Source organism: Mytilus californianus, unplaced genomic scaffold (assembly GCF_021869535.1).
Source record: "Mytilus californianus isolate M0D057914Y unplaced genomic scaffold, xbMytCali1.0.p SCAF_1, whole genome shotgun sequence".
In the NCBI taxonomy this organism is placed as follows: domain Eukaryota; kingdom Metazoa; phylum Mollusca; class Bivalvia; order Mytilida; family Mytilidae; genus Mytilus; species Mytilus californianus.
Genome location: NW_026262581.1, coordinates 62,779,027 through 62,851,115, shown reverse-complemented (window position 1 = coordinate 62,851,115; position 72,089 = coordinate 62,779,027). Strand labels below are relative to the sequence as shown.

General features: G+C 32.9%; 2 protein-coding genes across 4 annotated transcripts in view; one reads left to right on the top strand and one right to left on the bottom strand.

Annotated features, from left to right (window-relative positions):
• Window positions 1–6,056, top strand: part of LOC127725035 (scavenger receptor cysteine-rich type 1 protein M130-like) — an 8,985-nt gene extending 2,929 nt beyond the window's left edge. The window contains exons 3-8 of the mRNA XM_052231978.1: window positions 1–51; window positions 667–1,005; window positions 1,617–1,628; window positions 2,567–2,875; window positions 3,863–5,137; window positions 5,527–6,056. The exon at window positions 1–51 is cut by the window's left edge and continues 288 nt beyond it. Of these exons, the coding sequence (XP_052087938.1) occupies window positions 1–51; window positions 667–1,005; window positions 1,617–1,628; window positions 2,567–2,875; window positions 3,863–5,137; window positions 5,527–5,621 (2,081 nt within the window). The 3' untranslated portion in view covers window positions 5,622–6,056. The remainder of the gene's footprint in view (window positions 52–666; window positions 1,006–1,616; window positions 1,629–2,566; window positions 2,876–3,862; window positions 5,138–5,526) is intronic.
• A 13,568-nt stretch (window positions 6,057–19,624) lies between these two features.
• Window positions 19,625–49,472, bottom strand: LOC127705595 (extracellular signal-regulated kinase 2-like). 3 transcript variants are annotated; one of them, XM_052209932.1, is made up of 14 exons: window positions 49,354–49,472; window positions 45,997–46,095; window positions 39,208–39,328; window positions 38,133–38,263; window positions 37,302–37,471; window positions 36,473–36,612; window positions 35,816–35,873; window positions 34,544–34,784; window positions 33,601–33,826; window positions 33,162–33,265; window positions 30,551–30,631; window positions 27,757–27,912; window positions 27,130–27,201; window positions 19,625–24,518 (listed from the first exon to the last, which is right to left on the bottom strand). In XM_052209932.1, the coding sequence occupies exons 1-14, from the start codon at window positions 49,417–49,419 to the stop codon at window positions 24,330–24,332; spliced, it is 1,854 nt and encodes a 617-aa protein (XP_052065892.1). In that variant the 5' UTR covers window positions 49,420–49,472; the 3' UTR covers window positions 19,625–24,329. The 3 variants fall into 3 exon arrangements, with proteins under 3 accessions (XP_052065892.1, XP_052065898.1, XP_052065901.1); XM_052209938.1 differs by lacking the exon at window positions 27,130–27,201; XM_052209941.1 differs by lacking the exon at window positions 30,551–30,631.
• Between the last annotated feature and the right edge of the window lie 22,617 nt (window positions 49,473–72,089).

The following is a 72,089-nucleotide window of genomic DNA, read 5'->3' as shown; positions in this document are numbered from 1 at the left end:
ATGCAGCAGTTGATTGCTACACTAGTTCAATGCCGATGACTGGTTTTTTCGGTATGTTTAAAAACACATATATCGCTTCGTCTTAAAAAAAGATTCAAAATTTACCGTTAATATTGTCATTTGATTGACTGATTGATTGGTTGCTTAACGTCCAGTGGCAAGTATTTCATGAAAGTTCAGGACGATGTTGTCTGTAGATGATTGATAATTATTTGATTGTTGTGTGTCTACTTCTTTTATATCAAGGTCCGTCGTTTGATATAATATTAATGGTTCTAAATGTCAAATATTTCGTGAACGTTTAGGGTAGAATACAAAACTAATTTTAGTTTTAATTCCTCCTGGTTTATTCTTGCATTATCTGAGAGGCAATAGAAAACTTTAGGCCTTATAAGAAAAACGTTCGAATATTCACTTTTAAATCATCATTGCTATCGGAAAAGCTTAAACAAAACGTGTCATGTTTGATTTTTATCATATTTATTAGTGTTGATAAGATCGAATTCAAATATCCGATTACATCGATGACCTATCAACGTTTGCCCATATGCACAAATTGTTAATTTAGCTAATTAGGGTTGTTTGGTAAAATTAAATAGATTCACCCATATATGAAAACGACAGTTGATGCATTACTTTGTATACTAACTTTATATTTGATTTCAGATGACAAGAATGGTACACTGGATATCACTTCCGATGGTAGGGTTTTGTACACTGAAAATGGAACTACTGAAACTATCTGTTCATATGAATGGGATGATATCGATGCTGGAGTTTTATGTAGACATCTTGGGCTTGGAATGTCAGGAGGAGCCAAATATCTGCCGCGCGACTGGTCATATAATCGGGCTAATGCCTATGGCGTCTTTTGCATGGGTAACGAAACGGATGCCTTCGATTGTTATGTCAACGAGAACGACACAACAAATGGAATGTGCTATCAGATGGATGATGCAGCAGTTGATTGCTACACTAGTACAATGCCGATGACTAGTTTTTTCAGTATGTTTAAAAATACATATATCGCTTCAACTTAAAAAAAGATTCAAAATTTACCGTTAATATTGTCATTTGATTGACTGATTCAATGGTTGCTTAACGTCCAGTGGCAAGTATTTCATGAAAGTTCAGGACGATATTGTTATTAGATGATTGATAATTATTTGATTGTTGTGTGTCTACTTCTTTTAATGCAAAGTCCGTCGTTTGATATAATATTAAAAGTTTTAAATGTCAAATATTTGGTGTACATTTAGGATACAGTATGCAAATGCTTTTCCTTTAAATGCCCCCTTGTTTATTCTTACATTATCTGAGAGGCAATAGACAATTATCGGTCTTATAAGAAACGCGTTCGAATATTTCCATTAAAAACATCATTGCTATCTGAAAAGCTTAAACAAAACGTGTCAAGTTTGATTTTTATCATCTTAGAATTGCTAAGATTGAATTTAAATATCCGATTACATCGATGACCTATCAACGTTTGCCCATATGCACAGATTTTTAATTTAGCTAATTAGAGTTGTTAGGTAAAATCAAATAGATTCACCCATATATGTAAACAACAGTTGATGCATTACTTTGTATAGTAACTTTATATTTGATTTCAGATGACAAGAATGGTACACTAGATATCGATTCCGATGGTAGGGTTTTGTACACTGAAAATGGAACTACTGAAACTATCTGTTCATATGAATGGGATGATATCGATGCTGGAGTTTTATGTAGACATCTTGGGCTTGGAATGTCAGGAGGAGCCAAATATCTGCCGCGCGACTGGTCATATAATCGGGCTAATGCCTATGGCGTCTTTTGCATGGGTAACGAAACGGATGCCTTCGATTGTTATGTCAACGAGAACGACACAACAAATGGAATGTGCTATCAGATGGATGATGCAGCAGTTGATTGCTACACTAGTTCAAAGCCGATGACTGGTTTTTTCGGTATGTTTAAAAACACATATATCGCTTCATCTTAAAAAAAGATTCAAAATTTACCGTTAATATTGCCATTTGATTGACTGATTCAATGGTTGCTTAACGTCCAGTGGCAAGTATTTGATGAAAGTTCAGGACAATATTGTTATTAGAGGATTGATAATTATTTGATTGTTGTGTGTCTACTTCTTTTAATGCAAAGTCCGTCGTTTGATATAATATTAATGGTTCTAAATGTCAATTTTTTCGTGTACGTTTAGGATAGAATATGCAACTAATTTTACTTTTAATTCCCCCTTGTTTATGCTTACATTATCTGAGAGGCAATAGACAATTATTGGCCTTATAAGAAACACTTGCGAATATTTCCTTTTGAAACATCATTGCTATCTGAAAAGCTTAAACACAACGTGTCAAGTTTGATTTTTATCATCTTAGTGTTGCTAAGATTGAATTTAAATATCCGATTACATCGATGACCTATCAACATTTGCCCATATGCACATATTGTTAATTTAGCTAATTAGGGTTGTTAGGTAAAATCAAATAGATTCACCCATATATGTAAACGACAGTTGATGCATTACTTTGTATACTAACTTTATATTTGATTTCAGATGACAAGAATGGTACACTAGATATCGATTCCGATGGTAGGGTTTTGTACACTGAAAATGGAACTACTGAAACTATCTGTTCATATGAATGGGATGATATTGATGCTGGAGTTTTATGTAGACATCTTGGGCTTGGAATGTCAGGAGGAGCCAAATATCTGCCGCGCGACTGGTCATATAATCGGGCTAATGCCTATGGCGTCTTTTGCATGGGTAACGAAACGGATGCATTCGATTGTTATGTCAACGAGAACGACACAACAAATGGAATGTGCTATCAGATGGATGATGCAGCAGTTGAATGCGACAGTATGTTGTTTTATTTTGAAATGAAATTTCCATAAGAATTAGTCTAATCGTGCCACTTACTCTAGACGTAATTACTTTTGTAGTTAAATGGTTCTGTTGTACATGGTTGTGTATCTCTGTAAAATAGTGTGTGGTTACTCGTTCTTGGATGATGGTTTTCTGGATTTTGAGCAGTGTGTTTCAAAAGTTTAAATGTGTTCATAAGAAGACAAACACATGATAAGTGTCACTTATAGTGTCCGGCTTCGGCTTTACTTTTGTCCTTTTTGGACTATAAGCTATTTTGGCCTCGAGCATTAATGAAGAGACATTTATTGTCAAAATGATCATATGGTGCAGAAAAAGCGTTATTTACCTTTCAACTATAACGGGAGTGATGTCATGTCTTATAGAGAGTAAACATTGTTTGGTTCGGATAAAATAGTCATATAAGGCTGTGATAAAATTCCACTTATAACGGGAGTGATGCCATGTCTTATTAGGGTAAACATAGTTGGTTTTGCATACAATACTCATATAAAGCTGTGATAACATTCCACTTCTAACTGAATGCTGTAATGTCTTATCAAAGGAAAACATAGTTGGTTTTGCAAAGATTACTAATTATATATGTAAGAGAACATACCGTTATGAATAACGTTTATCATAAAAATTTAAATGATATCCCAACTCTTTGAAGTGTTGCTTTATACTAAAATGTGTGGCTATAGTCAACATTCGACAAACACTCATTACACTAGAGCAATTACATTAAATTTGTACATAAATCAACATTTGATATTTGAAAAACATGCCATTATTACTTAAACTGAATATTTCATCTTTATTCCTAAAGGGAAAGGGAATGACCAAATAAGCAAATAACTTATTTATTTTGCTCTTTATTAAATTATGAAGAGTCGAACTATGGAATTCACATGATTAACTTTCCGCCAACCAATTTTTTTTTAGCTTCAATGAACGTAATGACTGTTTGATATTTTGCAGGTCACATGTCATCAACGTCTGTACTAAATACTTTGATGTATTCTCCATCTTCTGTTTACAACATTCAACCAACATCAATGAATTCCAATATGGTACTTCAGTCAACTATGAGTATATTGCAATTGCCATCAAATAACTACGTGGGAATGAATCCCTCACACCTGACATCAAGCAACTATATGCAACAATCTAATATACAGCCTTCGCATAGCACAATTTCAGTTTCCCGTAGCATTCCAATACAAAGTACAAATGGATTACAACAAATAACCACACAATTTATTCAAAGCAACAGTATGCTACCTGCATCAAGCAATTACAATGGGCTGTCAGTAATGCATCCAATCCAGACAACACCAATTACGACAGCAGTTAGCAGCATTAATGGATCTCCTCTGATGCAAAATAGCCAGGTGCATGCTATTACGAGCTCAATAACTCAACAAAGTATGTCTCAGGTTATTCATAATACACAAACCAATCAAGCATTCAGTAGCATTATCGGATCACCTATTATGGGTAATAGCCATGCACCTGCTTTGACAACTTCAGTACCTCAACAAACTATGTCTCATGTTATCCAAAATACACCAACAATACCAGCATTTAGCAGCATTAATGGATCTCCTCTGATGCAAAATAGCCAGGTGCATGCTATTACGAGCTCAATAGCTAAACAAAGTATGTCACAGGTTATTCATTATACACAAACCACACAAGCATTCAGTGGCATTGTTGGATCATTTGTTATGGGTAATAGCCAGGGACCTGCTTTGACAACTTCAATACTTCCTCAAAGTATTTCTCAGCATATTCAAAATACACAGACTATACCAGCATTCAGTAGCATAACTGGAACGCCTATTGTGCATAATAGCCAGACACTTGCTATTACAACATCAATACCTCTCCACATTACGTCTCAAATTATTCAAAATACACCGATTACACCTACATCGAGCAGTGTAAACGGACCTACTGTAATACAAACAACGCAGTCATTAATAGTTAGTGGCTTTGTATCTCTTCAAACCACTTCTCAGTCAATCCAAAATACACCGATTACACCAGCATCAAACAGTATAAATGGAGCTTCATTGGTTCAACCTAAGCTGTCATCTACAGCTTCTAGTTCTACAACAGTAACTTCATCGTCAACTTCAAGTTCTGTATATCCCGTATCTTCTCAACAAACGACCCAAACATCGTCTAGTATGAGTTCAAATTCTTCTACAACGACACAATCAAGTCTTTCAAATAATCTTGGATCAGGCAGTAAGTATATCTTTCCCATTTGTTATATCACACATCTAATGTATTGTACATTATATTCTTTCACGTTTTAAAATTCAATTTCAAAGGTATGAATACACAAATGTAAAGTAACTTTTAAGTTTGTTTTATGCAACACCTTGATAAACATACTAAATCTACAAAGTTTTCACTTTGCATATAAAAATTTTTAAAAAAAATAAAGAAGCAAATTGTGTTTCAATAGAAATATTTTCAGTTCTTACATTGAAGATAAACAAGTCGAAAATAATAAACCAACCAGCCTCACAATCTTATGCCGATAAGAAACCTACAGTCAACCGAAAGATCATATATTACTGTAACTCAATAATCATTATATAAGTTAGCATGAACATTTTATCTTGTTGCAGGTTCATCTGTATGGTCGTTCTTCAGTACGAAGATGTTGATTCTTTCAGTTCTGATGATGATATCAATCAAGAAAATGTTTTGCAGAGATGCTTGAACAGAAAAAAAAGTGCTTTCCGTTATATTTATATTTGTATAAATGACAATTTTATGTGATATTCAGATATTTATATACTATTTACAGATGAAAACAAGAAGTTTGTATTGTGGATATTTTTGTAATAATAGTGGGGTTTCCCGTTTATTTTTGGATTATTATTGGCTATTTCAGGTATTTGAAAAGAAAATGATTACATTCAATTTTTCCATTTTCCCATTATAAATATAGTATGTATCATCTGTTTTACTACACATCTTTATAACTGTTTATTCGCAAATCCCTCTGCGATTAATCATGATGTGCCTAGAATTAGGTTTATTGCTAGAAATTTCGGTAACATACTTATTATATATACTTAGAAATAAGTTCGAATATGTCTTATTTTACAAATAATAAAAATCTGATAATATTCAGATGCATAATTTAAAAACAGACGTGTTATGTTAAATTGTATTTCTGTAACCAAATTATTGTGAACTATGATTTATTAATGCATCGTTGAACATGATACAGGGTTATTTCAACTCACTTACCGGTACAACACCTTCTAAGTCTAGGTAAGTCTAAGAAAGGCTTTAATTTTGAAGACATAAAACACACAATAGTTTATTGTAAACGATTACTTTGTACTCATATATTCTGCATGTGTCAAAGATATGAAACATTGATAATACTAAAGATTCACATTGAACAGTAAACTTAAAATATACTGTTTACTTATTTCATTTCATTTTAATTTACGCATTTCTTGAACCATCACTTACTTATGCTTTTGTTGTTATAATTTGGCGTGCCTTTATTATTTTTTTATCTAGACCCTTTGGTATTGGATTTTATTGAAATGATTGGTACTGAATCTCAGTACTGAGACATATCATCGTGTTGTGTCTAAACTATAATCACAAGGCGAGGCGTTGTTGGTGTTAATTTTCCGTTGACGATTTCATCAACACTAAATGTAAAGTTTTCTAATAAGGTTTCAATTAAAGCACTTATAGTTCACCTTGATATCTTGTATACAGGGGCATTAACATCCGGATGCACCACAAAAACTTTACATGTAGGTAGTAAATGAGTTCTCATCCCCTCAGTTATGTTCACGGGATTTAAATATCTAATTTACCCTCATCAAATACATTTATGAAGAATCTTGTATGAAAGGACATTGGTTAATAATATGCTCTTGTACGTATAGGCATCCATGAATTTCATCTGTATGGAGAATATGGTATGCTGCATCCCAATCCTTCATTAGAGACTCCTAAGATTTCTACATAGATCAAATGATAAAACATTTTTTATAAGATACGTTTCTAATTTCGGACGCACGAAATTTATAAAATGTTATTTTCACTTACTAGTAATGAGTCGATACCACTACTGGTGTGCTGGTAGTCTCCGAGGGTATCATCAGCTCATTAGCTAGTGTTTCAGTACTGACATAAATTATTACATATTTTGTTCTAAAATTCTCCGTTGATGAATTAAGCAATCACTTAGAAACTAAGGTTCCAACTCTCTGGGGCAAAATTGACCTTGGATGAATTTGGCTTTGTAATTGTATATCCCTGTCTGTCAAATGTTTAGGGTTTGAACGTTCGTGTTGAAGGTTAATCTGGAAAAGAGCTTCAGACGCACAAAACAGCCCGTATATTTTAAAAGCTATTGACATTTGGTATGCTGTTGTGTTAGGACAACTGATTTAACTTTCAGGTAAAATATGAAACTCTGTCCCTTAATGATGCTTCAATCACTGGAATTATTCACATATTTTTGTGTGCTTATTAAGTACTTATACTAGCATCTTGATATTAAACTTCGGGTTTTATTGGTAATCCTGTCTTTCAGTTTCAGGTAAAATTCAATTGAGTGTAGCTTTCTTAAACTTTGGGCTTGATCATTCTGATTCATAAAGTGTTATCTTCATTTTAACGTCCAGTGGCAAATATATCATGAATTTTCAGGACGAGAACAAATTAACAATTAATACAAGGAGTTTGTGAGGGGGGAATTGAATTTTACAGGAAAATCAAGGCTACATTATATAAGTGGCGGAAATTACATAAATAAAATACAATAAAATGCGCCGCTGGGCGCAGCTTGATACGACCGCAGAGGTCGAACCCTGAACAGTTGGGGCAGGTATGGACACAACATTCAAGCTTGATACAGCTCTGAATTTGGATTGTGATTAAATATTTGACACAGCATAGGTTTCTGTCACAGAAGGAATGTGGTCTAAGAATTTAAACAAATTTAATTTACCTATTCACACCATATCATTATTATTTGCTTTTATATATAAATCAGAAATAACCAATTTAAAATGGAAAATTTTAAAGAAAAAAAAAGGAAAAAAAGGAAACAAAAAATTCCCCCCCTCAAAAAAATTTTTTGGAACCCCCTTATGATTCATTACCCCCAAACTCAATCCCAGCCTTCGCTTTGTAGTATGGTACCTTACAGTACAATTTCAGATAGATCCATACACTTGAACACAAGTTATTGTCTGGAAACTAAAAAAATGCTTTTTTTTTGCCCCCTTTTGGCCCCAAATTCCTACACTTTTAGGGCAATTACCCCCAAACTCAAACCCAGCTTTCCCATTGTGATATGGAACCTTGTAGTACAATTTCAGAAAGATCCATACACTTACACACAAGTTATTGTCATGAAACTAGAAACATGCTTTTTTTTGCCCCTTTTTTTGTCCCTAATTCCTAAAATTTTGAGGTAATTACCCCCAAAATCAATCCCAGCATTCCCTTTGTGATATGGAACCTTGTGATACAACGTCAGAGAGATCCATACACTAACACACAAGTTATGTCTGAAAGTTACAAAAATGCTTATTTTTGGCCCCTAATTCCTTAACTGTTGGTACCATAACCCCTAAAATCAATCCCAACCTTCCTTTTGTGGTATTGAACCTTATGGTAAAATTTCATAGAGATCCATTCACTTAAACTAAAGTAAGAGTGCGAAAACCAATGTGTCTTCGGACGACGCCGCCGACGCCGCCGCCGCCGCTGCCGACGACAACATCATACCAATATACGACCGCCAAATTTTTATGCGGTCGTATAAAAATAAGTAAGCAATGAACGAGGTTGTTAAATGTGATATATGCTTTTTTGTTAAATATTTGTTTGTTTTTGTTGTGATTAAGATTGTGACACGGTGTTGACTGCTGTACCCCTATTTTGACATTTATACCTTTTGTCTGTTTGTTTTATTCACGCATCGTTGTCAGTATAATGGAATTTGATGCGACTGTCATACAAGGGAGAGGTTTGGCGCTATAAAATCAGGTTCAATCCACAATTTTCTACATAAGAAAATGCCTGTACCAAGTCAGGAATATGACAGTTGTCCATTCGTTTGATGTGTTTGTGCTTTTGATTTTGCCATTTGATTAGGGACTTTCCGTTTTGAATTTTCCTCGGAGTTCAGTATTTTTGTGATTGAACTTTTGTCTTTAAACAGGCCTGGCAGACCTCTCAGATAGTTATTGCAAAAGTTATTAAATGTGCAGAGTCATCAAGTACAATATGAGCCTCAGCTTCTTATGTATCAGTTACTCCGGGACTTGACTCTGTTCAGATGTTAGATTTCAGGATTACTAGTAAATGTGTAATTTTATAATTTATATTTAAAATGCGATCAGCATTCCTGTATTACATTTTTGGCAGAATATTTTGTGCAACTCTTTAACACGCTTAACTAACTTCAGTAGCATGAACTCTTTAGTCATGCTCCATTGAATTTAAATAAACCAAAATGCATTGAAAAGACACATCCTTTAAGGAAAACAGATTGAATTCACCATAAATCTTTACTAGGAGAAAAAAGAAAATGTGTATTTATCAATTTATGGGAAATATCAGGGGCGGATTCAGGATTTTGGAAAGGGGCGGAGTATGTAAAGTTTTTTTTTTTTTTATCTATTTTTGACTAAAAAACATAAAATAAGTGTAAAATGCACTTTTTAAACGGTTCCTGACGTGGGGCATGTATATTTTATAGTTAAAGTGTAAGGGTTGGACATTTTTTATGCCGTATTTTCCGTATTAATTGTGTATTATAAAATGATTGGATGGATCCGAAGTTATGTACTAATATATTTAATGTTGGATTTGTCAGTAAAAAATTCGTAAGGGTTCCGCAGAACCCAGTGTCTCGCCTACTTTTGCTGTTAATCGCAGGCTCAACAAAAATGAGGAAAAAAATAATAAAAATATTCCTCTCTATACTATCTTTTGATTGTAAGTAGCTTCTGTCCAAGTTTGGTAAAAATCCAGGATAATTTATGAATCTAATAAATGTTTTAAAAACTTAAACTGCAGAATGTATGTAATGTTGACTGGAAGAAAAACTAAGTCCATTTATAAGTAAAATACGGAAAAATGGAACAAAATTTTATCAAAATTTCCTTCTAGATACTAGCTTTTGATCATAAACAAGCTTCTGTCCAAGTGTGGTACAAATCCAGGATAATTTAAGAAAGTTGTTAAAATTTTAAAAACTTTAACCACAGAGTGAATGTAAAGGTGCGTTTACATGATAAGATTTTCCGTTCGATTTTCCATCCGACTTGATACCGTCGCACAGGTAAATCGTACAGCGTTCTGTTCACACGATACGATTTTCCATTCGATTTTGAGCAGATTTGAACAAGTGCTTTTATTTTTCTAAACGCAGCAACTTCCGAAATTATCTATACGGCATGTAATCGGCAATTATATTATTAAAATTTAAACAAATATTATTGAATTATTGATTGGTGATTGGTTAATGATTTTTTACCAGAGGCTCCAAGGAGCCTGTAATCGCTCATCTGATTCACAGAAGTCAAGAAAAGAATTTAAAAAAAAATTCAAACTGAAAAAATTTGACAACTGAAAAAAAAAGCTAAATAAAAATTGTCATTTGAAGTCTAATGAATGTTAAAACCCGTTTCCAAGGACTATTCCTCCAAAATATGATTCCATCCAGCCCAGTTTTTTTATAAATGTAGCTTTTTATACTTTTATATGAGATGTTATGTTTCTTTATTTTTATTAAGTTAAGTACATATTGCACTACTATAGTGATCGTACTGGCCGTAATAATGTTTTCTTCGTAAACCTGTAATTTCCGTGAACGGATAAAAGACCCAAGCTTGACAAAATATTTAGCACAATATAGAGTGTGATATGAGTTATAAGTTTACCTTAAATAATTTTGTTTATATCAATGGTCATTTATTCCAAATTATCAGTCTTGAAACAAAGGTGAAAAATGCAAAAAATTGTTCAGCATGTAATCTCAGACTCTGTTTTTTAAACAAACACTAATTTTGAAAATGAATTCTACACCCAACAGATTGATATCGGTGTCAACATTTAATTCTAATACTTCTCTCTTCAGATAGACGTATTATGTTTTATAAAAGACGAAATAGTCGAAATGTAACCTCCGTGCGTGAAATGTAATATCCGTTGAAGTTTTTGGTGAAGAGTGATTTCTTTCACGTACGCACTTCTGTCGAGTATGGCATGCCAAATAAACATATAAATAATTATTACGGATGGCGAATATATAAATTACAGAAAAAATACATACATTGCAATTCAGACGACATAAGGAGGCACCATGTGACACTTTTAATTTTTCACTGAATTGTTTAAGTGTAACAGAGTTGGTTTTTTTTTCATATCTAGAAAAAAACCGAACCGGATATTTTTACATCAATATTAATGCAAGTAGATAAACCCGTTTTCAATATTCAAGATATGAAACTTTTATTAAAATATAGATCTAATAGAGAATTCAATACTATTAAAGAATGGAACTCTCTAAACAGATAACAGTTGCTTCATGCGTCTTGATTTATTACTACATGTACGTCTTTGTTTTATATGCACATGTTTTTGTGTAATTCACGTCTTTTTGATAGAGTTAAGGTGGTACCTAACACTACAGGGAGATAACTCTGTAAAAATCAGCTAAACGTTTTAATTACGTTGTATTGTTAAGGAAATATTAAGCTTCTCAATGATCAAAATTAGTGTTTGTCAAACTGCTATATAACCAAAGAAATTTTTCTGATAAAGTGGTTGGTTCAAATTTTTTGAAATTTTTATATTTTTGTCAAAGGGTCAAAGTAAACATTTTGTCAAAATTTTATGAAAATTAAACGAGCCAAATTAATATTAGTCAAGGTGTTGGGTACCACCTTAAGCCACTATATTCAATTAATATTTTATAGTGCTTTTTTTCGTGTTGAAATGTCATACATATACTACTTTTTAGGTAAGGGCGAGGGTTGGCGCCTGTTAAGGTGTAATACCACCAAATCATAGTACGTCATACGAAAATAGGTCGGAAAAAATATTCCCTTGAATTTGACAGTTGTAGGTAATTGATCCTACATTTCATTGCAGTAAAACATATCTGGGTCATAAGCATATTTCTTGGGTATTTCAAAGCACCATTGTTTTTTTATTTGGGGTTTCTATAGAATATTTTGGAAACTTGAGGTTACATGGTTACTAAAGCTTGTACACAGGTTAAAAAAGGGGGAAAATTTGATTGGTTAACTTCCAGTGATGGTTATTTTCCTATATGCAATGAAATGTTATGTAAATTTTTTTCTACTGTACTGGACAGGATAAAACTTTACTCATGCCAAGTATTTCTATATTTGAAACAAAGATAAATTATGCAGATAATTTTTTTGAAAAGTGCAAATTTAACAAAGACTAATAGGGGAAAATCAATGGTGGTATTACACCTAAAACGTTCAAAACTTGCTATATTTTAGCGCACCGCCGGTAAATTATCACGTTGAAATTGGTTTAACGCCGTCACGTAGTGACCCCCTATGGATCCGTAGGGGGTTAGTAAATTTCATAGGGGGTTCATGACGTCACGTCTACTGTTAATAGTGACGTCATCTATTAATGTTGTTGTGTTTTATTGTTTATTTCTCTACAAAACACAACGGAAAAAAGTCTCGCGGGCGATAAATTCGTTATACGGTTAACTACTGACCCCTACGGAACATAGAGGGTGAATAAAATCCATAGGAGATTCGGCATTCGGCCTCACCCCCTATGGATTTTACTAACCCTCTATGGATCCGTAGGGGGTCAGTAGCGAACCATATAACTTATAATATGCACCTGTCCCAAGTCAGGAGCCTGTTGGTCAGTGAATGTCGTTTGTTTGTGAGTTTCATAGATGTTTCTTGTTTCTCGTTTTGTAAATTATAGATTAGACCGTTAGTTTTACTGTTTGAATTGTTGTACACTGGTAATTTTGGGACCCTTTAAAGTTGCTGTTTTGTGTGAGCTAAAGAAGGCTCCGTGTCGAAGGCCGTACTTTGACCTATAATTGTTAGCTTAAATTCGCTGTGACTTGGATGCGTAGTTGTCTCTTTGGCACTTAAACCACATATTCTTATGTATAATGTTCACAAGTATTTATAATTATTTGTTATTTTTTTTTCAAACTTGTTTTAAATTATATATACATGTGCGAACTAAAGTAGGGTTTAAGTGTGGCATGAATATAGGAAAATAATACCTTTTTATAAAATGACGTTAAAGGTCTTCGAATCCATGATATAGCCCAGCTTGTGCAATACCATAATTAGAAAATTTAGAATAAATAAAGGGATATGAGACTTTCAATCCCTGAAAAAAATTGCCAACTCGGATTCAAGATCGCCACACGTCAAAACATTATCGGACTAGGAATAGCTAGAATGATTTGTTCTCCTTAAAAATGTCAATTCGATTTTTCAGTATTATAATGATCCCTAGCAATACTCTCAGTTCACAAATTCCCGGATCTAATTAAGTTTTACCCCGAAATGAAGAAGGTTACTTTTTTTAAATGACACGACTTTTCCAAGAGCTAAGAAAGTTTGACATAATTTTCTGATTTGGAGAATCGTCAATGGTTTCTGAGATACAAGAGGGGTTGATTCCTGATGAAGCCAGAGGCGAATTTAGGGGGTGGGGCAGGGGGCCCGCTCCCCCTTTTTGTGGGAAAAATTTGGTTGATTATATAGGGAATCACTGAAGCATACATGACTGTCCTCTAAGGCAGTCAATGGCCCCCCTCTTGATCCGCCACTGGAAGTGGTATAGATTTTATTTTTCATCCAATTTAGATGGAATTTTTTCCATTGTGTTATTCATTTTGATCCCTTTTGGAAATGTCAACGGATTTTACATATCTCATACGGTTATAGAGTTAAAAGGGTAAAATACTACTGAAAATTACACTTTGCCACACTTTTCTTATGGTATTTGATATTTTTATTTTCCAACCGAGATTAATGGGATCTTTGGCATAAAGTTCCTCACTTTCATCTCTTTTAAAAAATAGAATTAAATGCCGTATCCAAATCCTTATTGTGTCTACCTTATTACTGTGTCCACACTCTTTGTTTCAACACTTACCCAATTAACCGCGATTTCGCGGAAATCATCTAGTGTATTCTTATATCAAAGAAAATACCTCGGCTAGACGTATTATAAATGTATTCGATAATCGTTATATTAAAACATATATGTGTGCATGTCCATAGGATTTTGATTTTTGTGAAATTTTAATAAATACCAGGTACAGCTTTAACATTCTGTAAGATGTTAATACACATAATTGGGGCATGCCTGTCCGCAAGTTTTTTAGCTCACCGGGGCCCTAAGGGCCCCATGTAAGCTTATGCCATCACTTGGCGTCTGTCGTCGTCGTCGGCGTCGTCTGTCGTCGAAAACTATTTCAAAAATCTTCTCTTCTGAAACTACTGGGCCAAATACCTTAAAACTTTAACTAAATGTTCCTTAGGGTATCTAGTTTATGCATTATATCCGAAGTTTTGATCCATCGACAAACATGGCCGCCAGGCTAAAAATAGAACATAGGGGTCAAATGCAGTTTTTGGCTTATATCTCAAAAACAAAAGCTTTTAGAGCAAATCTGACACGCGGTAAAAATATTCAAAAGGTCAAGATCTATCAGCCCTGAAATTTTCAGACAAACCGAACAACACATTGTTGGATTGCTGCCACTTAATTGGTTATTTTAAGAAAATTTTGCAGTTTTGTGTTATTATCTTGAATATTATTGAAGATAAAGATAAACTGTAAACAGCAAAAATGTTCAGCAAAGTAAGATCTACAAAAAAGTTTTTATATGACCAAAATTGTCAATTGACCCCTCAAGGAGTTATTGCCCTTTAAGGACAATGTTACACCCGTTGTTTATGTTTTTTAACTTTAAAAATCTTCTCAAATGAATCTAGTATAAATTTTGTATTTTATTTCCTTGTGCGTCAAGAAACATAGACACTATGGCTAAAATGGAACATATGGGTAAAATGCATTTATTTGCTTTTGAAGAAAATATGACAGATACAATGAAAATATAAATGGCATTTTTAAGCCACTCATTAATATATATTGAAAAGCAAAAATAATCATTGACGAAAGATTTAAGCAAAAGAATAACAGGTGAGCGATACAGGCCCTTGAGAGCCTCTTGTTTTTTTTAAATATATAGAAAATTATAGATAGTTTGACGAGCTCATTTTTTCATTCAAGCTGCATAAGGTAAGTTAACTGCCTTTTGTTAAAGCTTGGAGGTTACAAAAAAACATTAGATTTTATGGGCGTATAGTACAGCTAATCCTGATTGGTTGATATGTGCGCCCGTTATTTTTTGTTATGAGAACCTTCGTGGATTCTGCATTATACCAAAGGCCAAATAAATTATTTTCCTTAGCCCTAACGGAACTGAGATGTCTTTTAAACGCTAGGATGAGACACGTATTTTTAAGTGCAAAAGTGATAGACATGGGAGATAAGTACAAATTACGCTCAGAAAAGCTACGCGAACCTCTATTTTTTGGACCAAAAAATACTGTCCTAATAACTTTTCTTTAATTCTAGCAAGGTTTCGTTAAAAAAATCAACTTTCTATAGACTGTATCTCGGAAAAGGCTATCATTGTCGCCTATGGGGAAATTAATTGTTTATTTCAATCTGGAAGAACACTATAATGGCATACTTTATAGAATTAATTAACTATGGCAGGGGCACCAAACCCGAGGTGTCTTACGTGTATACACAACCAGTCTAAGGTTTTCTTTTGTATTTAATTTAATTTATGCAGACCTATCTGCATGCATACAGACGGGCCACGTGGTTATATTCAATATGTAGTTTTTATTTATTTTTCTCTACAAGCGGACAATTTTATTTCCAAAAAAGTAGATACAAAAATATTATCTACAAGTGTAGTTCTAATTTTAAAAACTGTGGCGTTTTAATGTTTATATACTATTGTAGCTATGTATATTGTTTTTTTGTGTATTATTTGTAAAAAATAATGATATACATTGTATTAATAAGTTCATTGTGAGCTCTTTTAATGGGAATAATAAAACATCCTCCTTTAAACGTTTTGTCGATTACCACTGTGCCTGAAGTGAAGTAATTATGAATAGATATCAGAACGCGGACGTGATAGAAAGCCTATATAATTTAGTACATTGACTAGACGGAAACCGGGAAGGAAATAAGATGAGTTAAAAGTTAAATACTGCAGTAGCTAGTAAGTTACGCCAGGATTTATGTATTATTTACGATCATCTTAACTTACGACGGATTTGTGAAACGGCTGTAAAACCTACGATTTATTTACGATGGACGTACGATGACACGTAGACTTACGAAGGCTTTGTGTAACGGTGGCAAGGTTTATGTCATGAACAAAAGATGACACTGTTCCCTTTACGAAATAAACACGTTTAGAATGATGTGAAAGTCGGAATATTGTCGATTAGAATTATTTTCTTGATTTTTTCAATCGACTAAAAATCAGTTAGTCGATTAGGCGTTCACACGATCCGATTCCAGTTAAAAAGTCGAATGGAAATAGCGTACGTTTCGATTTCAAAACGACGTTTCGACTTGACATTCGACTTCAGATTTTAGTGTTCACACGGTACGATTTTAGTCGAAAGCAGGTGCATAGGTAAAAATCGAATGAAAATCGAATGGAAAATCGTATCGTGTGAATGCACCTTAATGTTAACTGGCAGAAAAACTAAGTCCATTTATAAGTAAAATACGGAAAAAATGGATTTTTTTTTTTACAAAATTTACTTTTGAATATAATCTTATGATCATAAACAAGCTTCTGTCCAAGTTTGGTAGAAATCCAGGATAGTTTAAGAAAGTTATTAAAACTTCAAAAACTTTACCACAGAGTGAATATTTGTGGACGCCGCCGACGACGACAACAACGACGACGACGACGCCGACGACGGAATGTAGGATCGCTATGTCTCGCTTTTTCAACAAAAGTCGAAGGCTCGACAAAAATGGACATGGAAATTCTCGTTTGTTGTAAGGTTAGTTAGCATAACCTCACAGATTTCTTGTTGAAAACAAGATATACGGCCATTCAATGAAATTTACAATACGACAGACACGAACAAAGACAAACTAGCAATTTTTAACCAAATGTCTGGTTGAAATGTTTCACCCAACAAGGGAAGTGAGGGGTTCCAAATCAACCAAAGACTACGAATGAGTGTGAAATGGCAACGAAGTTGTGAATGACGGTCGACAAATGGAGACATAAAGGCCACACCGAGCAGGCAGGTTAAAGTCGGGCCTTGAAAAAAGTATTCAGCATATCAGTTCGGCGAAACAGACATTCCGGTCAGATATGGGATTTACAACATGCAAACCCCCGGCCCCAAAAAAATTACGCCCGTTTTTCATTCATTATGTTCATTAAATGCTCAATAATTCTGTTGAAAATCTTTTTTTTTCTAATAGCAAAAAAGTGGACAAGTTAACCGGTATTGTTTTCAATCCAGATACGGCAAGAATTTTTGTTTAAGGCAAAAATCAGGGTCAGAATTTTTTCTCTAAAATATCTCAGACTGCCCCCTCAAATCAATTGGTCCGTAACTTAGATTTAAAATCTATCCAGAGCTTACTGACAGGGGATTATTATTCGGCAATGTTATTAATGGGCTGGGGCGTGTGGGGTTAAACATGTTTTTGTAGGTAAATAATATTGCTGTGGAACTTTTTTTTCATGAGAGTGTAATAGAGTATTACTTTCTGTTTGGTGGAATTGTGAAATAGAAGTCAATACGTTCTTGCTCAATCATGGCCTTACTCAATTTGAAGGTGTCATGCTTGTCATCCTCAGCCTAAGCAATGTGGAACTGTAATTTGAATTTCAAAATGACTGAGTGACGTTTTTTCGATGCACTGGTCAACTCCACCGTAGCGAATCACATGACTTTGACATAATCAATAATAGTAAATACGAGAGAAAAATATCTTTACAAGTAATGAATTGTCGCATAAAAATTAAATACACGGGAAATGGCAAAGTTCTCGAAGTCAAGTCTGATTAATCATTTTACAAAAAAAAAAAAAAAAGAAAAAAAGCGCAAGCAAAGGGGGGTGTACGCCCCTTCTGGATCCGCCATTGAATATTTCAAACTTTTAAATTTATATCTCTAGATAGTAGAGCAAATTTTATGCTTTTAGAATATGGGAAGGTGTGCCATTCTGTGTTTTAATCCTTGTTGTAGTCCATATACACACGTTAGCATGCCTTTAGGTGACATTATAAAACAATATTACTGATGGAATAACAGTTCTAGAGCATAATGCATTCTTTCAAATAAATTGTTTTGATGAATTGATCAGATTTATTGAATTTAAGAATTATAATTATTGGTCAAAGTTACCACCAGAACTGCTTTTTTTTTTTACTTCCAGCGAGATTTTGATATCTGCATTATGTCACATCACTAAAGCACGTCAATAAAATGCATCAATATCCAATGTTGCCAAAATTAAAGCAGACATTATCACAATGAAAGACTACTGTTTGGTTAGGGCAGTATCTGCTAGCGAAGTTTTCTGCATCAATAAATCTCAGATCTCTCCCAAGCAGAGAGACTCTTTCTTCACTTGTTAATTGTGTCCTTGTTAATTAGATACAAGAGAAATGTTTTACACCTTATTCCACAAAAAACTGAAACAAAACAATTTTGTGGGAATGAAAATTCGAAAAGTGAGGATGTGCTTAAGGATCATACAAAAATTCACAGTAAGGAGTTCAGCACCACTGGATATTTTTATATTGGTATAAAAACAAGATTGTGTCATAACAACTTTGCACTGTAGGTATTGTAAATTTCATACAGTTTTATAGGATTTCACACTTTCTTTTTTCCAGTTATGTATATATTCAAAAGCCTAAAATATCCTGAAGTATGTGCTTTTAGATTACGAATATTTTGAGATAAGCACAAAGTAGTGCATGAAAAAATTCAGTATGAGCATGGTTCTAGACAAGCTTATTACAGAAGAAGATTTATCTTGTATGTAAAACTGTTGGCTTAAAGCTGTCAAAAGACATGTCATTGGAAATAGCATAAATTTTTAACATTATCCTTCAAGATTTCAAAAGCCTTAAATCTCAAATACTATGTGCTATTGAATAATTTTAGATAAGCAAAGTATATATCTGATTGAAAATAATCAGTATTTATGTTGTGGTTCTTTTTATTTCTTGTATCAAAGATAAATAAACACAAAAATGTCTTTTAAGGAACTAGTGAAACAAAAATTTTACTTCATCTAAATAAAACAAAATGCGTTAACAAAAAATTTCAATGGTGTATATTTATTTTGTAGAACTTTGTCAGGTCAAAATTTTCTCCATCTGGAGTCGGTTTCACAAAAAAACATACAACTAAGATTGATCGTAAGTATACTGAATTGTTCATGACTTACGATCAATCTTAGTCGCAAGTTTTTTTGTGAAACCGACTCCATATGTTTAGAAATTCACATATTTCAGTAAAGCATTGATGTGTATGATCATTTTCAATGTTAACAGTTGTGGTTCGAGTTTTTCACAAGAGGCAAGGCTATAAGCATAGTGAAATACAATAAAGATAAGTATATCATCCACCTTTATTTTATATTTCAGGTTTTAATGGGAATGCTCTTCTTTCAGTTAAAATTAAACTAATGATAAAGACAATCAACAGATAAAATGTTACATTTCAAAGCACAGCAGACAATTGGCATGCATCATATATATTGTTGAACAAATCAAAACAAATTATATATAAGATATCAAAACCCTACAGTTAGATTCTAGCTCATTGATCTCCATGTATTGCAAATTCCACTTTTATATCCTTCCATTTAAAAAAATGTAATGTCATATTTGTGAACACTGGCCTCTTGTCCCTTAGATACTAACAAACTGAAAAAGATATATTCCAAATTAACTGTAATTTAGCAAATTTTAGCATAGAAAAATGACAAATAAATACTTGTCAAATCATAAGAAAACTTGAATGGAAAAAAAGTAAACAACCCCCCTGAAAATACACATAACTAGAATAGGCGTTATTCTAAAATGCTATCAGGTAACCTTAACCTTTGAAAGATTGATAGATCAACAACTATTCAAATCCATGTCAGAACATCCTAGGTAACCAGGGCACATCCTTTATCGTTAACTTATGACCTTGAAATAAAAAAGGATTCAAGCAATCCTACATTGAAAAACAGTTGATAAATCTTAGACTGACATTGTTTATTTAAATTTCCACTTAATTTCAAATGCATTATCATTAATTTTTAAATCTTGTGAAGTCATATTGCAACCTTGTGGTATTGAAATTTCTACATTAAATAAGATATTGGTACATATATAATGTTGATCCTGTCAACACCTCTGTCATCATTTAGCAGTTGCATACAGGTCAAAGTTTACTCATCATTTAAATAAGGAAGGAAAAATACGGAAACTAAACTGAATAAATAGAATTATAACTAGACCTCATTGATTAATCAAAGGAGTAGGTTCAGTAAGACCCCTTTTTGGCCCCAAAATATAGCAGTTTTACTAAATTGTTAAAATGTAAACTTTTAGCTATTCATTGGAAAGAAGAATACTTCTGTTACATACATATGGGCTGTTTTTGATAATACAATGCATATTTATCAGGTACTAGCATCATTAGTTCATGCTAAATTACTGAAATCTTCATAATTTTAGCATTTGAGTTAATTTTTAGACGGTTTCCGTCTTAAATGGACGTGGCCGCATTTGTGTTCATTCTTAATATTTAAATGTAAGTTGTATTTGATGATAATACATAACATATATAAAGGTTGAGGATGAACACGGATGCGGCCACTTTCATTTTTGACAAAAACCATCTGAAAAGTGACATATTATATAATATGAGCGTCTTTAATGACTAAATCAGTTCAAATCTTTCACATAAATTAATTGATTCTACTAAAGTAGACACTTAAGTGTTTAAAAAGTGTCCAAAATCTTTCATCAGATGAACCTGAAATTTGGGGCCAAAATCGGCCCTTACCGGACCTACTCCTTTAATTTATTCTAGCTATACTTTTGTGCTTTTGAACATAAAAATTTTTTGTTGGCACATAGGACATTGATTCCAAAAAAAAAGAGCACTTAATTTGTTCACTTATAAAAATGTAAATAAGGTTGGTCAGTTTAATGTCAACACATATTTATTCGTGACCAACTTTAACAAAAAAAGGTTAGCTTTGCACGTTCCTGTTGATATTTAATAAAACAAATAGAGAACATTGTATCAAGACAAGATGATGCAGCCAATGACCTCTTATACTTTCTATATCTAAAATGCAATTCATCTAAACTACACTATTTACAAATAAATGGATTTTTACATAGAGATAAATGATTCAATGTATAATAAATATGATAACATGAATAAAAATAATTTACAAATAAATAAAAATAATCATAAACTATGTAGAAAAAATACTGGAATGTTAAGTTGGATGGAATGGATACAACACATTAATACTGGACGGATCACAAAATCTGGAGGGATAAGTTTTCAATATCACAACTTTTCATTCATACTCCTGTCATTTAAAATTGACATAACAAACAAAATTTGGTTTTAACATATAAACATCATTTAACAACTACAATCAGTATCCTGATTCACAGCATTGGCAATAAATTAAAACAGAGTTCCTTTCTGTTGTCTTGTTCTATCATTGTTCATCAATAGTTTGGAACTATGTGCCTGAAGACAATTATGTTTGTCTTGAGGTATTCCTATATATCAAAATGCTCAAGGCATCATGTGAAAACACAAAACTGAAACTACAAATGTATATATCTGTTACACTTTATCAATAATAAAATCCCTGTAGAACTTCAAGTACAATGTATAAAAATAATTAAGTAAAAATGGAATGTTACCTGTGAAGTTTTTTCTGAAATCTTTTATTGAACTTCTGATCTTGATACAATTTCTGCATTTACATACTGCCTAATAATACATACATTTATGTACAGTTAAACCTGCCTTTGACAACCTTCAAAGGGAAGCTGTAATGATTTTGAAAAGGCAAGACAATTATTATAATTTAAAGGATATGCAGGTTATACCTCAATGAGACAGCAACCCTAATGACAAAAACAAGACAAATGTCAAAACAATATGTCTAGCTCTAAATTGTCCCAAGTCTAAAAATGTACCAACAAAATTTAACAGAGATTAAAATCTTGATCAACACTTAACCCTTACAGGGAAAAAATCCTATCAAAATATAGCTTACAGCAACAATTGATGAGGTTCCTGACTTGGTTGTATTGTGATCAAAAATTGTATAAAGATGTGGATTTCACATAGATTTTTTTAGAAGTAAGTATCTGGTTATGTGAACATCTCATTGTCAGCAATGTAAGAAGTATCTATTACTGACAATGAGATGTCATTATGTTGATAAAAAAAGCTTACAGTTTTCATCGGAAATCTACATCTGTGTTGAATAACAAATCATCTGTCCCTCCTATCATTTATTTACACTTTGAAAAGACAACAAATTTAATTACTTCATCATGATAACAAAATGAACACTTAAATAATATAAAAATTGATTTAGATTCAAGTTCCATGACAAGATTGACATTACGGATTTCATATTGTTCATTTATTTAATCATTGTACAATATTCAGGAAGCTAAGCTAAAACTGCTAAATGGCATGTGGCTTGTTAAATCAAACCAAAATCAATCAATGTTTTCATGACGTATATTCCCAATCATTTTCCTTAAAGAATTAATTACTTTCTTAATATCTCATTTTTATTATTTTGTCTAGAATAAACTTCATATGCGATATCAATGTGCTTATTTTACATTTTATAAAGTATATATATAGTCACTGAAACTTATATCAGAAACCTCATCACATATAGTCAATAATTACATTAGGATAGTTCAAATAACTGGGAAATTAATTTGTTTATATCTATGTATCAATGTGTACCAGAATTGGACGTCATAAACATTAGTGATGGTTACATTTTATGCACTCAATGATGACTGACTATATAGTACTATCATGGCATAAATGAATTTGAACACAATGTTATACATGAGATAAAATGGACATGAGTATTCAAACGATATTCCAAGAATTTTATCAATAATCATCCAATGCTGAATGCCTTTGTTGATATATTAAGTAAAAGGAAGTTGCTGTATTTTAACTTTTTTAATATATCATCATAAGAAATCAGAAAAGTAAACTGATTCTTCTTTACTTTGTTTATAAGTCTTTACAACTCACGTTAACTATTTACTTACGCCAGCAAATAACTTTTATATTCATGTAATATTACTTTATTGTATTTGGTTTTTCTAAGATTCTTCACAAAATGTTTTAAAAGGTAGTTACTTTGTATGGGTTTATCATATTATTCCAAACCTGTAGTAAAGTTTTAATAAATTAAATTTCATACTTATTTCTTCAACAAATTGCCACAAAGGCCTAACTTACCTGGAGCTCAAATTGCCCAAATTTACTTAACATTCATACTTATGGTGTTCATAAAAAAACATTATTTATTGAATGAAAATGTGACAACTGAATATGCAAATGTGTTCTGGACCTGTATAATGCATGTAAATTTCTTTATAGATTATCATTCACAACCAAGACATTATATATATATATATATATATAACACAGTAATGGAATGTTATTTGAATATAATGTAAACATTAAAATACATCATTAAAATTACAATTAAAAAAAATAAAAGTATGGTTGATTGTTGATGTATAAATGGTATCATCTTAGTTCAGCACAACAGGTAAATTTGTTTACACTTAGAACTACACAGATATCACTCTGGAACTCATATTTTACATAATTTATATTTTTTTTTTTCATATTGTGCACATTCAAACAGTGAAAAATAATTTGAAATCTATAATTTTTCCAGCAAACTAAATGCTATATGTAGATGTTTCCCTAAACAGGAAAAATTTGATAACAACATATGGAGATAACAAAGCTGTTTCCCCAGACTGATATGCAGCAGCTATTCTGAACATCTAGTGTTAACATATTGGCACCTTTTTCATATTTTACATATTTCTGCTTCTTCACTCCATTAAACTGGTAATGCATAAAGATCATCTGTGTCATACATTTCCACAATAAATGTAACTTCTGTCTTAATAGTCAATAGTATATATTTAATTAAAGACAGCCAACATATTGAGTTCAACTCAGAAATTAAGGAGCATGCTCCAAAGTTTTATGAAAGACAATTTTGTGACACTTTAGGCCTTTTTACCCTGCAGAGCAGCCAAGCCTGATGATGTGATTGTACCAATATCTTGGGCATAACTACCGAAGTACTCCTTTGGTGCCCCAGCAGACGGCACATTTGTAGCATTACTGAACTGTTTCCTTCCATAGATGGGCTTTTGTGGCTTATTTTGAGCTGATATTGGTCTTTGACCAGGTACCTGCAAAATGCAAAGACTTATAGTGATCTGAAAAATGGAATGATTGTAAAAATTTGGAAATATACACTTTAATATGAAAGTTTTTAACATTTAACTAAACTTTTGCAAAATACCTTGTCTTTACTTCAAAGTTTTAAACATAGAATAAGTTCTCCATGCATAATTTGACCAATTTCACAGGTTACATAAATAAACTGACTGTCTTATTAAACACAACCTAAACAAATAAAAATATAATAAAAATGGTAAATAAGAAAAATAATATTCCTACTGGAATAAACTAGCATGAAAAACATGGTTAAAGTAAAAAATCTAAACACTGGAAAAAAAAATGCCCAGCAGCAATAGGATAATTCAAGAAACTATATGAATTGCAAATGACTCATGTACCAAAGCAATGAATTAATGATGAAAAGCATTAGAATACAAAGATACGTGCAGTTAAACAGTCTCTGTACTAAAAGCAGTGCTGCTATAAATTGTACATAATACATCAAGTGCCAGCAAATGTAAATCACACATGTGCAGATGACAACTATGTTGTTGATATATTGTTATCAGTTTAGAAATTTACATAGTCTTATAACTGAATGTGTTTCATTTTGACACTCTTCAAATCCATAAAAATAGCACAAGAAGGGTACTCCTGCTTATTATCATTATAAATCAATTAAAACGTTTTTTAATAATGGGACACAATCAACTTCACAACAATTGAAAACACTCTTAATTTGTGCTTTAAAAGTTTATAACAAATATGTACGAACTGCATAAATCAATTGCAAAAGATTCACAATAAATAATGCAAACATCAAATTTTTAATTTACATTATATATTTTTTGGAGGAATCAGCTGGAAAATTAGAAATTGATCAATCAGAATAATGGAAAAGCTTGCTCCGGTTTGATTTCAATTATAATTTGTTTTTTTTAAAATTCATATTCATATAACGTAGGAGTTTAGTAACACAGTTTTCCTAATGTAATACTTGTGCATGTGATTTATAGTATTGAACTAGAATTACCAAAATGAACAGATACATTGTACTTTAATGAGTCTGTATACCAAAAATAGTGTGTATATGTACAAAATGGATACTAAATGGGTGTTTTGAAGCCAATTTAATGCATTGTTACATTTACATGTAGTTGTGATAAGGTTGGGACCGTTTCCATTAAAACAGAACATTTTACAGATATTTTTTTACTTTTATCAATTTTTGAAAAATGATATACCTGTAATCAATCAATTGGGAAATTCTAATGATTGATCATTTTCAATTACACAGGGGGACTCTTCCTATGTAAAGGTATACACAGACCTGCTGCTGGAATGGGTCACTTTTTTAGAGTGTCAAATACATCAATGGGGTGCAATTTCACGGTAATATATCAATGGGTAGAAATTTATATGCCAATGGGTCATACATGTTCATCTTCTGTTAAGTGTCTGTAAACTGTGTTCTTATCTTTTTATTTCATATAAATCATGTATCCCATGTGGTTAACATCTCATTGTAATAAGATGTCATGATAGATTGGAAATATATATAAATGGGTTGGGTTTTTCTTATGAAATATATAAATGGGTTGGGATTTTTTTATGAAATATATGAACGAGTAGGGATTTTAGCATTAATCATTATATGAATGGGGGTGTTTTTCAAACTTCAGCCGGAAGGTCTGTACCAAAATTTGTAAATCACTATTTATTTTGTGTTATTTTGCTGTGCATTTACTGATTTTGAGTCATGGATGGATTCCCCATATCCTTTGTTTTTCTATTATATTTGAAAATCAAGTGTTCCACCATAGCAACAAGAATATACAGGACCAAATATTACTATCCCTTAAATCCTAAACCTTACAGGAAAACTGTGAAGAACATGTGTTTTAAACTAAAAAATATTACTAGAGAATGGAAGCTGCTATACTTTAAATTCATAGACAGTCTGTTTTACCCTGTCTGATTTCATTTTACACATAAAAATCACTTGATAACGTCAGAAATCTATGCAGTGTTTGGATCAGTAAAACATCGTCTGCATGAAAACATCAACATATGGATGATGTCACCTTATGGAAGATTTCATCAGGGTGAGGAAGTCAAACTAAAATTATATGGTCCACTTTTTAGGCGGAAATCTAATCAAATCATAACATTTGCTTAATTTGCCTGCATAAAAATCTAGGCATGTGCATAGAAAAATGTCACATGATACGACTTTTTCAATCTCCACATTGAAACAACAACTTTCCCAGAACTATCCAGTTAACATTTGGAATTCATTAATCAAATTTGTGTAATCTCCATTCAATTTCTAATTCAAAACTGTTTTGTATTCATTTTACACCTCAATTACAAAGACTATTGGCAGTTGATTTCCTGACACAGCAGTATCTGAGAACTAGATTATTTTTTAAGATTGCATCATTTTCAAAATGATGGATTTGAAAATACGGTAATATGTATATCAATTGGTTGAAAAGGGGCTATGACTGTGCATATCATAACTACAGAATGGATGAAGATGGAAAAAAAAAAGGATGTGATTGTGCATTCATATGTGAAACCTGTCAAAGCTAGCACAAAACACACTTGAAAACTTACGTAATAATGTGTGTATGATCGGATGGGAGGTAAAGGTTCCATTGCACATTTTAACAACCGGCCAATTCCTGACTGAGAAAAAGGCATTCTTAACACACTGTTTCATGTTATTTCATGATTTTCACAAAATTTCAAGTTTTTTCAATAGCAATTAACAACAAACTTTACATAACACTATTATTAGAAAATAACAAACATCAGCAGCTGTCAACAAAATTTCTCCAATATTTTTGTCAATATTTGTTGAGTAAACATGAAATATCATACTAATCTACTGTGCTGTGAATAGCTGCCAAGACTTTGGTGCTGTTCTGTGTCAGAAAAGTGATACTGCATTTCTTGTCTGGTGCAAATCTTCACCATTTTCATATATTACCCAAAAGGAAAAAAAAAAAAAAAACTCCCTCCCCCTTTATTTAATCAAGAAATGCAGCAGAAATAAAACAGAGAACAAGAAAAGAAATTGTGTTGACAGGAGAGCAAGTTTTAATACACATCTCTAAGGCATAAACAAAAGTGTGGAAAAGAACAGAGTTATTTGCAATTCATATGATTTTTGAATGTCATTTGAATGTGATGTAATTATCTAGCGGCATATATATTTCTTGTAAACTTATATAAACATACCAGTCTTGAACTAGTAACACTCAATGCACCAGCTTTTTCATCTCTAGTAATTGTTGGTCCTCTATACAGTCCTGACGTTGGTCTACCTGCCCTGCTTTGAGTTGGAGCTGAGGTATGTCTGTTTTTTGACATAGGCGGATAAGGATCTGGCTGAACCTGAAAATTCATATATTTTCTTCATACTGTGAAGCATTTACCATTAGAACAGACTATATAGTCTGACTCATACAGTTTCTTCTAGGGTTTAGCATGCGTTAAAAAAGTATAACAAGAATACCGAACTCCAAAGTAAATGCATGTATGCATACTTAATATATTGTTAAACTTTCTATCAACCAATCAATTATTGTAGATTTAATGTATGGTGTAGGAAATTGTCCCTGTGTAACTTGCAGTGCTACTGATAGTTTCCTCGTTTGAATAGTTTCACATTTTTCATGTGAGGGCCTTCTATAGCTGACTATACAGTATGGGATTTTTCTCATTGTTGAAGTTGTCTCATTGGCAATCATACCACATCACTTCCCAATCTTTATATGCATATATATTAAAGTCCTAAGAAAACAACCAGCAAACTTAATAGACATCAGATCGCCTGGAAATGACAATGCTATCAAAGTAGGAAAAAAACATTACAAATCTAAAATTCTGTGCAACTATAATGATCCAAGATATATTTCATATACTTTTTACTAATTCAGTCCACTACATATCAATGGCATATATTTATTAAATATATATGAATTAAATGATCTAAGGAACCTGTATGACTCACCTGGTACTTTTTTCATAAATCTGATACAATAGACAAATTTTTAAATCTTGTTTATAAATGAGTTATGTCAGTTGACCCAGAGTCAATCAGTGTAAAAGATGTCATTAAACAATCAAATTCTGCTGTGACGCAATAACATAAACATTGTGACATCAGAAATGTATGGGAAAATGCATGAACTTTGAAAGCCATCTCTACAACAATACTATTTGTGTAGAATGAGAATGAATGGGAATGTGTGGGCCAAAATATTGTCATGCTGAATAGTTATGCCTGACTAAGTTTTTATATAGTTTTCAAGATAAAACATGTGAAAGGCAAAAATGATAAAAAAAAATTTAAATAGGTTGAATCTTTTAAGGGCCAAGAACTCCTGTAATGTAAGAAGGTTTTAGGATTTAACAAAAAATGGGGGAAAAAATATCATCGTTTAAGGTGGTACCTAACACTTCAGGGAGATAACTCTGTAAAAATCAGCTAGACGTTTTAATCACATTGTATTGTTAAGGAAATATTAAGCTTCTCAATGATCAAAACTAGTGTCTGTCAAACTGCTATATAACCAGTGAAATTTTTCTGATAAAGTGGTTGGTTCAAATTTTTTGAAATTTATATATTTTTGTCAAAGGGTCAAAGTAAACATTTTGTCAAAATTTTAGGAAAATTAAACGAGCCAAATTAATATTAGTCAAGGTGTTGGGTACCACCTTAAGGGCAACTCTTATTATGTCAACGATAAAGTCAATTGGCTTAGTAGATCTTATTTTGCAGATCATATTTGCTAATTACAGTTTTGCACTGGTTCAATAATTTTTGCCATAAATGGGTTAAAATTGTAATTGTAGGAAAAAAATCTTGTAAGGAGTGAACTGACAATTCCTGCAATATTGTCTTATTTCCAGAATTTTTATTTTATTGATAATTTTTACTGTTTACACTTTGATTTTTTCTACTACAGTTTCCTAAAAAATTGGTATAAATAACATTTATATATGGAGTTTAATTAACAATTTCAGGCATTTTGATCTCATCTTGCTGATCAGTTTTGCTGTTTAAAGTTTCTTTCATGTAATATAGATATGAAGATTATAGCCAAAAACACATATAAAGGGAAAAAGTTGTTATTCAAGGACAATAACTCCTTTAAGAAGTCGATTTACCATTTCGTCCATGTTGAATCTGTTTTTCTGTTTATAGTTAAAAATGCAGAAATTGGTGAAAACCATCAATAGCTCTTATGAGTTGTCTGATAGCTTTAATCAAAAAAGACTGTAGGTGTATTTAGACTATCTGAACATTTTTGCTCCTGCCAGATTCTCTCAATACTTAAAGGATTACAATATTCTACAAATCTCGCATTTTACCCCTTTCCTATACTTTTTGCCAACGTGGCAATGTTGTTGGGCAGATGGGATCATCTGACACAACTTTTAAACAAGACACCCAAAGTATAATTGATGGGAAATAGATAGGTGTGTTTGGTTTGGGTAGGCATCTCTTTCCGACATGAGACAGAAATGTATTATAAAGGTTGGTTTTATACAAGACTATATGCTTTAGAACAGAATGGAGAAACAAACATAAAATTACAACAACCAGTTTCCAGCACATCAAATATTATGAAACAAGGTTAATCAGAGGCTTGTAAACTAGAATCATTAGTTTTCACTACAGAAATCACATACATGTATTCCTCATTTAAATAGAGTGTTTTTATGTCAATTTAAAAAAAAAACTCTTTGGATTTGAAAGCCTACTTGGGTATCTAAAATTATTTATTTCAAACATGCTTATTAAAAAAAATCAATAAGTACATTTTTCAAAAAAATATAAATGAAATAAAATTAAAAAAATAAAATAAAATGTAAAACAGAAACAACTTCCTAGCATAAAATTTAATCTACTAAATGTGCAGTATACAATATTAAAATGGATAAATGAGGAACATGCATGGTTTTAGCCAATGACACACAAGCTATAGATGAGGAAGCTCTATATGGTTACAAGCCTCTGACTCACCTTTATGTTCCTACCATATAGAAACTTATTGGGATGAATACCAAGGTGTTGAGATCTCATAAATATCTCATATAACTGCATCTGAAGTGGTGTGGTATTAAGGTACTATATAAATAATAACGTATCTTAAGACAATCAAGTACATTTTTTCTGTTTGTGTATATCCTAAGAATACATTTTTCTTTCCTCTTTTAGAATTTAAAATGTTTATCATTTGTGTTCATTTGTTTGAATTAATTTTTTCTCTAGTAGTGATGCCAATGTTAAAATCAGAAACATGCATGCAACAATAACACACAGAGCTATAGATGTTAAAATCTGGATTAAACTTATGTCTAACATTTGCCATTTTCAACTTCAATAATTTGGTATGTTAAATCATAGTACATGAAATTGTTCACCACATTTGACATGTTTACAAAAATGGGAAAAAATAATACTTTAGCTGTTAGCTTAAAAGGTGTGAAAGATATCATGACTTTCATTTCTCTAAAGTTTAATGGATTGAAATCAAAAGGCAACTATGGATTGCACATGTTTAAATGAAAATAAAAAATGTTTAAATCCGTTCAATGAAAAAATAAGTCAAGCCTTATTAAGAATTCTAAACAATGTCCTCTTTCATTTGATGGCATTTATTCCACATTGAATTACTCCTTAAACAATATACTGAAAAAAAATTGATGATGTCACAATAAATTTTGTACATGAAAATGTCATACCATTCTTAAGGGTATTGCCCATTCAGGGGTGTGGAAATGCTATGCCCAACTCGTACATTTGAACAACCAGACAAGTAATTATTTTTTATCTAGGTTGCCCATGAACAAGTAAAAAAATACACTGGACAAAATTCAATTCAATCAAACACGTGAAAAACATATATTTAAGTCAAAAAATCAATGTTCATGACAACAACTACTAAACTAGAGGCTCTAAAGAGCCTGTGTCGCTCACCTTGGTCTATGTGCATATTAAACAAAGGACACAGATGGATTCATGACAAAATTGTGTTTTGGTGATGGTGATGTGTTTGTAGATCTTACTTTACTGAACATTCTTGCTCCTTACTACTATCTCTATCTATAATTAACTTGGCCCGGTAATTACAGTGGAAAATACTTATGAAAATTGTAAAAAATTGACTATAAAGGGCAATAACTCCTTAAGGGGTCAATTGACAATTTTGGTCATGTTGCCTTATTTGTAGATCTAACTTTGCTGTACATTATTGCTGTTTACAGTTTATCTCTATCTATAATAATATTCAAGATAATAACCAAAAGCTGCAAAATTTTCTTAAAATTACCAATTCAGGGGCAGCAACCCAACAACGTGTTGCCTGATTGGTCTGAAAATTTCAGGGCAGATAGATCTTGACTTATGAACAATTTTATCCTCATCAGATTTGCTCTAAATGCTTTGGTTTCAGAGATATGAGCCAAAAACTGCATTTTACCCTATGTACTATTTTTTAGCCATGTCGGCCATCTTGGTTCGCGAGCGGGGTCATCGGACACATTTATTAAACTAGATACACTAATGATAATTGTGGACAAGTTTGGTTAAATTTGTCTTAGAAGTTTCAGAGGAGAAGATTTTTGTAAAAAAATTACAAAAATTTACGAAAAATGGTTAAAAATTGACTATAAAGGGCAATAACTCCTTAAGGGGTCAACCGACCATTTTGGTCATGTTGACTTATTTGTAGATCTTACTTTGCTGAACATTATTGCTGTTTACAGTTTATCTCTATCTATAATAATATTCAAGATAATAACCAAAAACGGCAAAATTTCCTTAAAATTACCAATTCAGGGGCAGCAACCCAACAACGGGTTGTCCGATTCATCTGAAAATTTCAGGGCAGATAGATCTTGACCTGATAAACAATTTTACCCCATGTCAGATTTGCTCTAAATGCTTTGGTTTCAGAGATATATGCCAAAATCTACATTTTACCCCTATGTTCTATTTTTAGCCATGGCGGCCATCTTGGTTGGTTGGCCGGGTCACCGGACACATTTTTTAAACTAGATACCCCAATGATGATTGTGGCCAAGTTTGGTCAAATTTGGCCCAGTAGTTTCAGAGGAGAAGATTTTTGTAAAAGTTTACGGACGACGGACGCAAAGTGATGAGAAAAGCTCACTTGACCTTTCAGGTCAGGTGAGCTAAAAACCCAGAAAAAGATAGATAACCAAAATAAGTATGCGAATCCTTGGCTCATAAACATTGTGTTTTCTCCATTGACCTGGGATAGTCAATAAGGTTTATTCCCAATCTAACAGAAATGTTAATTCAATTTTTCATGATTGAGTTTTATTGAGATGGACAGATACCTTATAAAAACACCTTGACAATGATAAGTCGAAGAAAAAAAAAACTGGAAAACATAGGCAGAGTAAAAAGACAGGCAATACAGCAAAGGGAATTCCAGAGATCGTGGCTTACAAATTTTACCAGGCTTTCCAGTGAAGAAACCTCTGAAAATAAATTGAATTGTTGAACATTTGTAGGAAACACCAACAGTAGTTCAAATATTAAGACCACTCGGCCACTTGTATATTTACATCACTCAGTGCAAAATGGAAAGAATTATAGAACTTACAGCTGTGGCACTATTAGAATGCTGAACATTGTTTCCAATACTGGTTTTCTGTCTGCTTTGTAACCGTGATCTTGGTGGTTGTTCATGTGTTGTTCTGCCGAATGCTGTCAAAAAAGTTTGTAATTAAACAAATGTAGGAAATCTAGTCTCTTTCATTCAGTTGTAGTGGATAATGTATATCAGACATGCACATTTTCCCCAAAAGACAAGTTGTGCAATATGCACATGAAAATTTCTTCATCAATATTGTTGTCATAAAAAGGTTTTTTCTCTTATTGTTTTCAAGCCATATAACCATGTTATTTTTAGCAATTTGCTTTTAATACCTTTTTCTCTTTTTATTACTATATAACTAATGTTATTGTTTAAATATTTCACTGAGGAAATGTGTTTGTCATTTTAAATTTGAAAAACCAGAGTACATGCTACTATTACTTACCTGAAAATGATGATTGATGATGAGGAGCTGAATGGGGGTGACCTTCTGATGGATGACTTTTGTAATATATTTTTGGCTCTGCGCCTTTGTCATATTCATTTTCACGATTGTAGGGTTCGCTTGGAGGAGGTTCCTCTGGAGTTCTGGATATATGTCGGGTGGGCTGTGGTGCACTTCTCATTTCATGTCGCTTTCGTCGTCTTTCCTGTTTTTTCTGCATAATCATCTATAAAATTTCAAATAATTTATTTTAATAAACAATACATTATTATTTTTACTTTCTTTAGAAATGTCTGTTAATGCTCTCTTTTAAAATATTTCTTATTTAGTCGCTATTTTAATATATGCATTAATTCTCAGATATTGAGTCATGGAAGCCTATGCATGAAGTGTTTTATAATACTTGTATCTTATAACAAAGTTCAAAAACATAGTCCTAACACCATTTCAATACATGCATTTATTCTGACCTTTTCAAGAACAGATGTTGAGTCATGGAAGCCTATGCAAGAAGTGTTACTTGTATCCTATAACAAAGTACAATAAAATGGTCAGGACACTGTTTTAATTGATGTATCGGATTTCACTTTTACAATGAACTTGACTCTAATTAATTACACATATTTTGACAACCTTTGTGGAAAGCATTACTTCCACCCTTTAATGGCTGGAAATAACTGTTTGAAAAGTGAATAGGTGACCTATTGTAAGGCAGAATTTCTGCCTCACCCAACAAGCCCTTTATATCTAGTCACAGTTCAAAATTCCAAAACCCCATCCAAAGGGATTCAACTTTGTAGCAAAGGGCTTAGGAAAATGCAACCTCACATATTTTATTAATTTGAGTGCCTCATATCCCTCCTCCTCCCTTTTAAATTTTTGAACAGCTCTAAACACTATTTTCATCTTTTCATGATTATCTGAACTACAGTTTAACCTTTACCTCATAGAGTTTACTTCTGTATTCATCAACGGTCAGCTGTGTGTCATCACTTAATGGTGGAACAACATCATAATTTAATCCTATTTCTTCTGATACATTATGAAATCTAGCTACATATGAATGTCGTAATGCTTCGTCAGCAGTAATTCTTTTATCTGGGTTAAAATGTAAAAGTTTTCGAACTAAATCGGCTGCATCTTTAGGTGCATCTGGTATTAAAGACTCCAATGACTTCTTTCCCCTGAAATGGTGAAAAAAGTTAAAAGATCAACAAAGTGTACCTCATGACATTTCTCTTTGTTCAAGGTGTTGGGACATTCAGTTAGCTGAAGTCTTTCAACCTAAATCAATAGAATACTTTGTGCCAACAAGATTGCATACATTGTCATGCTAAGCAGGTACCTCACTCTTTATTCAAAGCATCAGTATTCGAAAAGTACTCATACTTAAACTCGCCACTGCCAAGCTGCTGAGCAAATATGAAGTCATTCTGTACAGTACTTTTGAGAAAAGTGTGATAAATATATTTGTTGACGACCAGACAGACATTGAGTGCTAGAGTGAGGTTATAAAATGTATTTTAGATCATGCTATTGTAAAAATATATTATGAAGTATAAATATGGGTAAGATTCTTTCTGAAAATGGCCAGTGCTGCTTACAAATCTTAAGAGAACTTACATTGTAGTATAACATGTAGTATGAAAACAAGAATCATAAGAATTGTGACTTATCTTAACATTTCAGTATAATCAAGAGTTTCACTGTATTTGATAAAAGAGTAGTAATGAAGTAAATCATTATCATTGATTATAGATGTTTTCATATATTAAAGAAAATTTGTGCCAATAGACCATGAAGGGGCAGGGCAAAATAATCTCCATATGCATGGAAGTGAGATGGGGTAATGATTATATAACTGCATATCAAATATTATTGACCTACCATAAGTGGTTCACCTTAAACTTTACATGTAAACTATGCCAAAGTTTCAAAGTCAATAGACCATATTGAGGGGACAGGTTCAAATAAACTCCATGGAATTGAGATGTGCCAACTGCATACCAAATAACATTGACTTTTCATAAGTGGTTCCCTTAAAACTATCCAATCACAAACTATAATAAATTGTTGATTCTGCATTCAGATAAAGGACAACTAAGTCTCTCCTTTGTAACAAACACCCATACCCTCCAAAAAAAAAGGTGAATGGTAGGTGAAAAAAGCATGATGATAACCCTTTAGGTTCCTGTGATGATATTGAAATATTTACCTAGAGGCAGCTTTCTCTAATACTGAGGCACCATATGCAGATTTAATACTATCTATATCTGTGATAAAGAAAATATAAAATCATTCAACTATTTATGAAAATACAGTAAAATATAAGGCAGATCCTGAGCATTCATTTTCTTGTATATCATTATTATCTGTACAATGTAATGTTGTTTATTGGTGTTTAATGACTTTTTTCGTTGACTTTTGCTATATCACAAGAGCCAGTTTTTGTTGGTAGAGGAAGCTTGAGTACCTAGAGTGAGAACAACCAACCTTGCATTGTAATGCATATTTGCATATTACTCAAATGTTAAAACAAATATTGATGAAAGATGCATTTGAGATGATAACCTGAAACATACAATGATGGCTGTACAGCTAATTTTTTCTTATCATAGACTTTCAACAGCCTACCACAAAAACGTGAATGAATGGTTGTTTAGCTTCTGATGCAAATTGCATACATTCAGGATTAGTACATGTTGATAGGATATGAATATAAACCAAGCTTTGTCCTAGATCCACATGCTGAGTAGGATTTTTAATGTGCTAGTTCAGAAGGTATCAGTCCACAGGAAGATCCTACCTGGATACTCCAACCAGTCTGTGCTCTTACTCCTAATTGCTGTGTGTAGTATCAGGATAAACTTACCCTCTCTACAAGGTTCTGCAATATATGTCATTATTTTCTCTATTTGATTTATTGTAGAGGAGCCAGGAAATAATGGCTTTCCCGCCAACATTTCACCAAGTATACATCCTAAACTCCACATATCTACACCTTTGGTATACCTAAAATTTACAAGAACATTCAAAACAAAAATTATAAATAATACAATACAATGTAAGCAAATGGATATCCTTACTCTCAACACTAGATAAATTCATAGGTAATTCCTCCACAATTTATAGAGAAGAATTGAGAGGATTCTGTATGATTTAACAAGATTTCCTTTATTATTGTGAAAGCGATATCTCTTCCAACATCCCTTACACTGTAAAATCAATTACCAAAGTCTGACTGATCTATGCTGACAGTCAGATAATGGATATGTAATAAACTGTTTTTCTGTGTCAACAAAGAATAATGCTATACGGTTTTTTTAAAGAGTTGCTGAACCATGAAAATGAGGTCAAAGAACAAAAAAACAAATGCCAGACAGAAACCTCAGTACATAAGGCATCTGTTTACAAGATATGATGTATCTTCTGAAATACAAATCTTTAAACAAACACTTTACACCGTCGCCAGACTGGTATCCCTATGCCTCGCATTCTGTGATATTTGTCCCAGCCAAGACAAGAAAATCTTACTCGAAGTAAAAAGTTTATTTCATTATTTACTAGTATATAAGGAAAATTAAATATAATGAAATAAATCTAAATTAGGACATTTAAATGTAACACCTCATGTATGTCAAGTTATGTTTCTAGTAGTTCCAGTTGTAATCCCATTCATGAGAAAGTCCTGAAATACTGACCTGTGTGAAGCCAGAAGAATTTCTGGAGCTCTGTACCATCGAGTTGCTACATATTCTGTTAAATTAGGATCACCAGTCTCAGCATCTATACCAATCTGAGACAGTGACCTTGCCAGGCCAAAGTCACATACTTTTACTACACACTCACTATCCAACAAAATGTTTGATGGCTGAAAAACAAGTTTTGATTGTAATTTATTCAATCCATACATAACCTTACCAAACTTTGCCTACTTTGTAATAGAAAATACCTACACATATACACATCAGTTCTTTCTCTAATTCAAAACAGATTTATACCTCCCATCAACTGTTTATTCTTTTAAAACTCAATTATGATGTCTTTTTTCCTGTTTCTTCTGATTTTGCTATTGTGACATGCATAATGATGTCACATAAAAAATACATGATCTTTTTCGCATATCATTGAAAAAGAATGTTAAAGTTTGCATACATATTGTCTAAATATCATTTGAGAAACAAATTGTACCACCTTATATATCTTATGCAATACATTTCTGCAAGCTTGACAGTTAAATCTTAACTAATATCATGAATATTTAAAAGCTCAGCAAGCATTATGCTTTGAAATAAACTTGAAAATTTAACTGTGTAGAAAGAAGAAGTGTATCACACTCTAAACAGTGTAAAATATTTGACAAAGAATATAATACACCTGACACAAGTTCTTATTAACAAGAAAATACCTAAAACACATACAGAATACAATGTACATAGTAGCGTTATGGACAGTTATTTTCAATCATTCTCATTCAATGACAAATATATTTTTTTTATTGTATTGAATTTTTCACCATAGAAGGGAAATACCTTATGATCTCTGTGTATTACATTTCCACTGTGTAAATACTTCGTGGCTTTGAGTAACTGGTACATAATATATCTCTTGTGTACATCTTTTAGTATGTTCCCTCTTTTGATAACATTATGTAAATCTGTCTCTGGAAATAAAATCAAACTATGCATTACTTTACTAGATTTTTGATAACTTACGGAAATTCAAACTCAAAACCAAAGCAAAATTGAGATCTTAAGTCCAACCACTGGTCCTCACATTGAGATAAATATTGTTGGTTGTTTCACAAAATTATACTGATCAACTTTTGAAACAAATTTCCTAAAAAATTAGAACTTGATATAATTCCTCTAATAACATGAATAATTATGTAGACTGGACATTTCATAGAAATCCATCTGTGGACAATTCTTTTGCAAAAATCAACATGAAAAATTTAAATAGTCTGGTTGTATTATGATATTTAAAATTTACTCAATTTCCCTACATATCTTTTACAATGATCGCCATCAGTATATGACGTAGCATAAAATGAATAATAAAGAAGTTTCAGCAACCAAAATAATTTTCCTTTCATCAAATTACATTTTTCAAAAATATTGATACAAATTTTTTGAAGGAACATCTAAAACAAGCAAAAAAAAAAACAATAGTCTGTCTGGGTAGCCAATTCTGGTAGGGGCCCAAGCTAAAAAACAATCAAGGGTCACGGAACTCAGACCACTGCTCAATTGAAGCCCTAAAACAGTAGGAGTAATGAAATCAAAATTTTATATCAATTTGAGTGTAGAGGGTGTATGACTCTTACTTAAATGCATCCTTACACAAATGCAAGTTTCAAGTACAAATGTAAGTAAGTAAGTAAATTTTATTGAAATAAAGTCCAAACATTGAACTACAAAAACTGTACAAATGTATCATCATTACAAAGTTTTATGAATGTAGATAAATTACTACATGAAAAATAAACTCATATATAAAACAGATTTTGTAAATGAGGCATAAATAAAGCATACAGCAATCTGAATTCACCTAAATCTAATATTATTATTTCATGTATTAACAAAATAAAAAAAACCCTAAACTTACCCATAAATTCAAACACCAAATAAATATCCTTATCATTTTCTGCTTTTATTACATTATGTAATTTGATTATATTAGCATGGTCTCCAAATTCCTGTAGGAACATAATCTCTCTGAAAGTTCTCTGAAAAACAAGCACACATGTATTTACATAATAGTTATTGAATAAAATGCTCCGCAGGGCGCAGCTTGATACGACCGCAGAGGTCGAAACCCTGAACAGTTGGGGCAAGTATGGACACAACATTCAAGCTTGATACAGCTTTGCATTTGGATTGTGATTAAATATTTGACACAGCATAGGTTTCTACACAGAATGAATGTGGTCTAAGAACTTAAAAATTTTAAATTGGACATTCACCTATTATGGTCCAATATCCAAAATCTAAATACATGGTTAGATTCAGCATATCAAAGAACCCCAAGAATTCAATTTTTGTTGAAATCAAACAAAGTTTAATTTTGGACCCTTTTGACCTCAATGTGGACAAAGTTGATAACGGGGCCCAAAAATCAAAAATCTAAATACATGGTTAGATTCAGCATATCAAAGAACCCCATATATTCAATTTTTGTTGAAATCAAACAAAGTTTAATTTTGGACCCCGATTTGGACCAATTGAAAACTGGGCCCATAATCAAAAATCTAAATACATGTTTAGATTCAGCATATCAAAGAACCCCAAGAATTCAATTTTTGTTAAAATCAAACTAAGTTTAATTTTGGACCCTTTGGACCTTAATGTAGACCAATTTGAAAACGGAACCAAAAATTAAGAATCTAAATACACGGTTTGATTTGGTATATCAAAGAACCCCAATAATTCAATTTTTGATGAAATCAAACAAAGTTTAATTTTGGACCTTTGGACCTCAATGTTGACCAATTTAAAAACGGGGCCCGAAATCCAAAAACTTAATACACGGTATGATTCAGCATATTAAAAACCCCAAGAATTCAAGAATAAAACCCCATTGAAATTGGTCAAGAAATAAGCAATTTATACGAAGTATCTTCTTTAGCACAATACTGTGCAATTCAATATTTCTTGCTATTGCGCAATACTATACAATTGACAATTTCTTGCTATTGCGCAACATTGTGCTATTGGATATTTCTTGCTATTGCGCAATACTGTGCAATTGAAGATTTCTTGCTATTGCGCAATACTGTGCAATTGAAGATTTCTTGCTATTGTGCAATACTGTGCAATTGAAAATTTCTTGCTATTGCACAATACTTATTATATAATAATTTACACATCCTGTTTGGTGTGTATCTCCTACCATATCATTATTATTTGCTTTTAAATATAAATCAGAAATAACCAACTTAAAATGGAAAATTTTAAAAGAAAAAAAAAAGGAAAAAAAGAAAAAAAAGGAAAAAAAAAAAAATCCCCCCCCAAATTTTTTGAACCCCCTTATTATTTATCACCCCCAAACTCAAACCCAGCTTTCCCTTTGTGATATGGAACCTTGTAGTACAATTTCAGAAAGATCCATACACTTACACACAAGTTATTGTCCTGAAACTAGAAAAATGCTTGTTTTTTGCCCCTTTTTGGCCCCTAATTCCTAAAATATTGAGGCAATTACCCCCATCATCAATCCCAGCCTTCCCTTTGTGGTATGGTACCTTGCAGTACAATTTCAGAGAGATCCATACACTTGAACACAAGTTATTGTCTGGAAACTAGAAAAATGCTTATTTTTGGCCCCTTTTTGGCCCCCAATTCCTAAACGTTTTGACAATTACCCCCAAACTCAATTCCAGCTTTCCCTTTGTGATATGGAACCTTGTAGTACAATTTCAGAAAGATCCATACACTTACACACAAGTTATTGTCATGAAACTAGAAAAATGCTTGTTTTTTGCCCCTTTTTTGGCCCCTAATTCCTAAAATTTTAAGGCAATTACCCCCAAAATCAATCCCAGCATTCCCTTTGTGATTTGGAACCTTGTGGTACAATGTCAGAGAGATCCATACACTAACACACAAGTTATGTCTGGAAGTTACAAAAATGCTTATTTTTGGCCCCTAATTCCTTTACTGTTGGTACCAATACCCCCAAAATCAATCCCAACCTTCCTTTTGTGGTATTGAACCTTGTGGTAAAATTTCATAGAGATCCATTCACTTAAACTAAAGTTAGAGTGCGAAAACCAATGTGTCTTCGGACGACGACGACGTCATACCAATATACGACCACAAAAATTTTTTTGCGGTTGTATAAAAACCGGACATTATCGTGATACATGGATTGTCCAAAGGACAGTGGTATTGTCTAAGACAGTGTTTAGTAGTACTGAAGTACATTGAGTAAAAGTGAGAGGAAAATATTTGTTTGACGAAAAAACACAACGAGATTGCAATATCATTTTAGGTAATTATATTGATGTAATCAGGAGTGTATTGAATTTTACAGCAGTCTTGAAAATGAATACACTCTTCGGCACTGTGTTTCTTTACTCATTTTTGCTGCACGTTGTAAAATATTACTTTTCAATTACTTTTTTTTTTATTTTTGCAAAATTTTGGCAAACAATTTTTTTTGTATTAAATTTTAATTTCTTTTGCAATTTTTGCATTTATATTTTAATTTAGCAATTTTTATTTTTTTTTTAATTTTAGCAAAATTTCAAACTCAGGTGTAAATAGTTTGGCTAGAGTGGGGTGTACATGTTATTTACACCCAAGTCACTAACCAATCAGAATGCTATATTCTTGATTCATAAGAAATAAATGTATTTACCCCACTCCTAGAAAGGATGCATAACTAGTATCTATTGAGTATTCAAAACTTTGTATCTATATATATATTTTGTATACAGAGACATCAAGTTTTATCAAAAGTAATTCTGTAGTTTCAGAGGAAATAATATTTGAAAAAGTTTACGGACCACACAGAAAAAGTTTTCTGACCGTACAAAAATCTTACTTGTAGAAAAATAAATGTGGAAAGTGTCCACATGTGGACACAGACGATGCCCCTGCTTGCATATCATATAGTTATAAATGGACATAACTGAAGAACGGTAAAAGTGACGCTACCCAAATTTGAACTTCATCTGAGTTTTTTGGTAATAAGCATTGTGTGAAGTCTCATAACATTTGGTTGAGGCTTACTTAAATAGAGAACAGAAACTAAAAATTCAGCAATTTTTCTATTTGTAAACATGCATAACTCTAGAACGGTTGTGTATAAGTTTTATATTGGTTGAGACAAACTAAAGTTAGAGAACGAAACGAAAATTTCAGCAATTTCTATGTTTATAAAGGACATAACTCAAGAATGGTAAAAGTGTGGCCACCAAATTTCATACTTAATCTGTATTATGTAGTAATAAGCATTGTGTATAAGTTTCATAACATTTGGTTGAGGCAAACTAAAGTTAGAAAATGGAAACAAATAAATGTGGATAGTGTCCACATGACATGTGGACACAGATGATGCCCCCTTGCATATCATATAGTTATAAAGGGACAACATAACTGAAGAACGGTAAAAGTGATGCTACCCAAATTTTAACTTGATCTGAGTTTTGTGGTAATAAGCATTGTGTGTAAGTCTCATAACATTTGGTTGAGGCTGACTAAAGTTAGAAAACGGAAACAAAAAAATTGTACTTGATCTTAGTTTTGTGGTAATGAATATTGTGTATAGGTTTCAAAATGTTTGGTTGGGGCAAACTTAAGTTACAGAATGGAAACTAAAAATTTTGCAATCTTTGGATTTATAAAGGGGCATAACTCAATAATGGATAAAGTGACACTTCCCAAATTCAAATTGATCTGTGTTTTATCTGTGGAAGTCAAAATCAAACATTGCATTGTATAAAGCATTGATTGTAGTTGATCCAACTATAATCGTCGACAAAGAAAGATAACTCCAATTTTAATAAAATGCTCCGCAGGGCGCAGCTTGATACGACCGCAGAGGTCGAACCCTGAACAGTTGGGGGAAGTATGGACACAACATTCAAGCTTGATACAGCTTTGGATTTGGATTGTGATTAAATATTTGACACAGCATAGGTTTCTAACACAGATTGAATGTGGTCTAAGAACTTAAAAATTTTAAATTGGACATTCACCTATTATGGTCCAATATCCAAAATCTAAATACATGGTTAGATTCAGCATATCAAAGAATCCCAAGAATTCAATTTTTGATGAAATCAAACAAAGTTTAATTTTGGACCCTTTTGACCTCAATGTGGACAAAGTTGATAACGGGGCCCAAAAATCAAAAATCTAAATACATGGTTAGATTCAGCATATCAAAGAACCCCATATATTCAATTTTTGTTGAAATCAAACAAAGTTTAATTTTGGACCCCGATTTGGACCAACTTGAAAACTGGGCCCATAATCAAAAATCTAAATACATGTTTAGATTCAGCATATCAAAGAACCCTAAGAATTCAATTTTTGTTAAAATCAAACTAAGTTTAATTTTGGACCCTTTGGACCTTAATGTACTCCAATTTGAAAACGGAACCAAAAATTAAGAATCTAAATACACGGTTAGATTCGGCATATCAAAGAACCCCAATAATTCAATTTTTGATGAAATCAAACAAAGTTTAATTTTGGACCCTTTTGACCTCAATGTGGACAAAGTTGATAACGGGGCCCAAAAATCAAAAATCTAAATACATGGTTAGATTCAGCATATCAAAGAACCCCATATATTCAATTTTTGTTGAAATCAAACAAAGTTTAATTTTGGACCCCGATTTGGACCAACTTGAAAACTGGGCCCATAATCAAAAATCTAAATACATGTTTAGATTCAGCATATCAAAGAACCCTAAGAATTCAATTTTTGTTAAAATCAAACTAAGTTTAATTTTGGACCCTTTGGACCTTAATGTAGACCAATTTGAAAACGGAACCAAAATTTAAGAATCTAAATACACAGTTAGATTCGGCATATCAAAGAACCCCAATAATTCAATTTTTGATGAAATCAAACAAAGTTTAATTTTGGACCCTTTGGACCTCAATGTGGACCAATTTAAAAACGGGGCCCAAAATCCAAAAACTAAGTACACAGTTAGATTCAACATATTAAAGAACCCCATGAAATCAAGAATAAAACCCCATTGAAATTGGTCAAGAAATAAGCAATTTATAGGAAGTATCTTCTTTTGCACAATCCTGTGCTATTAAATATTTCTTGCTATTGCGCAATATTGTACAATTGACAATTTCTTGCTATTGCGCAATATTGTGCTATTGGATATTTCTTGCTATTGCGCAATACTGTGCAATTGAAGATTTCTTGCTATTGCGCAATACTGTGCAATTGAAGATTTCTTGCTATTGTGCAATACTGTGCAATTGAAAATTTCTTGCTATTGCACAATACTTATTATATAATAATTTACACATCCTGTTTGGTGTGTACATGTATAGATCTCCTACCATATCATTATTATTTGATTTTAAATATAAATCAGAAATAACCAACTTAAAATGGAAAATTTTAAAAGAAACAAAAAAGGAAAAAAAGAAAAAAAAGGAAAAAAAAATAAATCCCCCCCCCCAAAATTTTTTGAACCCCCATTATGATTCATCACCCCCAAACTCAATCCCAGCCTTCCCTTTGTGGTATGGTACCTTGCAGTACAATTTCAGAGAGATCCATACACTTGAACACAAGTTATTGTCTGGAAACTAGAAAAAAAAATTTGTTTTTTGGCCCCTTTTTGGCCCCAAATTCCTAAACATTTAGGGCAATTACCCCCAAACTCAATTCAAGCTTTCCCTTTGTGATATGGAACCTTGTAGTACAATTTCAGAAAGATCCATACACTTACACACAAGTTATTGTCATGAAACTAGAAAAATGCTTGTTTTTTGCCCCTTTTTTGGCCCCTAATTCCTAAAATTTGGAGGCAATTACCCCCAAAATCAATCCCAGCATTCCTTTAGTGATATGGAACCTTGTGGTACAATGTCAGAGAGATCCATACACTAACACACAAGTTATGTCTGGAAGTTACAAAAATGCTTATTTTTGGCCCCTAATTCCTTTACTGTTATTACCATAACCCCCAAAATCAATCCCAACCTTCCTTTAATTTTGTGGTATTGAACCTTGTGGTAAAATTTCATAAAGATCCATTCACTTAAACTAAAGTTAGAGTGCGAAAACCAATGTGTCTTCGGACGACGACGACGACGACGCCAACGTCATACCAATATACGACCACAAAAATTTTTTTGCGGTCGTATAAAAATTACATGATATTTAGAAGAAAATAAAAATTTTGCAATTTTTCCATTTATAAAGGGGCATAACTCTAGAACAGTTAAAGTGACGCCACCAAAATTAACTAGATCTGTGTTTTGTGGTAATAAGCATTGTGTATAAGTTGCATAACATTTGGTTGAGGCAAACTTAAGTTAGAGAACGGAAACTAAAAATTTTGCAATTTTTCCATTTATAAAAGGGCATAACTCTAGAACAGTTAAAGTGACGCCACTAAAATTCAAACTTGATCTGTTTTTTGTAGTATTAAGCATTGTGTATAAGTTTCATAACATTTGGTTGAAGCAAACTCAAGTTAGAGAAAGGAAACCAATTTTGGGATGTACGGACGGATGTACGTACGTACGTACAGACAAGGGTAAAACTTAATGCCCCCACCACTACGACGAGGGCAGTAAAATATCTCAAAACTGTTATACCTTTGTGAAACAATACTGGTACAATATTAATTATTTCCTAAAGTCACAAGATTTGCTTCAAAAGACATGATCGAGTATAGCTCCCTACCTGTGCATCTGTCTGATTTCTAAAGGCATCAAAGATCTTTTTGACTGCAACAACCTCACCAGTTCTCCTATCAATTGCTTTCCATACAATCCCATATGCCTTTGAATATAAAAATATATGATTACATACATGTTAAAGATAGACGAATATTTTTTCTTAAAAAAAACAGCTCTGTAAATTTAATGGACATACATGAAAGTCCTCAGTATACTATTTCTGGTCATCAAACTGTTTACAAAAACATGTAATCCATGCAGGTTTCCTTTTTAACCCTTGGAAGTATTTTCAAGTCTTAAATGCTGGTGATGAATCATTGGCTTTTCATTTTTGTTAGGTAATTAATTCAAATGTGTTCTTCATGCCCTGTAGGAGATCATGACCCAAAGCTAGGACTACAAATGTAAGTCTTGGATTTCTTTCAACATCAGTTTTTTTTGATAATTTATTAATTAGAATCATGAATGGCAATGATCAAAACATTAATTATTAACTAAATAATTCTATGGTTATAAATAAAATAAATTAAAGTCAATCCATCAATTAATTAATCTCAAAATGATATTAAAATTAAATATTGTTTTTAATGACAATGCATAGTTATATGGATATTGGATACTTTTTTTGGTACAAGTTTCCTCCATCATGTCTATACAACTTTTTAGTGGTATGAGATGACATGATATGAGATTACAATAGTACAGGACTTGCTTCCAGAGAGGATAAGTGATGACAGCTAGACATGCATCACACTCCATGCCAAATTGTGAATCAAATCAATGAAAATGTCACAATTGGGAACTAACCATATAAACAATGTAGTACAGCATCAGTAAATTTACAAATAAAGAGGACTCTTCTCCCATCTAAAGATCTAAAACATTTTGGCAATTGTTGCTAGTTAATTTGTAAAATGTAAAAATAAGGAGATGTGGTATGATTGCTAGTGAGACAACTATCCACCACAGTTCAAATGAAGTGGATGTAAGCAATAAAAGGCAAACATACGACCTTCAACAATGAGATAAAGTCAAAGTACTGTAAAGTCACTTTGAAAGGCCTGACATGTTAAATATGAAACAATTCAATTGAGAAAACTAACGGCCTAATTTATACATGTGTAACAACAATTTACCAAAAAAAAAACAGACATGAACATAGTCAGTTTTCTCGTATGAATTGTTTTACATTTGTCATTTTGGGGCCTTTTATAGCTGACTATGCGGTATGGGTTTTACTCATTGTTGAAGGCCGTACGGTGACCTATAGTTGTTAATTTCTGTGTCTTTTGGTCTCTTGTGGAGAGTTGTTTCATTGGCAACCATACCACATCTTCTTACTTTTATATAAACGACAACCACTGAACTACTGACTTGGGACAGACACATAAGTTCTTATGTGTCTGGATTAAGCATTTTGAAGGCTCCAACCCTCCCATAACCTTGGACAGAGGTGTAACAGTACAACATATGAACAAACTATAAAAAGCAGTTGAAAAGGGCTCAACTCGTCAGATCGATAAAAGTAGAAATATCTAACAAAAACACAGACAGGACGTGGCAGGGAATTTATACATCCTTCACAACAAAAACCACACAGTACAGATCTGAGAGTACTCTCAGTTACTGACAGCTAGTTCAAAGCCAATAACAACAAATAAGAAAAATCATGTATCTAAGGCAAAAATATCAATCAGTACACATCCAATGGATTTAGTGTAAAGACGTCATTAACAGACAAGAGAAAAACATGACCTTGTGCATCCATACATGTCATACTATTTCAAAAATTCTGGAGCCATAGAGAACCCTTAAAACTTGCCATTTTTCTATCAAAAAAGCTGCAGCACCATACATGTATGTGTTTTGCAGTTTTATTCACACCCAAGATGAAAATTCAAAATTTGCCATTTTTTTCAACAGATTTTTTATACTGAAGACGCAGAACCCTAAAGGGCTACCATTGTCGCCTACATGTATGTAAATAATAACTTCATTTTAAATATAACCTGTTCATGAAGTCAGCATAATACCAACTAGTCAGAAATAACTCTGACGTCCAACGGCTGTTTTGCCAGACAAGCTGTGGCCATGGGACGTCAGAGCTCTCCCATATCAAAAAGTGGATATTTGCCCGTCCAAAATGGATGCGCTGCTTCATTGCTTCTGGAGCCAACTGACGGCATTGGATCCATATAAATCGGGCCTCAATTTGTTCATTTTTTATTTATCTCTTCATAAATGTAAGTTTCATCTACCTGCCACCCTTTATTTTCTCATATTTGGACAGTTTTCACAGTGACTCATCGATTCTAGCATTTAACTTTCACTTTGAAAGATTGTAAGTGACCAACGAGAAAAAGTAAGGTGCAACCCATTAAGGGAGCTGATTTATGCAAATGACCCTGGGTCAATATAAATACATCATCTAACACCTCGTTCATTAACGATGCAAATAAGATGAATGGCAGTGTGTGTACCAATTGTTATCATGGTTGGATACTCAACGCTTAATGCCGAAATTAGCATAAAAATTTGCATACTTCAGTCTCCAGGCCGTGAAGTCTCTCGTTACTTGACGTCCATTAGAAAATAAAAGTTAAAATGCTGGAATCGATGGGTCACTGTGAAAACTGTCCAAATATGAGAAAATAAAGGGTGGCAGGTAGATAAAACTTAAATAATTAGAAGAGATAAATGAAAAATGAACAAATTGAGGTCCAATTTATATGGATCCAATGCCGTCACTATCCATTTTGAAGGTAAATATCCACTTTTTGATATGGGACAAGCTCTGACATCCTATGGCTCCAGCTTGTGTGGCAAAACAGCCCTTGGACGCAGAGTAATCTCGGACTTTATGCAAACATGCAGGAGAGTAACATACAATGTACATGTATCACATGCATATTAACCCTATATAGGGAATCAACATTCCATCAATAATAATAAAATATGGCCAATGGGAAGCTATTTTCTTCCCATTGCCAATATTTTATTATTATTGATAGAACGTCTAGTGTCTGTGACCCTGATTAATTATCATTATCCTATACATTACAAGTGTGTGGACCCAGGTAGAAGAATGCCGGGTTCGGCATCACATTGGTTTTTTCTTTGGCATTTTCAATCTTCATGAATAGATATCATTTTCCAAATTCTTCTAGGACTAGTCATTTTCCGTCATTTGTTTGAAATCCATTTCAGACGGGACCGTAACTCTAATGGGGATCACAGACGTCAAAGTCCCTGAAATCAAGTATCAACACATTCCGGCAACATTCGACTTAAAAATGCATTCAGAATTATGTTAATGTGAGAAACCAACACCGTTTATTTGTTCAGAGTATACAATACTAACCCCTTTACCGAGCCGCTTCTTGATTTCATACTTTTTGGTTATATGGGGCTCTATTTCAGTACTCATATTTTCAGACCATTAGTTTGATTACATCAAATTCCGACATGAATGCAAAATCACTCCAGAATAAAGCCTACGCTAAAATGAAGTGCCGATCTTGAATCAGTTTACAAAAGAAATCACGTTGTGATCGTTTTTAAAAGTGTTTTAAAGAGACTTTGACAGATTTTAAGATACTTCAAAAGACGAAACTATGGCATTCAAAGAAGATTTCTTTCATTACGCGTATTAATATTGAAAGTAATTGGAATTTACACAATTATTTTAACGTCATCAATTTTGCAAAATTATGTGAAGTTGTCATGGAGCTAACAACCTCTAAACAGCTCCATAATTTAGCGATTACATTACTTTATCCGGTTTGGAAAATGGCGGGAAAGAGCAAAAAATAATGACAACAAAAATTGGTCAGTAAGGGTCTTGTTTACACTAGACTGACACACTGGCACACACTCTCTTTCGTATCTACTGTTGAACGAACGTTTATATTGCACGACCAAGGATCCCAGGATGTGTAAACTTACACCATAGACATTCCCCTTTTTCTTTGTTCTTGATATATGAGGGGGGGGGGGGGGGGGGGGGGGCTGATTCCCACTTCCCTTTCCTTCCCCTATTCCCAATGCCCTCCCCAATACTCCCAGACGAAAATCATTAAAAAGTATTTCCCAGAATATACCTAAAATGTTTGGTAAACGGACAGAGAGTCACAAATTTGATAGGACATAAACTGAAAAAGTCACAAATAATTTCTTTTTATTACATATATTCATTTTACAGTTAAGGAAAATCTATCATATCCTAGTGTCAGGGGCGGATCCAGCCATTATAAAAGGGGTTCCTAACCAAGGATAAAAAGGGGGGGGGGGGGGGTTCCAACTATATGTCCCCATTCTGGCATTCAAATCCATTGATCCTTACTGCAATTTTTTACTGTTTCCGATTACTTTGCGATTTTCGTACGTCATAAAATGGCGTCATATGTTTTTCGTATGAAATAAAAATTGGATCAGTACTCGGACAGGAAATGAATATAAAATCCCGAAATGAGTGTTTTCTAAAGTCAAGGTTCTGGTGATTGCTTGAATCATAAAAAAAATTATTTAATACTTTTCAGTACTAAAAATAACTAAATAGCTTTTGGTTGATGTTTCATGTGCTGAAATTGTAACATTTTGATTTTTTTTTTCAGATTGGCACTGGGTTTCTACAAAAGACATTATTTTTTGAATTTAAAATGGAGTTTTCAAAATTTGGTATTAAATGTAAAAAGTTCAGACTGTTTTTATCTTTATGTGTTAAGGTTGTATATAAAGAATTGTCAATAGTATATTGAATAAATTTGATTTTGGACAACCATTTTATATAAGAACCATGTTAATTTTAACTCACTGGTTTTTATATACGACCGCAAAAATTTTTTTGCGTTCGTATAATGCTATGATGTCATCGCCGTCGTCATCAGCATCATTCGAAGACACATTTGGTTTCCAAACAATAACTTTAGTTTAAGTGAATAGACCTCTATGACATTTTACCAGAAGGTTCAATACCACAAAAGAAAGGTTGGGATTGATTTTGGGGGTTATGGTACCAACAGTTTAGGAATTAGGTGCCAAAAAGGGGCCAAAAACAAGCAGTTTTGTAGTTTCGAAACAATAACTTGTGTGTTAGTGTATGGATCTCTCTGAAATTGTACCACCAGGTTCCATATCACAAAGGAAAGGCTGGGATTGAGTTTGGGGGTAATTGCCCCAATCATTCAGGAATTGGGGGCAAAAAAGGGGCCAAAAACAAGCATTAAGTTAAGCTATTTCAGTTGATATTTTATAGTGTGTCTTTCTATGTTGTGATGTTACACTATTGTTTAAGAAAAAGGGTGAAGGTTTGGTACCATTAAAACGTTTAAACCCGCTGCATTTGTTTGCACCTGTCCTAAGTCAGGAATCTGATGTTCAGTAGTTGTCGATTGTTGATGTGGTTCATAAGTGTTTCTCGTTTCTTGTTTCTCGTTTTTTATATAGGTAAGACTGTTGGTTTTCCCGTTTGAATGGTTTTACACTAGTAATTTATGGGGCCCTTTATAGCTTACTGTTCGGTGTGAGCCAAGGCTCCGTGTTGAAGACCGCAGACTACACGAAATTCGTCGGACAAATCCGGAGAAATAATGGATCGGTCTGGTAAAATTTTGTTGAATTCCGGTCTGAATGTCCGGTGTTGTTTTTTTTTCATGGATATTTCTAGCATTCTAGCAAAATTCCCAAACGATCTCAAAATTCATTTCATCTTTATTATTCATGACAGCGATGTTTATTTTGTTCAACTGCTTGCTTTATGCCGAAAATCGCCAACAAGTAATGTGTAAATCCGAGTAAAAACATATCTCACTGACAAAAACAACAATGGCGGCCATCAACCGGAAATGTAGACAATACCGGATCAGATTCCAGGAACGGATAAGGCAAATATTCCGGGTTTGCCGATCAAATACAATAAATAAATAAAAAAAATTCCAAGCAGGTCACAAAATACAGCTATGAAATATAAACACTAGAATTGAAAACCAAAAGATATATGAAAAAGAAAGAAGAAACAGGAAATATTTTATACAGAAACTCTAAATAATTTTAGTTCACAAATAGTTTTCAGGTCAAATCCAATAAAATATGACATCACTTTTCTTTATCACTGAAATGCATTCAAGCAATTGTGCACAACTTTCATCACTTTTACACTTTTCGTTTTTGTATGTTTTTGGAGAGGAGTATCAACAAATAAGTTTTTTGTATTTTGTCGGATAATATACAATTAGATGTAAAAAAAAAATGGTCTGGTAAAATTTCATTCGGTCTGGTAAAGCTAGGTTGTTTACCAGACCGAATGTCCTGTAAAAATAAAGTTCATTCGTGTAGTCTGAGACCGTACTTTGACCTATAATGGTTTACTTTTATAAATTTTGACTTGGATGGAGAGTTGTCTCATTGGCACTCATACTACATCTTCTTATATCATTTTACTAGTTTCCAGACAATAACTTGTGTTTTAGTTTATGGATCTCTTTAAAATTGTACTACAAGGTTCCATACCACATAGGGAAGGCTGGGATTGAGTTTGGGGGTAATTATTCCAAGGGGGGGGGATTTTTTTTCCAATTTTTTTTTGTGGGTTCATATTTTTTTTCTTCAAAATTATTGAAATTTCAAATTTTTTGAAAAGTTTCAAGAAGAAATCTTCAATTGCACAGTATTGCGCAATAGCAAGAAAATTTAATTGTACAGTATTGCACAATAGCGCAGTATTGCGCAATAGCAAGAAACCTTCAATTGCACAGTATTGCGCAATAGCATAGTATTGGGCAATAGCAAGAAATCTTCAATTGCACAGTATTGTGCAATAGCAAGAAATCTTCAATTGCACAGTATTGCGCAATAGCAAGAAATCTTCAATTGAAAATAAATAGAAATCTTTTAACCAATTTCAATGTGATTAATTTAAAGTCTTCAATTTTTGGGGGTTCTAACCTTGTATTACTATTTTGGATATTGGGCCCCATTTTTAAATTGGTCTACATTGAGGTCAAAAGGGTATAAAATTAAACTTTGTTTGATTTCATCAAAAACTGAATTATAGCGGCTGTATGATATGCTGAATCATATTGTGCATTTAGATTTTTTATTTTGGGCCCTGTTTTCAAATTAGTCCATATTAAGGTTTGAAGGGTCCAAAATTAAACTTTGTTTGATTTCAACTAAAATTAAATTTTTGGTGTTTTTGTATATGCTAAATCTAACCATGTAGTAAGATTTTGGATATCAGACCATTCTAGGTAAATTAAAATTTTCAAGATCTTTGACCACATTTATTTTGTGTCAGAAACCTATATTATGTCAAAATTTGATTACAATCCAAATTCAGACAGTATCAAGCTTGAATATTGTGTCCAAACTTGCCCCAACTGTTCAGGGTTCGACCTCTGCAGTCATATCAGGCTGCGCTCAGTGAAGCACTTTATTGATAAGTACGACCAAAAACCACATGACAGGCATGTGACTTGAAGATCTGGTGTCTGACAGGCAGACGACATAGCTGTCCTTCATGTAACCCTTCAGAATTTTTTCCCAACTTTTCTAGTGATGCATATTTTTGACATTAAATAAAAATGGCTGAACAGTTAAGTTTGATTAAATTTGTTCTTGCGTCTTTAAAAGCGACTTTGAATATGTTTGACATTTGTCACGTTGTAGTGTTGTTGTTGTTCCAAATTTAGAAACCAGAAAACACGTCATAATGTACGCCCGCCCAATGGTTCCCAAGGTTTTCTGATATTTACTGGACATTTGGTCCAGTAATTAGAGATTATCGTTGGTTATCTCAACCAGATTGATTTTCTCGCTTGAGCTGGTACGGCAAAAGTGAGAAAAGCAATCGAGCTGAGATGACCAATGATAATCTGTTTATCCCTATTTTACCTATGAAGACGTTGTTAATTTCCTTGACAACGGCACGTGTTCCCTTAGTTTCTTGCGATAATTTTCATATCACTCGACTCCGTTTTCATATCACTCGTCTCTGCTGAGAATGGAAATTATCAGTCAGCAAGATCAAAGGAAAAATTCGTAAAATGGCGATAATGATTAATATATTACTGGACCAAAAAAAATATAAAAAAATAAAACATCTTTGGCTTATGATTTTGTTCCCGGCTAAATTAAAAAATTCTGCTCCAGCTTTCCACCTTACTCAGACTACACATTACACCGTTGTCATATTTTAGCCATTCACCACCCTCTGTCCATTTCACATTAAATTTACGTTCTTTTCTATTTTCTTTAAACTGCTTTTGTTTTTTGTTTTTTCCTCTTCAGTATCTGGTTTTCTTTTTAGACTTTTTCTGGGTATAGCCCCCGCGACAAATTTTAAACCCAACATAGTATACGATATCAGTGATATTGTTGTCTTTTTTCAAAACTACTTGTACCGTTTTTTATTGGGAAAAATGCATATTTTTTATTGAAATTGGGAAATTTGTATATTTTATTCTAAACACATCTTTGATTTTTCGCTGACCTTTGCTGTCTTTTTTGCAATGTTTTTTCATGTATATTTTGGTTGTCAGACATTTTCAACGTGAAAGGTACTTTTCGGAGAGGGGAAAGAAACAGAAGCAATGATGGTACTTAATGCATTGAAAACCACATGTGTTACAAACACCATGATGATTCTGATCAGAAAACCGGATCTTAAAAGTGCTTTCTAATATCAAAATACATGAATACGATATTTACAAACATTACTACCAATGCCATCACTGTTTGGGGAAAATGTAAAACATTTTGGGAGGAATTTTAAGCCATTTTTTTTAGTAATTGGGAATTTTATCTAGGGGGAAAAAGCCGAATTTCGGCTGTAATTTGAGGTAAACAATATCACTGGATATTGTTTACAAAATATTGTATTATCCAGGGTTCACCACAGAATGAAAATTAAAAGTGGGGGGAGAAAGTTCATCGCCCCCTTGACTCATGATTCCTGCTTCCCACTTCTCATTCTAATTGTTAGAGAGTACACACTGCATGCCACACCCTTGAATCTGTAAAATCTGCTAAATATCTAGGTTGTACCATCAGTTCAGACTTGAAATGGAATGAACATATCAGAAACATACATGTATGTAACAAAGTAAACAAGACCATTGGATTTCTGAAACGAAACCTCAACATCAATAACACCACTATAAAGGAAACTGCATACAAATCCCTAGTTAGACCAACCTTGGGAGTATGCATGCACAGTATAGGACCCTTTCCAGCAGAACAACAAACACCAGATGGAAATGGTACAAAGAAGAGCAGCAAGAAACGTCACTAACAGATATCACAACACCTCATCTGTTAGTGACATGCTTACCCAACTTGAATGGAAAACCCTTGAAGATGGGAGAAAAGCAGCAAGACTTGCAATGATGTACAAACTTGCCAATGGGATGGTTAATGTTAATACAGACGACACTCTCACTCTATTAGACAGACTATCCTGTAACTTAAACATCAACAGTTTCCAAGTACCATCATTAGAACAGGAGTGAGAAAAGAATCGTTTAATCAAGAACAATAAGGGACTGGAACACACTTACACTCACCACTACCAGTGCAGGTAGTCTTGAATGTTTCAAGACTCACCTACACGAGACCATCTAGACCACCGTCCAGGATGATTTTAACCTCACTGTATATAGAATGTATAGCACAAATCTTCACATTATTTTTATATAAAATATTTACATCATCCAAAAGTGGCAAAATAATCAGTATATTGATGGTGGCTGCATAAAGGTAGAAGTAGAAGTAGAAATTCCATGTTCACTTACCTCTGTCCACCCCCTCTTGTACGTATGTACATCAATTTTGGGGGGTTTTACTGTCTACACAGAATACAGAATTGGCTTAAGATTTTTTAGATAAAATTTGCTATAAGCATGATAAGGTAACAATATACACTTAGGAAAAAAAAAAATTACTCCATAAATTTTACCATCTCCTTTTCCTTGCTTTCTTACAAATTGAGCTTAATGTTTGGGTCATATATATATATATATATATATGTGCATATGTATGTATCTTCCATAGATTTGATCTTCAGTAGTTAAAATGGTGAAATATAATTTCTTTATGGTGTATCCATGACAACAATCTGCATTTATTTGCTACAAAAAATTGCAAAAACTGAAAAAGGGGACTGTAGCAATGTCACATATTTCCCCCTAACAGGAGCGTAGCTACAATGTAGGCTAGTATTTAAGTGATGTGTACGCAACTGCGTTTTTGTGTACAGGTTCCCAATATGACCTTTTGAAAAACAAGGCAATTACAGTTTATACCCAAATTGAACAGAAGGCAAACGTATGTAGATCACTCTTTTAGTGTATATATATATTAATATTATACCAGTGACCGATAGTAAAGTTCAATAAATGGCGTCAAACTAAATGGCCAAGTTTGATAACTAATCCAAAAGTTATAAGCCAGTTAGAGGTACGGGGTGTAATTAACACATCGCCCGAAACAGATGCATCATACGATTCTCTTTGAAGTGTTCATATGTCTTTCGTCTCATTTTTTAGTAAAACTGCGTCAAAAAAGTTCGTGTGAAAAAAAGTGTGTGTAAACATTACAATAATTTATGGACCTATGACCAGATGGGATATGAAAATACAGACAGTCAAACAGGAAACAGTCCATAAAACATATACAAAAACAAAATAATCTTGATCCTATAAACCTCCTTTGGAGGCTTCATTAGTCATGTTAGTCATCAGTTGTTTAAAAATGAATTTTATGGCACAATAACTTTCATACTTAAGGCAGGTATTACCCTTAAAAGAGAAAACCACATTGAAAAGTGTTGAGGACATCAAAAGACAAGTTTCTAATTTCGATTTTATGAATGAATAAATGTGTTTGACTTGGGGTCATTAGGGGAGAACATGTCATAGGACATTGAAACGTGAAGATAGTATCTGATAGTTGCTTTGTGACATCAAATTTTCCCAGAAAAAGCACCAGTTAGAAGATCATGTATTACATCAAATTTGTAAAATTACAAATTATGATTATGATATTAAAAAATAATCAAATTTACTTTCATTTTTTATCAATCCATAAGATTATAATACCCTACATCATTGGCTTCATGAATGAGGTCTGAACAAGAAATAACTGCAGTTGTGGATTTCAGAAGAGGGAGGGTGCCCCCACTTTTTAATAGGAAAAAATATCATTTTTTGGCACAAGAATGTATAAAAAAAAATTCAAAACACTCCTCTCAGCTGTATATATTTACTTTTTGAGATTTACACACCCCCTTTCAAAACCACTGTTGTGTCTATGCTCTCGACCAATTTTAAAAAAAAAGGGTAACTGAAATACAGAAAGATATACTATGCTGGTCCTGTTGTTTGGGATTTTATTTATGACATATTTTCAATGTAAACAAAGAAACTTTATCTTCAGGAACTTTTTTTTCCATGTTTAAGTATTGTTAAATTAAAAATACATTGTATAACAAGTTATACCTTTAAATAACGATACAAAGCCGCTTATTCTTCATCTTCCAATTCATATCAGATACAAAATCTGCTTGATTGTTCAGGTGAGTTTCCCCATAGAAATCATTTTGTTGAAGCACTATGAAATTGTATGTTGAATATTAAAGCACTAGACTCATTTTGAAATGGTATTGAATTTATTTTCATTGTTCATCTTCCAATTTCCAAATTTTACACAATTTCCAGAAAGAAAGATACCAGAAGAAGAGAAACAGTACTGGTCCTCATAATATTGCAAATTATATTCCCTTACAGTTTTCTAGAAGTCCACATACATTGAAGATCTTTATAAGAGATATAGCCTTATTTAAAAAATGATAAGAAAATATGTTCACCTGTACATGTTGATGATGTAATTAACTCATCTCTCAAACATCAACCATTTACAGATGATGAATTGTTATAAAAAAATAAAACAAAGTAATGAACATTTATTCATATTCATAAAGTACAATCAGTTTTTGTCTTTTCATAAAATGATATTCTAAAATAATAACCTTCATAATTTCAATGGAATGGATGACCATTTCCTCTTTTATGTTTACTTTAAGTTCGTGCTATTAAACTCATGAAGAGGTCAGGTTGTACAACAATTATGATATAATTGAATAAATTAAGTTGTCCTGAGCACTGTCATATTCCCCCCCCCCCCCCATCTAAACCTAAGGGACTCTGATAAAAATGATCTTTTCTATTTACTTCTGTTTAGAATGTGACTGATTTATACTATTTAGCCAGTCATTTGTATGAAAAGTCAATTGTGAAATAAAATCTCAACCCTGCAACATAACTTAAAATTTAAAAGAATATAGAGCTTTTCATGTTTGTGCTGTAGTACATTGAAGCTTAAAATGTATGTCATATTACATGTACTTACTCAGTTTCTGGTTAAATCTCATATTATCTTGAACTGTGAAAATACTTTTGTTCCACAATTTATTAGTTTTGTAACAGACAACCTTAAAAAATTTGACTGTCTTTCTAAGAGTTATTGGACTTGAAGCTCAGTTAAACATTCAACCATTTTGGAAAAAATAACTGGTAGCTGATTTTTCAGTTAGCTTCAATGATTCCTTAATGAACATGTACAAAAATGTAGAATATATAAAATAAAGGAGATGTGAGGTATAAATCAATGAGACAGCAACCAAACAACATAAAAAAAACAAATACATCTAGAGGTAAACACACTGTTTCCAACATCAACATACCAAATACAACATATTTATATACATTTTGTAAGCTACAATAATACAAAGTAACTTTCTGTTTTCAGAAATAAAGAGAGAAGAAAGAACCAATTCAAACCGGACCAAGTTCAGAAAACTTTCAAGAGAGGTTTGTGGAGAAGTATGTGATATTCCAGAAAACAACTATGTTATTTTTGTTTATGAAAAACGACCCTCCAAAGTATCTCTTATAGGTGAAATAAGTTACCAGTTTTGTGACTTGAATATGGATTCACCCGGCAGTAACTTTGACAGCGAATATTATAGTCAGATAACATTCATGTTTATAAAAGAAGACTACCAATTACAAGGAATCGGGAAAAAATTGGTGGAAAACGTATTAAATGACTTCAAGAGTCATGATAAAATTCGACCAATAAGAATTCAAAGTGCAGGTCGTGCTGTAGGTTTCTTCGAAAAATTGGGATTTGTTAAAGTAGGAGATATCATGGAAACAGTATGTGGTATTTCAGTATTTAGATTCATGCAGAACATGGAACTGCCAATAACAGTGCCGACATGATGATATATTCCAATACGAAGTATTTACTTAGATGCACCATGTGCATGGCCTACCGGTAGTTTATTCCATAGCTTAAGCTTAAAGATGGCATTATAAACACACATGAAACAATAAAATTAAATGTACGCATTTAGGATGATATTTGATACCAATTGCTTACAGATTTAAGAAAAAACACTAAAGAAAGAGAAAAAATTGATGTAAATCTTGTACTATGACATATTATGCATGTTAGAAAAGAATAATCGTGAAGAGTATATATTTCTACATGTACAGTATTATGGAAGCAGTTCATGAAATGAAAATGATTTTCTGTCTTGCTGACATTTAAGCCCAAAGATTGGAATTTTCAAGTATAATGACTTTACAGTAGTTGTGGTTGTGCTTTTTAGCTCCCCATGGCCAATGTGAGCTATTGTCATCTCTTTGTTTTCCGTAGACAATTTAGTTTCATCATCTCTGAAACCACCAGTCAAACTTTAACAAAAGTTGTCAAGAATTATATATTGTAGTTCAGAAGAAAAGAATGTCATGAATGTTCTCCAGAGGGAATCTTTGATTGAAATAGGCTTATTAACTTTAAAAAAGATATTCTCCTGAAACTACTAGTCAGATTGTTTTAAAAGAGATTGATTATTGGAAGACCATTTACAAATGATCGTCATTGGGTTGATTGGGAGCAAACATGGTATACTTAGTGGCATATACATATACATTGTACTCATTGAAAACACATGAAATGCTATATTTTCATATTCTTCTTTGATCTACCTTACCAAATTTTAGCCATATTTTGAAGGAACTTTGCTAAGAAGGTCTTCAAATAACCCTCATTTGGTTTTGGTTCTCCGCTCAGATTGTATAAAAACAGAAATAGGTACCCCTGACCCCTTATTTGAATTTATGATGCTCTGTATTTTAGAAAAAATTGAAAGAAATGCTCCTAGTAAGAAGTAAACTTGGCCTTACATCTAAGTTGTCTGCCAGTTGGCTAATTTAAGTGAATCTTCTCTAAAACAAGGAAACGTTTTGAGACCTTTATTAAAGTGCTTGTGGGGATTGGTGGTATGAATACAATTCTAAAATCCATGATTTTGTTTAGTTGATCAGGTGGCAAACATTGCAGCATTGGTGGCATTTACAATGTATAATTTATAAGTTAAATCATTTTCATCATCCTTGAAACTATTTGAAGTTGATAACTAAAACACACAATAAAAATACTGCATATTGCAGTTGCAGGATGACCACTAGCTTTAACAATGAAATATAAAATTGCTCTTAATTTGGAAAGCAGTGTAAAAATGTGCACACTACTATAATTAGCTAGCTAAGGTAGCTATAGCTGTTGATTGGGAACCAATGGGATAACACACAAAAAAAAAATCAGAAACTACACTCCAAGTTTTCATAAGGTCTGATAAATTTAAATGAAAATTAGCAGTATTTGTGAGAGGCTAGTAAGTATTTAATTTGGCAAAAGAAAGAAATATTGTAAGTATTATTATTCCTGTTAGGGAACGAACGTTTAATTTCAAGGGGGGGGTTATGGTTTTTTCCTAAAAAAAATATTCTGATCCCTAATTTGATAAAAAAAAAATATTGTGGTCAAGCAGATGACGAAAAGAGAAAAAAATGAACGTTTGAGAAAAAAAATTTCTGACTCAGACAAAAAACCATAACCCCCCTTGAAGTTAAATGGTTGCTCCCTTATCCTTGATGTTCAAAGATGTAAGAAATTCCTGAGTTTCGATATGTTATTTTATCAATGTTTTAGTTAGAACTACATTTTTTTTTGTATTAACGACACAACAATAAAAAGTCAAAGAGAGACAAATCATAGCAAAAAATGAAACGACAGTCAACTGTCTTAAAACACTACATAACAAACTTAAGGAGAACAGGAGCCCCATCAAATAAACAGGATGATCTTTGGTGCCCTGATCCTGCTCTACATGTGCAACCAAATTCTATGTCAAGTCTCATTCACTGATGTCAAAATAGAGGTAAAGAGGACAAGAGAATGCTAAGACAAAAAGGAACGTGACATATTTATTCCATAATGGTAAACCAACTTGTGATGGCGTCAAAAGTCTTCAATTTCTGTCTCACCTGCAAAGAAAGGACATAGGGATGCTAATAGGCATAAACTATTTGTAAAAGCTTTCTATTTCAGAAGGTAGAATCTAGATGATTCATAAATTTTATACAGAGGCCTTGTGTTATGAAGTTTCCTTCTGTCATATGTACATTGTCCTTGAAATTTTTCCGGTTCAGTGACTACTTAAAAATGCATTTAACATGCATTTCTTACTAATGATGAGTAATAGGATATGTATATTTGGTATATGGGATCCTTGCAAGGTCTACATTTCCGTCAAGCAGGAGTCACCTGAACTCAGGGATCTTTCATGGTTCAGTGACTAAGGTTGTGTTTTCGTCCAGTTTTCATAAACTATAAGCATTAGTTCAATAATTTATATAACCGCAAAAAAATTTTGCGGTCGTATATTGGTATGACGTTGCTGTCGTCGTTGTCCTAAGATACATTGGTTTTCGCACTCTTAACTTAAGTTTAAGTGAATGGATCTCTATGAAATTTTACCATTAGGTTCAATACCACAAAAGGAAGGTTGGGATTGATTTTGGGGGTTATGGTACCAACAGTTAAGGAATTGGAGGCCAAAAATAAGCATTTTTGTAACATCCAGACAAAACTTGTGTGTTAGTGTATGAGTCTCTTTGACATTGAACCACAAGGTTCAATATCACAATGGGAATGTTGGGATTGATTTTGGGGGGAATTGCCTCAAAATTTTAGGATTAGGGGCCCAAAAAGGGGCAAAAAACAAGCATTTTTCTAGTTTCCAGACAATAACTTGTGTTCAAGTGTATGGATCTCTCTGAAACTGTAGTGCAAGGTACCATACCACAAAGGGAAGGCTGGGATTGATTTTGGGGGTAATTGCCTCAAAATTTTAGGAATTAGGGGCCAAAAAGGGGCAAAAAACCAAGCATTTTTCTAGTTTCAGGACAATAACTTGTGTGTAAGTGTATTGATCTTTATGAAATTGTACTACAAGGTTCCATATCACAAAGGGAAAGCTGGGTTTGAATTTGGGGGTGATTGCCCTAAATGTTTAGGAATTTGGGGCCAAAAAACAAGCATTTTTCTAGTTTCCAGACAATAACTTGTGTTCAAGTGTATGGATCTCTCTGAAACTGTAGTGCAAGGTACCATAACACAAAGGGAAGGCTGGGATTGATTTTGTGGGTAATTGCCTCAAAATTTTAGGAATTAGGGGCAAAAAACAAGCATTTTTCAAGTTTCAGGACAATAACTTGTGTGTAAGTGTATGGATCTTTATGAAATTATACTACAAAGTTCCATATCACAAAGGGAAAGCTGGGTTAGTTTGGGGGTAATTGCCCTAAACATATAGGAATTTGGGGCCAAAAATAAGCATTTTTCTAGTTTCCAGACAATAACTTGTATTCAAGTGTATGGATCTCTCTGAAATTGTACTGCAAGGTACCATACCACAAAGGGAAGGCTGGGATTGAGTTTGGGAGGGGGGATTTTTTTTTCTTTAAAATTTTCGGTTTTAAGTTGGTTATTTCTGATTTATATATAAAAGCAAATAATAATGATATGGTTTGAATAGGTAAATTAGTATTTTTTAAGTTCTTAGACCACATTCATTCTGTGTCAGAAACCTATGCTGTGTCAAATATTTTATCACAATTCAAATTCAGTGCTGTATCAAGCTTGAATGTTGTGTCCATACTTGCCCCAACTGTTCAGGGTTCGACCTCTGCGGTCGTATCAAGCTGCGCCCAGCGGAGCATTTTATTGGTGTATGGGATGATTGTGAAGTCCATCTGACATTCGCCTAATTTCCATGGTTCATTGGTCAATATTAAGTTTTGGTGACTAGGTCTAATTCTCAGATACTATAAGTAGTAGGTCAACTATATATGGTGTATATGTCCGTCTGGCAGGGTTCATCCAAACTCGACCTCATTATAATGGTTTGTTGGTCAATGTGAAGTTTTCAAGGTAAATTTATCGGGTACTAGAAGTTGCAGGTCAACTATAATTGGTGTATATGATTGATAGATGTACATGTCCGTCTGGCAGGGTTCTGACCTTGACCTTATTATAATGGTTCATTGGTCCATGGGACGTTTTCATAACTAGTAGGTTCGTTTTTCAGATACTTTAAATAGTGGGCCAACTATATTTGATTATTGAAGGATTGTGAGACGTATATGTTTATCTGAAAGGATTTATCTGACCTTTGACCTCGTTTTAATGGTTATTTGGTCAATGTTCAGTTTTTTTCTGTTTAAGCCTAGGCCTGTTTCTTAGATACTTTTAGGCAGTAGGTCAACTATATTTGGTGTATGGAATTATTGTTGGGTGTTTATGTTCGTCTCACAAGGTATTTATGAACTTGACCTTATTTGCATTGCTCTTGATAATGCTCAGGTTATGCGATATATCATGTAGTACAACCTTAATCTTAAAGACTTTCAACATAAAATGCAATCACGATCAGGTAAGTAGATGAGACATCAGCGCGTAAGCTTTTGTTCCATTTTGTACCAATACAGTTGTGTCTTAATAAGGACAATATTGACTTATTACTAGTATAAGTAGCTTTATGAAGATGAATTCTTATAAATAAATCCATTTATCATGTTTAATAAACTCGCATGACATCATCAAAAAGGGGTTTCTTACGATATCTACCTGTCCGTCAGACATGGTTCACCTGACCTCAACCTCATTTGATGGATCAGTGATCAAGGTTAATCTTTCGTAGTCAAGCCGTATATCGGATGCTATTAGCAAGAGGTCAGCTATATTTGGTGTATGGAATGACTGTAAAGTGTACATGTCTGACTGGCCCGTCAAGTTCATCTGACATTGATCCCATTTTTATGTTTCATTTATCAATGTTAATTGAATTTTTCTGATTTAGTATATTTGTCCGATACTGTAAGCAATTGGGGCACTAAGTGTACATGTCAGCCTGACATGTTTTATCTGACCATGACCCCAATTTCATGGTTCATTTTCTAATTTTAAATTTTCGAGGCTTTGTCTGTTTATTAAATACTATTAGCAATAGATCAACTATATTTGGTGTATGGAATGATTGTATAATGTGCATGTTGTCTGGCAGGGTTCATCGGACCTTGACATCATTTTTATGGTAAGTCTGTTTCTCATATCCTATAATCAATCGACTATCCAAAGTTGGTGTAGGTGTACATGTCTGTCTAGCAGGGATCATTTGGCCTATACATTATTTACAGTGATCATAGAAAATGTGAAGTTCATGTTATACTTGTAGTAAAACCTCAATATCAAACACTTCATAAATTGAATCATGATAAGTAAAGCAGGAGAGACATTCCAGTGGTTCTCTTGATTTAGAAAGATATTTATAGTTTCTTATATATTCTAACTTCTTTTTCGGGGTAAAGATTGAATTCATGCAATCAAAACCCTTATGGGTCTGGATTGATGGTTCTCAATTTTCCAGACTTTATCACTACGTTTGAGATATAAAAACATACAGCATTGAACATTATATATTTAAGGTAACACTGAGCTTAAAGTAAGATTGTTTATCACTTTATAATTATAATGCATGCATCTGAGAAAGTATAAGAATTCAACAATGTCACAAAAAGCGTCACATTTAAATGGAAAAATTTAGACCAACTTTGTTCATTATGTAAAATGCTTAACTGCTTTGTTCTTCCAAAGACCATGAAAAACCAATAGTTGATTTTGAATATATTCTCTTTCATTCTGATATTAATGTAGAATAGAGTATGTACCATTGACACCAAAATTCATGATAATTTTTTTGTTCAGATCTTATTTAATTAGAGGATTTACCATTTTTTTTTCTGTATATGAAGTGATGTTGAGATGTGATCCAACAACTACATTTTTACCTTTGGTTGAAACATATAGTCTTGTTGCTTTTGGAGTCGATGTTACTCTTGAACATTCAGGGATTATTTATCTTTGTTAAAATAGAATGAAGTTCGCCTCCGTTGGGGCAAGTGTGTATTTTGTAAATAAGCATATGAAAAAAAAAATGAAAAAAAGCTTCATTTGATGAATGTAACATTGACATATTGTCATTTCTAGATTAAAAAGCAACTCGTTTCTATTGAATTGAAAATCCATCTTTGATTTGACTAGACTTAATAAATTTGGATTAGGTCTTTCTAAAGCTGATATTTTTGTTATATATACAAGGTTTTGATTATATATCTGCACGGTTCAAAGGTTTGCAAAGTATTGGGGTATTTATTTGAAGGCAGGGGCTATTTTGCTGGCTTTGATTAAAATATCTTAATTTAAACCGGCAAAATAGCATATTTCCATAGCAATGGCAATTTTGCCGGATCTAAGTTAGCGGAATCCAATTTTGCCAGCAAAAACGATTGTGTTTAAAGATATGCAATTCAAAGAACTGACTATTATTTCAAAAGCAAATGTAATCAAACAATTTTTGGTTTTGAAGATATGTGATAAGTTTTGTTAGATTGTGTAATATTTTATCAAATTTATATGAATTTTTATTTTTTTACACCTTACAGTTAAATAATCTGAGATTTTTTTCTAATGCAATATTAAACTGAGTTATTAAATTTAAAGTAATTTCAATGACATGTTTTAATATGATTTCATTGCAACAAATGGATGCTAAATATTTTTATTTTCATGTCTTTACAAATTCCTATTTTCTCTTGGACTCATTAATGTTTATAAACGATTATGTGTATCTCAGATATTGTTACTGTTATCTAATTTTACTATATTAGTAATAATTTGATTCTTTGAAGTTGGCAATGCACATTCACTTTTTACAAAGAACCGGCAAAATAACAAATTCACTACATTGCTGGTGTGTTCCAATTGTCGTAACTACAATACCGTCTCCTTTTCCCCGAATGTGACCTACCGAAATAGACTTACCACCGGGGTTGTACTAACATGAGCAACACGACGGGGGCCACATGTTGAGCAGAATCTGCTTACCCTTCTGGAGCACCTGAGATCACCCCCAATTTTTGGTGGGGTTCGTGTTGCTCAGTCTTTAGTTTTCTATGGCGTTGTCAGTTTATTTTCGACTTATGAGTTTGAATAACCCTTTGGTATCTTTCGCCTCTCAGATGATTGAAAGATATGATATTTATTTTAATAAAAAAAAAATCAAGAGCTTAATGTTTAATTTCCAAACTAGGACTTTATATGCAAGAACTTTCTGTCACAATAGTAAAATCTGCACGATCTTTCTGTCACACTATTAAACGCAAACTTTAACAGAACAAATACAGTCTTGCAAGACATCAGCGCAATAGATAACAATGAGACAAGGTGTCAATATCAAAAGTGAATCCATAATGTTCCTGGTTCTCATCATAAATGATCAGACATTGGTTAGATGGCATGATACGGGTTCATTTAAATCAATTATGCAAGAACAAGCACCAGCAGTTGCTGTATCAATACCCATGTATGTCCTATATATGCAATATGTGTTATATAAGGAACGCGATGATCAACAATTAAAATATCACTTTAAATTAATATAACTATTGGAAATATTATGGCATGGTATTGGTTGCAAAAATTTGATATTTTTCATTTAAATGCAATATTTCTTATTTTATTGGTATATTTCTTCATTTAAATGCAATATTTCTTATTTTATTGGTATATTTCTTCATTTAAATGCAATATTTTTTTATTTGAATGGTATATTTTTTCATTTAAATGCAATATTTTTTATTCAGATGGTATAATTTTTCATTCAAATGGTATAATTTTTCATTCAAATGGTATATATATATAATTTTTCATTCAAATGGTATAATTTTCGTTCAAATGCAATATTTTTTATTCAATTGGTATAAAATGTCATTTTGATGCAATATTTTTTATTCAATTGGTATAGTATTTTTTTTATTTATATGCAATAATTGCATTATGGGAAATTCTTTGACGTCATAAGGTCAAATTTGCAACAACGTTTGTGATTGGTCGGTAATTGTTTGGATTTCTCCCCTTTCTTTCTTAACTTGAGTGACCAAGAATTAAAAAACGCGTCAGAATATCGCTTCTCTTACTAAATTTGGCGTTCGTGCGAGTTCGTGCACTGGCTGTTAATGCCAATAATGGCCAGGACGAGCAAAAAATTCGAGTGACAAGTAATAATAATTAACTTGACACACAACTTGTTCATGGATAGAAAACAGATGCCTGCGTGCATGTTACATGTTACAACAATAGTCCTATGACATAGGACTTCACTATATGAGGCGTGCACTTCATATTTAATACTATCTATAATATGTGCTCTGATGTCTTATGCTGCAAATCATTTTACATTTAGGATTCGTTGCTGAGCTTTTTTTACTGTTCTCGTCTCCGAATCCCTCAAATAGATTTTTTTTCAAGCCCCACAGTAGTTCAATAATTACTTTATGTCTTTGCATAAATAAGTATGCAGGGCATATTTCAAAACATATTTTATCTTCAGGACTTTTAAATGATTTACTTTTCAATACTGCATTGGGAAGGGGGGTATACAAGTTTATTTTGTGACACATTATATAATATAATTAGGTATCCAACAAATTATATGATTGTACGTTTAGCTATTATCTAGACCCGTACAAAATGTATATAATTAGACACATTTAACAGGGACGGATTCAAAAGCTCGGTGTCTAGAAGGGGGGGTAGGTTCAAATTTAGATATTTGTATAGAGATGTATATATGCGAGTATTGGCAGTAATGGTTATGGTGTGTGTGTGAGGGTAGGGGTTTCAGATCAAAGATCGTTTCTATAATTCTTTATCTTTTAGTTTTTACCATTTCACTCTATTCTTTATCCTTTGATCTCTATTATATTTGTCCTAAACATGCGTGACATATTTGCCACTGGACATAAGGCAACCAAAAGTCAATCAAAGTATTCTGTATATTTCATCATTTCTTTATTATGTTATCTATGTTATCTATAGGTTGAGTCCCGCCCCAAACTATTTGAATTAAGTTTTTTATCCTTCATTGATTTTCTGATGTCGTCCCTTATCCTCTCTATGTAAACCCAATTCATGTCCTGATAAATGGTGACTCATGCATAGCATCATATGTGGTTATTAAAACAAGAAACATATTCATATTATAATAATTAATGTATGCTAGGACTTATAGATAGATGTCATTAGTCCCAGGTCATGTAATAAAGTAGGTCTTATAAAAATACAATAGCATTTTAATTTTGATGATTATATATATGTTTATATATTTAATAATGCTATTATTTCGCAAGGCGTTTTTAAAACATATCAATGGGGCGCGTTTTTTTTTTTTTGTTCTTCGGAAGTGAGCCAGAAGAAGTCCATTTTGTTTTTTTTTGCATTGGGAAGATCTTCTGGCTCTCTTCCACCTCTTCTTTTTTGATAGGTTGACGGCAGAGGCACATAACAAACATGGCGTCGTTTAGTCTAAAGTGAAATTAATAAATTCATGAATGCAGATATATTAGAATGTGAGCTGTTCAGTTTATAAACGTTTTTATGGTATGACAGCCTTAGTAGGACATCCCTGTAGGACGATAAGCTGGATAAATATAAGAACTACACGGACAATAACAGTTAAGGGACGATTATTTGATATTCTAGGGAAGGGATTTTGATTGATTGGTGTTTAACGCTACTTTCAACACTATTGGGCTATTCCGTGGTGGTCAGTTTAAATTTATAGATGAAGGATGGGAAAGGGAAGAGAGGGCATTATTATTCATTTCAATCTGTTGCTAATCATGCATATTTTTCACGGCTCTTACCAGGCAACCATATTCATATATGAAATCCTTCTGTTCCCCACCCCAAAAAATAAATAAATATCAAATGGTTTTTCTCTTATTTAACACAAGTTTAAATTGATTGATTGTTTGTTGCTAATTTTAACGCCCAGTGAAAATTATTTCATGCTTGTTCAGGAAAACACGAGTTTAGAAGTCACGTATATAATATAACAAGAGTGCACACGCTGAAATGTCTCGTCTTCTTTACTAATCATTGATATTATGTTGATAGTCCTAAATATAAAGCTTTATTACAACTGTCACATAAACTTAACATTAACCAAGTAAACTAAACATTGACCAATGAACCATGAAAATGAGGTCAAGGTCAGATGAACCATGCTAGGCAGGCATGTACAGCTAACAATTCTTCCATACAACAAATATAATTGTCCTATTGCTTATAGTTTAAGAAAAACAGACCAAAACACAAAAACTTAACACTGAGCAATGAACCTTGAAAATGAGGTTTAGGGCAATTAAAACCTGCGTGACTGACATAAAGATCATAAAATATTTCCATACACCAAATATAGTTGAACTATTGCATATAGTATTAGAAAAAAGACCAAAACTCAAAAACTTAACTTTGACCACTGAACCATGAAAATGAGGTCAAGGTCAGATGACACCTGCCAGCTAGACATGTACACCAATTACAATCATTCCATACACCAAATATAGTAGACCTATTGCATACAGTATAAGAAAAATAGACCAAAACACAAAAACTTAACTATAACCACTGAACCATGAAAATGAGGTCAAGGTCAGATGACACCTGCCAGTTGGACATGTACACCTTACAGTCCTTCCATAAACCGAATATACTAGACCTATTGCTTATAGTATCTGAGATATGGACTTGACCACGAAAACTTAACCTTGTTCACTGATCCATGAAATGAGGTCGAGGTCAAGTGAAAACTGTCTGACGGGCATGAGGACCTTGCAAGGTACGCACATACCAAATATAATTATCCTATTACTTGTATTAAGAAAGAATTTAACATTACAAAAAATCTTCACTTTTTTTTCAAGTAGTCACTGAACCATGAAAATGCGGTCAATGACATTGGACATGTGGCTGACGGAAACTTCGTAACATGAGGCATTCATATACAAAGTATGAAGCATCCAGATCTTCCACCTTCTAAAATATAAAGATTTTAAGAAGTTAGCTAACGCCGCCGCCGCCGGATCAGTATCCCTATGTCGAGCTTTCTGCGACAAAAGTCGCAGGCTCGACAAAAATGAAGAGATGGAATATGATTGCTAATAAGGCAGCTATCCACCGGAGTTCAAATATGAAGTGGATGTAAGCAATTATAGATAAGATAAGATAAGATCAGATAAGAAAAATTTATTTTAAGTCGGGTTACATGAAATACTACAAACATGAGCTCTGTAGAGCTTTTTGCCGTCATGTAGACAAATGCTTTTTGTAGACAATCGTAAGGCCTTCAACAATGACAAAAACCTGATACCGTAAAGTCGTCTATAAAAGGCCCGACATGAAAAGTGTGAACAATTCAAACGAAAAAACTAACAGCCTAATTATACATAACAAAACAATTTACAAAATATCAAATATGAGTCGCAACAGGAACCAACGACAACCACTAAAACTACAGGATCCATCCCTGGGACAGGCAAATAAAGAATATGGCAGGGTGGATATAAAAACGAAGATGTGGTATGATTGCAAATGAGACAACTCTCCACAAGAGATCAACTGATGACACAGAAATCAACAGCTATAAGTCACCGTACGGCCTTCGACAATAAGCAAAGCCTACATCGCATAGTCAGCTATAAAAGGCCCCGAAATAAAAAATGTAAAACAATTCAATCGAGAAAACTAACGGCCGAATTAATGTACAAAAAAATGAACGAAACACAAATATGTATAACAAAACAACAAACGGCAACCACTGAATTACAGGCTCCTGACTTGGGACAAGCACATACATACAGAATGTGGCGGGGTTAAACATGTTAGCGGGATCCCAATCCTCCCCCTAATCTGGGACAGCGGTGTAACAGTACAACAACATGTTTGTGAGCACTCAACCCATCCCGAAGCTGGGACAGTGGTGTAACAGTACAATAAAATAACAACCTGCACAAATCAGCAAATTAACTCAAAAGATCGGTACGAGACGCACAAAAAGAATAACATTAAGACAATAGACACAATGCACCGACATAAGAGTATTTGCAATTACTGGAAGTTTGCTCAAACCTAATTACAACTGGTACTGAAATAAATCTTGTTCTCCCAGACTGAGTTATCAACCAGTACACAACGCGCGGCAAAGGATTTATTAAAAAAAGTAAACAGTCTGAGAAACGTCTCGTTTACGTTGTATATAGATATAAGAAGATGTGGTATGAGTGCCGATGAGATAACTCTCCATCCAAGTCATAATTTGTAAATGTAAACCATTAAAGGTTAACGTACGGTCTTCAACACGGAACCTTGGCTCAAACAGAACAGCAAGCTATAAAGGGTCCCCCAAAAAATAGTAGTGTAAAACCATTCAAACGGGAAAACCAACGGTGTCTAATCTATTTAAAAAAAACGATATACTTGCATATAAATCCATATACAATGAAACGGTTTTTGAAAAGTGGACCGAACGTTTTGACCATCGAAATTTTGCAATGGAAATACTAGTTATGACCACAAGATGTTAACAGCCAGTGCAGGACTCGCACGAACGTTAGATTTAGTTAGAGGGGCGATATTCTGACGCGTTTTTTAATTCTTGGTCACCCATGTTTAGAAAGAAAGAAGGGAGAAATCCAAACAATTTCCGACCAATCACAAACGTTGTTGCAAATTTGACCTTATGACGTCAAAGAATTTCCCATAATGCAATTATTGCATATAAATAAAAAAAAC

Coding starts and splice junctions, on each gene's coding strand:
- LOC127705595 (XM_052209932.1), bottom strand. CDS start 49,419: ATGAGTACTGAAATAGAGCCCCATATAACCAAAAAGTATGAAATCAAG. Junction 33,827..34,543: donor ACAGAAGTAAACTCTATGAG/GTAAAGGTTAAA, acceptor GAAATTTTATAG/ATGATTATGCAGAAAAAACA. Junction 27,202..27,756: donor GTGTTACTAGTTCAAGACTG/GTATGTTTATAT, acceptor CCTTTTTCTCAG/TCAGGAATTGGCCGGTTGTT.